The sequence below is a fragment of the Homalodisca vitripennis genome, chromosome 4 (assembly GCF_021130785.1).
Source record: "Homalodisca vitripennis isolate AUS2020 chromosome 4, UT_GWSS_2.1, whole genome shotgun sequence".
Classification (NCBI taxonomy): domain Eukaryota; kingdom Metazoa; phylum Arthropoda; class Insecta; order Hemiptera; family Cicadellidae; genus Homalodisca; species Homalodisca vitripennis.
The window spans coordinates 83,236,666-83,308,754 of record NC_060210.1 but is presented as its reverse complement, the minus strand read 5'-3'; the positions used below and the strand labels follow the sequence as shown (position 1 = coordinate 83,308,754).

Here is a 72,089-nt window from a genome sequence, read left to right as displayed (position 1 = left end):
GAAGAGAACATGTGCTAAGCATATTTCTAGACCTCTCTAAAGCATTCGACTGTGTACATCACGAAACACTGTTGTACCAGTTGACGACATGTGGTGTTCGAGGTCTGCCGCACGGATGGATCTCGTCTTACCTCAGGGATAGAAGCCAGTGTGTGCAGATTGCGAATACCCTGTCAGGAAAGGTTCAAATGACTTACGATGTCCCACAGGGATCTATCCTTGGACCTGTCCTATTCCTTGTGTACGTCAACAGATTGAACTCATCGATCCTTACAGGGAAGATGGTTCAGTATGCTGACGATACAACTCTCTGCATCAGAGCAAAAACAAAACATGAATTAGAAATCAACTCATTTTTAGAACTGAATTCATGTATTCAGTATTTTTCAACACTAAATCTGAGGGCCAACAGTTCCAAATCAAGCGTCGTCAATTTTTTTCTTCGGCAGCAAGAACCTGACAACTTCGCTACCGTGATGGCGGATGATGTTCTAATAGAAGAAACTGATTCCACCAAGTTCCTCGGAATGCACCTAGATTGAGGGCTGACTTGGAACGATCACATTGACGGCATTTGTTCAAAGGTTTCCTCAGGCATTTATGTCTTACGGAACCTTCCAAAATTCTGCTCTTTGGATATAATAAGAACAGCCTACTTTGGCTTGGTATATCCACATCTGACATACGGTTTGAGACTTTGGGGCAGCTGTTCTAAATACAAATTCGAACGTGTATTTAGAAGTCAAAAGAAAGCTGTCCGAATCATTTCAAAATTGAACTTCAGAGATTCATGCAAAAACACCTTCAGGGAGCTTGGATTGCTGACTTTGCCCTGTCTCTATATCGTGGAGGTTGTCCTGTACTGCCGTTCTAAGTGTAACTTGGTTCAAGGCAGGGACGTTCACCAGTATGGGACTAGAGGCAGGGACAACTTTCGCGTTCAACAACACAGAACTACAGCATTTGAACCTTTACCGTCTGAGGTTGGTAATCAATAAGCTCCCTGAAGAGATTAAACAATTGAATGACCAAAAAAAATTTAAAACTCGACTAAGACACCTTTTGGTGTCGAGGGTGTTTTACTCAGTTGACGAGTTTATGGAGAGCCGCTGGGACGAAATTCAAAACTAACACGATCTATCCTCTGGTTCTGGTGTGGCAGTGGCAGGATTGTCTGGTGAGAATGAAGATGAGAGTGAATGAGAGAAACATGTGACTGTGTGCGTGAGTGAATGAAGTGTAGGCCTACCTTTTTATTATTTAAATATTTATGACGTTTGTATGCAATTTTATAATTGTTACCGCAATAAAGTGATATTATTATTATTTGACAACTTAAGCAAGTCAGGAAACAGGCCTATAGAAAGACAATGATTGATGCTAGTCGTAAGTGGCTCTAGTAACACAGGCAAAACAAATTTCACCAGATCAACACTGATACTGAAGATGTCTTTACTGGAACTGCTTTTGATGCTTTGAAAACACTTCAATAGTTCCTCACTTGAAACTAGTTACTACAAAAAACATAGGGGTGGCACCTGGTAGCCGCTCACAAGTTGACCGGAAACTGCTGTAGAAGGCAGAACATGACTACATGCTTCTTTCACTGTTGCAATGAAGGTGTAATTGAAGTCATCAGGGGTTAGGTTGTGGCGAATCTTACAGGTAGGAAACTAATTCAGTACAAATTATAAATCAATCTACTAGAGTTACAGTATCCTCAGCCACTTTGTTAGACCATATTATCGTGGACAGATTGGCTGAGGTCAAGAGGACCGGTGTTATTGATGCATCATGTATCAAAGACCACAGAGGGTTAAAGATGACGGACCACAAGCTTGTTCACTGTGATGTGTAAAGGAAAGGAGAAAGCCAAAGATGATAATGTATTCTAGATTTAACTCAAAATTAACTGTAGCAGAAATCGCACAGATCAATTGGAACCACGCTTTACAGATGAATAAAGTAGAAGATATTAAAACATTTATCACATCAAAAATATAATATTGACATTATTTACAGGCAAGCCCCAATCGTAAGTAAAAGAGTAACAAGAAAAAAGACACCTTGGAAAAATAATGAAGTTAATGAGAAAATTGGTCTAAAGAACAAGCTAATGGAAAAATATTAGAAATCCAGGATCAGTGACGATTGGGACAGACGTAAAAACGTGAGAAACGAATAAATATTTTGATCTGACAGAGAAAAATGGAGTTTTTCTCTAGTGCTCTTAGTGGTAGTAAAAGTATGAAAAAATATGTGGGAATGCTTAAAGAAATGTGATGTAGTGGCAGATAACAAGAATTTAATTAACATTTTATTGTGTTATAGTTTTGTAGAAATGCATTCTATAAGCAATGTAAACATGAGTATATGACAAATATTTGCTTTAGAGGATTGAAATTAATTATATATTATTTATTTTCTTAAGTAATAAAATACAATCTTATATTGATAGATAAACACTGATAAGATGAGTCCAGCTGTTTAGAGCCTGAACATGAATGAACGTGTTGGTGTCATATCACTGAATATGAATCACCAGTTGGAGCCTGGCTGCCGGGTAAAGAACAGCTCCAACTCAAAAGTCCAGGTGAGTTTATTTTGGAAATATGAATCTCATTGATAATTAAATTTAAATTTGAGTGCCTCATAAACATATTTCATTCTAAGATTGTAAGGTAGTGGCTTAGAATTTATATTCGTATTTTATTCAGACAGAATTAAAATTATTCCCCATTATATTTTCAAATTTCCACTATTTTATATTTAATCAGGAAAATTTAAATTAATCTAAAATTACTATTCTGATTACTACTAGAATTTATTTTTATTTTACTTAAAACTATTTTTACAAATTAATTTTAATAAAAATCTGTAATTGATTGAAACAGAAACTGAATTATTATAATTAGTGAAAAGCAAGTATTTTTTCAGCATCTGTAAGAAAAACAATTCTGATGTAAAATAATGCCTTTTAAACATTTTAAACAACTTCTGGTATGATACTATTTTGGCATTACAAACATTTTTTGGGGTCAATTATTTGTCTGTCTGATCCCTATTATTCCTTGTTAAATCCCATTGAGAAAGTTAGTGGCTTCATTTTTAATGTCAAAATATATGACAATGTAACTAACAGAATGATGCAATTGCCATTACATTTTTTATTTGTACATACAGTATATTACAAAATAAATTTTCAGGATTTAAGTAGGTTTAAATGCTCCATAACAAAACCTGTTACAAATAAGAACTGTAATATTGTAGTGATTTTTCTACTGGATACAAGTATTAAGTACTTTTAATTACTTAACATAAATTGCTGTAATTACAGTCTAAAAGTAAAATTTTGTAGCCACAATTAAAAACTGCATTTAGATTGGATTTGCAAATGTCCAAAGTTGTAATATTAGATAAGATCAGTGTTCATTGTTTTAAAACATAATAAAAAGGCAAGGCCCATTGTAAACTTTTACTGCAAGACCCCTCAATTTGATATGCATTATGCACTCCTTTCCCACTTTCTATAATTCTGATTACCTATATATCATGTAAACATAAATAACAAGAGAAAACGTGTCATTAAATTGTCAGTGTTCAAATAATAAAAGTATATGTAACAAGTCACTATAAAATGATGTATGTGTAGGGATAGTTAGGCTACATATGTTGATATGCAACATGTTTGAAGTTCTTATGGGTGTATTTAATTTGTTTACAAATTAATTTATTCTGCTATTTTCTCATTGATATTATGGTTACCCATAAGACCAGTGCAAAAATATTTTTGCTAATGCTCAGCCAAATTCCATGGAGTGGCATTCACCATAATTGAACTCAGTCTTCCTCAAATAGAAATAAAGGTTTGTATGCAATTTCAAGTCTATAGATCAGTTTGTTTTCAAGATATCGAGCGGAGAGTCAGACAGATAGAAATGTGATATTTGAAAAGTAATAGTAATAGTAAATATGGGAAATAAGTCAGATTCTTTTAGTGAAATTGTTTACCATTTTCCCTCAGATTAATGATAGTGATAACACAAAGCCTATGCCATAAGTAATAACTTTAACCATTCAAAATATCATCGAGATACTTTAGTAGGTGTGTCGCAGGATGAGTAATCTTATTTTAAAGTAGTATTCACTTTATTACTTTATTTTAGAAAAATAATTGCTGATTATATGACCAACATTCTTATATTTTGTATGTTTGGATTTGTTTTGTTGGTTGAGAAGCTAATGTATAGGTTCATATGAACAAAGGTCATGTCATTTGGTAGCTTATGATATCTGACAGGTTCCGGCAATTGATAGGTCAGGTCTCATGAAGTTTCTTCTGGTCCCTGAGAGCTTCCAGTCTGTAGCAGCTCCTACCCTCAGAAAGTTCTTGCATCTGTACGTCATTTGGTATCTACTTACCAGCTCTGAGAGGTACTAACAGGTCTTTATCTCTTGGGGTATTGTGCCATTTAAACGATGGCCACGAGAGTTGTGTATAACAATTATTTTAACCCTGTACACAATAATTTTATTCATAAATTATGTCATGCGAAAAGAATTATTTGTCCAGAAGCTCTGCTCTCTTAGCTCAAAATTTGAAGAGAACCCATCTAACCTCTAAGCGTTTATAATACTTGAATTGGAAACTGTTTTGGCCCTGGTCCTCCACCAACTTGGCTCCAAAAGTTCTAGGAGCTACTTTTCTTTTTCATTTGTTCCATAAAATGTTCTTGCCAATTATGGTTAACACGATAAGGTGTTTAATGTAAGTATGTAGAAAATGGTTTTGATATTAGGTCTCGACCTCCTTGTTACAAACTATCCATCACCAACACTTATCATGTAGAGCGGTCATGTCATTTTGTATTAAACAACTGCAAGGCATCTATAGTTTGTGAGGAGAGAACCGTTTTGGCAGGGGACTTCATCTTCTTGACTCCAAAACCACTTTATAAGCTATTATTGGTTATTGTTTTTTCTATACAACATGCATGAGTTAAAATCCATCCAACTACAAGGCTTTTAGCGTATCTATTTACAAAATGCCACTAACCCTAGGGCTTTCACTTTGTTATAAAAATTACTCCGAAAATTCATTCTGGGTTCTGGGTTAAAATTTCAAAGAATGTCTAGTTCAGATTTGGTTGAAATTCATCTAACTACAATATATCTAAAGTAGGTGTGTAGAAAAAGGTTTTGACCCTGAGATACTACAAGTGAATACTTACTTACTTACTCCCATGGCCATGGATACCCTAGGTGATATTTGGCCTCGCCAACCAGCTGCCTCCATCTCTCCCTGTCTTCACAATCCCCCTGACCCTGACAAGTGAATACATAGGACCAAAATTAAAGAGTTATGGTAATTTTATTGATTAGGTGTTAATCTGTTTTAGGGGTAGAAAAAGTACCAAAAGATCCAAGTGATGGTAAAAAAATTGTTTTATTATCAAAAATTCTTTAATCGAAATATAATACAGTGGAACCTGGCTAATTCGAACTTCTATAATTCGAAGTCTTCTTTAATTCGAATATTTAAATTGGTCCCTAGCATTTTCTATATAAGTAATGCAAAAATATCGTGGTTAATTCGAAGTTTATTTAGGATAATTCGAACTTTTTATAGCGAACCCGCGAAAAGACGCTGCACTCTTTCTAATCGCAAGGCCATTGAACATAGATCTAGCCACCCTCCCGCCCGGCCGGCCGGCTCGGCCCTATCCTTCCGCGCCTATTGTTTTGTAGACGTGACTTCGGTTGTCCAGCCAATGGACCAGGGGATCATAAAAAATCTAAAACAGTTTTACAGACGTTTATTGGTTGAGTACATACTGACTGAAGATAGCGACGCCCTAAAAATCAAGTTAGACATTCTTCAAGCCTCTCGCATGTGCAAGAAAGCTTGGTACAAAGTAACGTCCGAAACGATCAAACATTGCTTTAAAAAAAGCTGGTTTTGTAAAAAAGGAGGACTACGGCGAAAAGCCAACGACATTATAGCGGAAGCGGTACCTTCAGTTGGTGGCTGGGAGGACGTCATTACTGACCCTGCCATCTCGTTTGAAGATTTTGTCAACGTGGATGAAGATGTTGCAGTATGTGGTGCGATAACAGACGCGGAGATCATCGCTTACGTGCTCAACAATAAACAAGATGGCGACATGGCATCGGGTGACGAAGACGGCGAGTCATCAGTTGGGGCGGAAATAAACGTTCCGAGTGCGGCCGCACATCACATCATGGAACTTAGACGTATTTTTGAAAATAAAAATGACGTAAGTGAGTCTATTTTCAATTCATTGAATATGGCAGAATCTTTTGTCACTTCCAAAAGACTTAACTTTAGAAAACAAGTGAAGATTTCCGGCTTCTTTCGAAAAAATTAAATAATATTGTACTTTATAATGTTCCTTATCACCATTCAACTTATTTTCTTTTATTCAAAAACAAATAATGCAATTGTGTATTTTTTTTAGATAATTCATGATTCAATTTTGCACTGTTTTACCATACTTTGCTTGGTAGAAATGCACAGAAAAACATACATTTACAACCATTCATGTTATTTTCAATAAAGGTTTTCAGCAAAGATGTAAAGTGCCATTATTTTAAGCCTTTAATTCTTAACTCTTTTAATTCGAATTTTTGTATAATTCGAATTTTTTTATTGGTCCCTTGAGATTCGAATTATCCAAGTTCCACTGTAATAGAATTTTTGTATTTTAATTTAAACAGCTATTAATGAAACTAAAAAAATATATTTTTTCACAGTCACTTGGATCTTTTTGTACTTGTTCTACCCCTAAGAGAGAATAACACCTAAACACTAAAATTATTCTAAACTTTATTTTTTAGATTCACCAAGCAAGCAAATTAGCTATTATTTTTTTATATTTCAACCAATTTAAACAAAATATTATACAGTTCAATCTATAATTTCATGAAAACTGATGGGGATAGAAAATATTGTAGACACATAAAAACTTATATAAAGAAAAAAAAATGTAATACGTTGTTTGTTATGAACAAATGAATAATAATGGAATAAATCCTTATTAACAAGACTGTGCTCTATTTTACAATAAAGTGGATCGTACAGAGCTTTAAACATGCATTTATTCAATTGTTTTTAGGCTATTCATAACAAACAGAGTATTACAATTTTTTACTTTTAATAAGCTTATTTTGATCTTTTATGAGTTTTAATGATTTTTTCTCTTCTTGTTGGTTTTTATAAAATGTTGTTTTAACTAGTTATTGTGCCAGCTAGTTTAATCAGTAATTTTGCTAAGCTTATAAGATTGAGCTGTCTAATAAGTTTCTCTGTTGTCCAAAACACGTTGTATCTCTGTTGTATTAGAGATCTTATGATAAGAAACTTATGCAGAACACAGATCTATGTAACAATTCACCAATGTAGGCTAGCACAAGTTTTCAAACAAAATTCCTTGCACAATGAAATGCTCAATTATTTAATCTTCTAACTACTAAGGCACTGCTTATAATCCAGATATATAATATTATATAGAACAATATCTGAACTCTTAATTAGCTAATGACTTGTTAATGTCAAAAAGGTTAGCTATTGTGGTATGTACAGTTCAATAACGGTTTTATATAACACAGATTTTTGCAATCCTGCGTGTTATTTTTTGGTTTGTTTTTAATGAGACTGTCAAGATTGTTGTTTGTTTTAAACACAATTCTTATGTTGAACTTTATACTTAATATTTTAATGTTTTCACATAACCTCTGCCCATAAAAGATTGACATAAACACAAATTATGTCAATATTCTGACATAGACACAATATTCTAACTAGTGGATATTTTTTTGGGTATGTTTACACTTGTTTGTGACTGTCTGAGGTTATTAATTCTGTCTAAGAACTGATTTAACTTTTTAATTTCCTCTTTAAATTTTTATATACTGGAGTATAAACTCTTGCTCTGTCATGAATGGAAAGCTCCTTTGATAGATTTTTCATTATTTGATTCAAAGTGTAAATGCTTTTTTGAGTTTGTTTTCTAAGAAAAAACTCTAGTTTGAAGAACATTCCTATCTCTTTATATAAACATATCTAAAAAAAGCCCTGGTTTGGACCTACACTACTGTAAGGATGGAAAGAAAAACTTGATCCAAAAAATTGTTTAATATCGCCACCATTAAAAACAACAAATGTATCATCAATGAATTTTTGGTTACTAAAGCAAAGGTTTTTTTGCTAAAATCCTCCATAAAATATTAGTAAAAAAAGATGACACTAAATACCCTATTGAGATTTTTTCATCTTAATGATACATTTAATCCTCTAAACTCAAATAATTACCTTGAATGCATAGTTCTGTTAGTTTCATAATTACTGGTATGGGAACTCTAGTTCTTTGGTTAAATAGTTAGTCAACTTTGATGTTATTCATTCATTGTTTCTAGAAATGGTACATTTTTAGAGTAGAGATTTCAATGTATAAACTTTTCAATATATTGGTATCAGCCAATTTCAGGGATTATACTCTATAAAAAGTCCTTACAATTGTTAATGCAAGAGTCTGCTTTTTTCTATTAGAGGTGTTTAAACATTCAAAAGGATTCTGGACAGTTCCCTACTGGATTTTAGACAAATCACAAGAGATTTTTGCAGTATTGAATACTTCATGTTCAAAGGCATCAGCTGGGCTTTCAAATTGTATATTGCCAGAATTTTAGATGAATGTAATCTTTTCTTTATATGATACTAAAATGAGTCAAGTACAACAGTTTCTCTTTATCAGTTGTTGTTCAAATTTGGACTGTGTTGTCTTCCCTAAGGATGGACACATCCTTTGTCTCTTCTTTTGTTAATTTGGGGATATGTGAGAATGTTGTTGTGAGACTAGTCAATTTGTGCATCAGAAAACGTACAATGACTGACTCATTTCTAGTTACAAAATCCATTGCTGTTACTGATTTTTGTTTGACATTCAACAGAAAAGTTTGATCATTTATAGATACAACTGATATATACGGTGAACATTTTTGAAAAAAGTTTGTCTATGGCTAGATCTGTGTTGGTATCCATCAGTGGCCCTGCCCAAAGTCCATTTGGTGGCACCAGTGCTTCTTTATAGGCCCTTCAGGAACCCTTAAAAGAGCGTCTGAGGGCCCTAAGACTCCTCAGTACTCAAATACCAAAATAGGTGGGTGGCTGTAGGCCTATGCCCACAAAAGGTTGAGATGTAAGAAATCATAATATAGGGAAGAGCCAGAAGTAAGGAGGGCAATCAGAAAGTATGAGGGCCGATAGAAATACGGATGCGGGCATTAAGGGGCTTGGGTATTTGAAAAAACAGGTGGCAGTAGCGTCGGCAAGGGACCTACTTGGTAGTTGATTGGTGGGTACAGTCTTTGGTACGGTATTAAGCAATACAGAAAAGCAATGTGTGACAAAAATAGAAGGTCTAAATAGAGATAGATCGCAGTAAGACAGGAAGTATGTATTAGGGTAGGAAACACCTAAGTACATCTCCTATAAGAAACAATGGTAAAATATTGCCATAAGAAACTCCATTGAGCCGTTATGGCTAGATCCATGAAAGGTTCACTGCTCTGTTACAGTCATTGCCACAGTTGCAGTTGCAACTTATCTCCTCAGTGGGGTTCAGGCAAATAGATCTTGAGTGGGTCACGCAGCCCTGTACAAATCTGAGACCTTCCATAGTTTCCTGAGATGTGGCTAAGCCCTCGGCACTGGCAGTACTGTGTTTATCGCTGAGATTTTCTGGAGGGTGTGACTGAGCCGCAGAATAGCTTGCCAAGTTCGTAGTTCTAGTAACTTTCCATGTATATGATTGTCTCTGCTCAGCAACACTAAGCAGGATTATAGCCAGTGTATTTTCGGACCCCGGCTTGTGCAAAGTTTTGGTACATCTTCCACTTCGAATTTCACATTGGTTGTTATTTCGCCAATATAGGTCGATGGACACCATAGAAGAAGTTGACTTTATATATTGATAGCTTGTCAGTATACAGCTAATATGTGGTGTCCTGAATCCTTCCAGGATTGATGTTTTAAAGCGATAAACCAACAAAACAGCAAAGTAGGCATGGGTTCCGAGGTTTTAATTGAAAAATCCTAATGGTAGTCATTAAAAAGGTTATTCGTCTGTATAGCGAGGTTCACCGCTTCGAAGTTGGTAAATGGAGAAGTAATCCCCAACTATTATTGCTGCTTCTCCAAAGGTCACTATGCTATTTAGCTATAGTTGAAATAAAACAAATTTTATGCTTTAGAAAAGAGCAAAAAGCATTATAAAAAAAAATTAACTACATCTCATCCATTGAGTAAATGATATTTAAATTTAGAAGACATTTTGATACAACCCATACTGATTTTAAAACCCAATTTAGACAAATTTTATCTTTAATAATGTCACTGGAAGTAACTCATAAATCGTTCAAGGTTTCAGTGCTCTTTCTTATTGTGTGCAATAAGATTATTGTGATAATCTAGATGCCATCAGTATACCCGGTGTTTAATAAGTAATTTGTACATTGTTCAACAAATAACTGTGGTGTCATATGCTTATAAATGTCTGTAATTTTGATTACAGTTGTAGTCTTCCAAGATGGAGAGGTTACCGATAGAGATGATCGCGAAGATCAGCTGTTACCTTTCAGTGGCAGACCTGGTAGCTTGTAGTGCCACCTGCCGGACTTGGCGGGAGATGTTCAGTGATGACATGGTATGGCGGCGGCACTGTACCCTCCGACTTGTAGAGTATCTTGAGAACACTGATACCACCATCCCCGGCTTGCAGCTCACAGAACACAGTTCGCTCAGTCCGTTGCCTGAGTGGCGTACAAGGTTTATTAGAGAGAATTGCCTCTGGAACAACTGGCGTCAAGCAAACTTCAGACGTCATGTAGTGGCCAGCATTGATGGAATAGAAACCCTTGTTATTTTTTATAAAAATGACTATTTAGTGACGGTTATTTTTAATCAGGTACAACTTTGGGATGTTCGGGATGTACCGATTTGTTTGATAACTGATCCTTGTGAACTGGATAAGACTTTGGATATAGACTACGTGAAAGTCTTAAACGAAGACAGAATTCTTTTTGTGCAATCATCAAAGGTATCCGTGTTCCTTATAAGTGTCACATCAAGTCCTTGGTCTTTGATCCACACGTTTAATTTCAATGAAAGACATTCGTCTGAGAGTAATGGTGAAAAGGGTATGACGCCACCTCCACCTGATGATCAAGATGATGAATCAGTTGCAAATAAATATATCTACGTTGCTTCTGGTGATTATTTCCTTGGAGTTGCAGCAGGCTACAATAGACTACTACATATCTGGAACATCAGTACTGGAGAAAAATTGAAGGAAGTTATCTGTCCCATTAGAAATCAAAACTCCTACTTTACAGGCATATATTACTCTCACAAGCCATCAACAGATTTTGTATTCACTATGGAGGAAATCAGAGAAGATGTAGAAGAAAGTAAGATGTATTTTCTAAAAGTAAGAGTGCATTTGTATGTGTACAACGTGAGTGAGCTGAGATTTAGAGACTTCACACAAACACGGATGGGAAGAGTATACACCTGCATGATCTATGAACCGTACATTTTCCTAAAAGATTTTTTTAATTTGACAATTTACAACTATAAAACATCAGCAGTGGTTGAAGTCAAGCCTACTATAGGTAACCCTATAGTCTTCAATGACAATGTCATTTACATTACAGAGGGAAAATTTAAGGAATTTAATGTTTCTACTGGAACATCAAGGCAACTTACAAGTTTTAGTGCTTTCCCGATGTTCTTCATTGCTTGTGACAGATTCATAATACAGATTATCAATTTTCGTGACTTTGAGGTTTTTGAAATTGTTGGTAGGAGAGAGAAACTGATGCAGCTAAGTATCAGTGCAAACAATGAGTACTGGTTCTCCGATAGAGTGGCAGTGACAAACAGCATGTACACTAAAAAGGTTATAGTTGAATACAAAGAGGAAGACAGTAAACGTCACATCACTCTCTTAAATTTCTGGTAAATAATGTGAGTGTTATTACATCTCTCTATCCGAGGAGTTATAGCCAAAAGGAATTTGGACAGTTACCTGTAATATGAACTACAAGACCTAATTTTTGTCCAGATGGGTGCTAGATTTATAGACTTTTGGAAGGATATACATATAGGAGATTGTAAAATAGTGAAAAGTTAATTTGGATCTAACTTTATCTGATAAAATGTTCTTTAAGTTTCATTACATTTTTCACTTTTTTACATTCAAAAGTATCACTTTGATCTTTATTTAAAATCGATTATTTGTTAGAATTTAAAATTTATGTAATCACTTTCTTACACCATACTGAAGTAAGTACAATAGAAGTGATCTCTTTATTAGCTGGTCAGGTTTTCACATGTTGTCTTGTCCAAAGTAGACACAGCCGTTGTCTTCTCATTTGTTAATTTGAGGATTTGTGAGAAGGATTTTACTAAGGAAATACCACTCTCGTAACAAAACTAGTCAATCTATTTCTCAAGATAAATAACTATTAAAAAAAATACGAATTGATTCCAGTTACAAAATACAGTGCCAAAATTAATTATATTCTACCAAAAGTTTTGCTTTAAATAATCTGATATTTCTTCTTGATTGAAGACATTAGAAAATAGGTTTTATTCACATTTTTATAGAGTGAAATCACGTTGTTGTACATCACCAAGCCTCTCCTTTGTCCGCTTGATGTCGTGTGGCCAGTCAATAGATTCTACTTCATGTGTAATTGGTGTTGTGGTCATGTCGCAGTTGGAATAGCAACCCGACACAATGCGCTTTCGTCTTGTGTGAATTCTGCTGTACTCGACCCAAGTATGAGGTCACAGATTCCTGGGACTGTGGCCAAACCCTCAGTACTGTAAAGAATTTTTTAGCCAGTATTTTCAGTATTGTGTGTGGTGATTTATGAGATTTTCTATAGTTCATGAAAGGTGCAGAAGAGTTTGCCAAGTTCGAAGTTCATGATAGCTCTCCATGTAACCAATCCTTCCTGTTCAGCAGGATCAGTAGCCCGTGTCTTTCACCTCAAACTTTACATCGGTAGTCATATGGTCAGTATGATGACTTTGATGGACCATGAGCGAAATTAACCCTGTGGAATGGTAGCTTGTTAGTACACAAATCATTTGCTGGGTCCTGAATACTTTATAAAGCTATAATGCCAACCTTAGAGAGCCAATGCCTTAAGAAGGCCATCAAAATCAACAGGCAAGCGTTTGACACCATGGTCCTAGATGAAGGTGGGTAATGGTTTCTAAAATGTTGCTTGTTAGGACAGCAAAGCTTCTCTGTTATGGAGTCATTAAATGGATAAGTACACATCTTTCCAATGGGCCCGCTTCTCTATACTATTTATTTTTATATCTCAGACATGTTGCTCATTCTAAAAATGAAAATCAAATGAAATTAATAATTTAGGTAGTCACTAAAACAAATTATATTTGTTTGGAAAAGAGCAAAAAGCAACATTACAAATCCACTGTTTCTCTCATCCATTGAGTAAATTATATTAAACTTCCAATGACAATCAGGTACTACCTATACTGTTTTTAGTGCACAGTTTTGACATTTTATTGTTAATAATGTCACTCCAGGTAACTCTTCAGGCATTTAAGGTTTAACCTCTTTCCTACTGCACAAAATTCTAGATGATCATCAATAACCCGGTGTTTAATAAGTATTCTGTGAATTGATCAAGAAATAACTGTGAAGTCGTATGTTTACAAATTTCTGTAATTTTGATTACAGTTGTAGTCTTCCAAGATGGAGAGGTTACCGATAGAGATGATCGCGAAGATCAGCTGTTACCTTTCAGTGGCAGACCTGGTAGCTTGTAGTGCCACCTGCCGGACTTGGCGGGAGATGTTCAGTGATGACATGGTATGGCGGCGGCACTGTACCCTCCGACTTGTAGAGTATCTTGAGAACACTGATACCACCGTCCCACCCGGCTTGCAGCTCACAGAACACAGTTCACTCAGTCCGTTGCCTGTGTGGCGTACAAGGTTTATTAGAGAGAATCACCTCTGGAACAACTGGCGTCAATCTAACTTCAGAATTCATGAAGTGGTCTGTAATGAGGGACTAGGGAAGACCCATGCTATTTTTTACGAAAATGACTACTTAGTGACGGTTGCTAATGACAAGGTACAGTTTTGGGATGTCAGGGATAAACCGATTTGTTTGATAAACGATCCTTGTGAACTGGATTACACCTTGAATATAGACCAAGTTGAACTATTAAGTGAAGATAGAATTCTTTTTGTGCAATCCTCAAAGGTGTCCGTGTTCCGTATAAGTGTCACATCAAGTCCTTGGTCTTTGATCCACACGTTTTATTTCGATGAAAGACACTTGTCTGAAGATTTTAGTGAGGAGGGTAGGTCGCCACCTTTTTATAAGGATGATGATGAATCAATTGAAGAAATATGCTTTTACGTTGTTTCTAGTGACTATTTCCTTGGAGTTGCAGCAGGCTACTCAAGACTGTTACATGTCTGGAACATCAATACTGGAGAAAAATTGAAGGAGGTTATCTGTCCTGTAAGAAACCCAAATTCCTGTTTCACAGGAATATATGACTCTCACAAGTCCTCATCAGATTTTCTATTGCTGACCGAAGAAGATGCAGAAGAAGAAGACTGTCTTCTGAGAGTAAGGATGCATGTTTATGTATACAACGCAACTGAGTTAAGATTTAGAGACTTCATACAAACACGAATAGGAAGAGTGAACTCCTTATATTCATGTAGGATCTTTGAACCTTATGTTTTCATCAAAGATTATTTTAATTTGGCCATTTACAATTATAAAACATCAACACTGGTTCATGTCATGCCTGCTGTAAGTAACCCAAAAATCTTCAATGGCAACATCATTTTTGTTTCACAAGGAAGTTTCATCGAATTTAATGTTTCTACTGGAGCAACAAGACAACTTACAAGTTTTGATGCTTTCTCGATGTTCTTTATTGCTTGTGACAGATTCATAGCACAACTTGTCGATTTTTACGGTTTTGAAGTTTATGAAGTTGGTAGAAGAGAGAAGCAGCTGCAGCTAGACAGCCCAAACACCTGTTACTGGCTCTCTGATAAAGTGGCTGAGACGAACAGCATGTGCACTAAAAAGTACGTAATTGAAAACAGAGGGAAAGTTAATTCGTTTCATGTCTGTGTCTTGAATTACTGGTAGAAAATAAGAGTTACCAGCACATATATGTGCTTTAATGTAAGTGAGTATTTTAACATTATTGATAGTTAAGTATTAATATACCCCTGTAATATGCTGAAAGATAAACTAACAGTTTCTGTAAAAGTAACAGAACACACGGTTTCTATACATTCACTACAATAGAACTGAAGAAACAGTTTTACAAATTGTTATAGATAATTCTGAGAGAGAGATAAAGATAGCTACATAATATCTTATTTAGAGTATGTGTTGACTATATTAAATGTGTATTATCATATTAAATCATCTATATTTTGTAATACAAATATGAAGTAAAGGTTTTCTTATACGTAGTTTAAAACAATACAATGTAGAATCATTTGTACTGTTAAATAATTTTATTATTATAAGTGATTAATTTTAAAGTTATATAGGGAGATAAAATAATAGCACTAGAAAAATATTTTATTGGAAGTTCTGTTTAGCACTATTGAATCTTAGCAATAATTAGTCCATGTGTTTTGCACGGTAATGTTAAAAACACACAAACAAAGCCTTAATGAACAAAAACTCAAAAAAAGAGTATAATATACACATAGAAAGGGACATACTGATATATTTTGTGTCACAACATATATAAGAGGTAAATGTCTATACTTAAATTTATTTGTATGTGTGTTTTTATAAGTTACTTTATATTTTTATGTTTCTCTTTTAAGAGAATATGTTTAATATTTTTAAAACAATGTTTTAAAAAATAAATTAGTTCATAAAGAAAATTGAACTTTCTACTTGTAAGCAATGTCATGGACAGGGGCAGGTTCAGGGGGAGCTAATCATTACTCCTGAAAATTATTGTATTTTTCAATATTTTATTGTTAACAAAATTTAATGATAATTTTACTGAAATGGTATAACCTAATAATATGTAGAGTAGATTTCTACATTTGGATCTTCTAAAGTACTAAAGTAATTTCTACACTGGATTTGCTCCTGCCCATGGCATCATTGAGGATAGATAAGTAAGTGTTCAATGACAAATTTATTTTACTGTTATAAAAGATGCTAAGTAAAGAAAGTAATGAATGTTAGTATCTGAGAGTTCTCACTGTTATCGAATGTAACTTTACCAGAATAAAACAATACAGAATGTTTACATTACTATAACTAATTAAGGCTTGTATAACTACATGTTTTAAATTTTAATTTTATAGTAAACATAATTTTATCACTCACTTAAAATAGTATTTATTTCCCATAATATAGTCATTCTTATTAATTGAAAATAATTCTATATAGATACTTTTATACAATGCTTATTAATAACTAATAACTAATTTAGTTTCTTTTAACAATGAAGATACTCCATTTGTACTGCATTTGTTGGTGTTGGGTATTAGAGACAATTAAAAACAATTTTAATGACTAATTATAATTAATGAAAAGTGAAACAAAATAATTTGCAGCTTGAGGGATTATTATAACAACTGTTAAAAAGTACTGGGCTGTTGTAAAATTAATTCTTTTCAGTAGTTGATTCACCTGGTGGGATGGTAGTTACACACAAGATCCTTACTCAAAGGAGTTGGTCATGCTGGCAATTTTTGTTATTTGAAGATTTTAATAAAATTCATAAAAGATGAAACAAATATTTTTGATAGTTGAAAAGGACTTTTTTAAATGTATTTCTAATAGCATTTAGATTGATGATACTGACGAAGTCTTTCTAGAATTTAGAGGTCTATATATTTTAAAGACTATTCTGTTCAATGGAGAAGGTTGATAAAGGTTTTGATCTCATGATGTATAAAGTTCTTTCTTCTACAGAGCATTGCAATAATTGTCTTAAAAAGGGCTAATCTCAGTCTGTGGCTCTTGCAGCCTAATAAAATGCTGGACTTTTAGTTTCTCATTTAGGGGAAAATACAATGTTTTGGAACAGTGGCCAGATTTTAACGTCTTAAGCCCCCCTCTATTCACCAGTAGAAAAGAGAATAGGAGGAAAATAGTGGATGGAACAGGAATCTAGTACAAATTCACAACTGTAGGTTACAGCCTTCTTTCTTGAAGTCTTGTTGAGAAATTTTCACTATAATGATCAAAGAGATTGTTTTTAGAAAATATTGAAATGGATAATTAGGTTTGTTTTTTAACAACTTTCTAGTGAAATAAAAATAAATTATTAAAAAATATTATTGACAAAACATTGAAACATTGGGCCTTTATTAATTTATCTACAAGTAGGAATAATCATTTTAGTAATTATGCATGCAATGCAGAATTAGCAGATTTAAAAACTTCACATGTATAGTTGTTACTCACTCTTCACCTTCACTCGTTCGTCACATATCTTGATAGTTACTATAACCAATGAGTACTAGTATTTATTGATATAACACTCTCTTGGCGGGTAATTTAGAAGGTTGATAATTTAAGAAAGGTTGAATATTGATAACTTTATATTCTGATTTCTGAAATATATTTACTGTAAATAGTAAATAGGTTTTACATACTTTAATTTGAATGAAAATATTAGTGGATTTAGAAAATTAATATTAATATTTTCCCATATAGTGAAAATATTCTATATCTTAAACCTGTAGAAAGACAAATCTCTGTTCAGGGGATCATACCAAAACCAAATCTAAACTGAGCCATCAATATGCCCACTTGTGAAGGATGGTGAGAGAAGATAATGAGCCTAAGATCAAAATAAAACCTGAAACCTAATTAGTTATCATGCCTTTAATAATATATAAAAAAATGAATTTTTCCAGTGCATTTTAAGAAGAAATTATAAAACTTTCATATATACTCTCTCTGTCCCCGGTCCCCACATTAGTTTTTTAAACCTTAACAAAAGTTTTCCGTTGACCAATCAGATAAACTAAAGTGAATATAAATGTACATTTTCATAATGTAAGTAATTAATGTGTATTAAATTTCTTAAAATGTTTATTAAATTAAATTTATATATTTAAATTACATTAGTATCCATCATACATTTTTACTAGTACTGTTAACAATTCTAGCAATTTCTTAAATTTGAATAATATAAATTAGGATAAAAATGTTGCAATATTTATAACTCTTTTTGGTACCCTCCAATACCAAACCCCCACAATAACTAAAACGGCTGATGATAGATTTCTTACCTAGGGTAAATTTATCCTATCAATTTCACAAAGAATCTGGGGTTTGTGTTTATACAATCCAAATTGGCTCACGGTTCCTATGCTGTACTTAAGTATTATTGCATTGAGTGATTTTATAGGACTCAACCACAATATATATGCCATTAAACTAGTTGTTTTTTATAACTAGCTGAAGGAAGAAAAACAACAATAATATTTGCATTGTAAATAAGTATTTATTGGAAAGTGTTATAAATAGGATGTTACAAAAATAGTAATTTTCGGTATGATTATAATAAATTAACAGTTTATGTACAAAAATAAATTATTATTTTCTAACTATGCAGTTTATATTGGCAAGGAGAGGGTCGGGAGGGTGGGACTATTTGCCCAGCAGGATCTTGCGGGTGGCACCGAAGCTCTGGCCGGCCTGGGTGGCTCCCTTGTTGGTGCCAGCTTGCAGACCGATAACCATCTCTCCAGCACGCAGCTGCTCTTCTGTCCACTCGCGGCGGTTCTCCTCAGATGGTCGGGGGCCCAGGAATGGGCCTTGGAACTCAGGGTGTTTGTAACACTGCAAGCACATTCACATGATTGGGGGTCGGAATGTGGAAGTGTATTTCCCGTTTATGGTTAAAGTAGGGAATTATTCGGACTTTACACTTACTTTTCGGTTAAGGCAAATAAAAAAAAAATCTTTAGCCACAGATCTTTATTACTGTATACTTATCTTGAAGAATTGAGAAAGCATTACATCATTATTCCTCACTTAGTTATAGGCAATTAAAGTATTATTTAGGGGCATTTTAAAATCAAGCGTGTTAGTTTTGTTATATAAAAACATGAATGACAGAATAGAACAAAAAATATATAATTGACATACAGAACACAAGGGCTCTATGGTATGAATAGTGAGAGACCCAGGTTCGAGTACCAGTGGATACTATTGCCGTTCATACGGATTTAGTGAATTTTAAAAGTTGTTTGACAGGTATTCACAAGTTAGTTTGCTTATTTAAACATGTGGGACAGAAGCCAAAAAAAAAATTGATGGACAGAACACAAGGGGTCTGTGGTGTAAAGGTCAGCAGTAATTTTTGTTGATCAATCTTTTTTGAAATATATATCATAGATATATATATATATAGATACCATATATCACAAACTTCTGTGGCGGTTGGTACTCATCATTCCAAACAAAAAATATCCGTTAAGAGGTATCAGCTGATTGATGCTCCAGGCAAATGCAAGCGTACCTTTAAAGTGGTTGTGCGCGCATATGCGTTGACGGATTTCGTTGAAGAAAGTACCATTTGAATTGTTACAAATAATGTCAAATTGTTGGTAACTTGTAATTTTTTTAACTATACTTGTTTTTTTTTATTTGACTTAACATTTTCAACATGGGCCATTTTGTTATTAAAGCAAATATCACCAATATTTTTTAAAGTTTCCTCTTGTTTACTGTACAAAACTTGGTATACGTAGCTTTACTAGTTCTAGAGATAATATATTTTTATCAAATACAAAATGGCGGCCACAGGAGTTTGAGCACGCTATATATATATATATATATATATATATATATATATATATATATATATATATATATAATATAATTCATAAGATCTAATTGTCATTTTCAACATACTGGTATCATCAACAACAATATAATTGCAATTTAAAAATTAGTTATAATAGTTAAATTAATTTTAAGATCTTTATTTCCATCAACAAGACAGCATTCTAAAAATGTCATATCAATTCATAAAAATAACAGCCTGGACAACACTTACGGTCCTGCCAATAGCATAGATGGTCTTGGTAACGTTGTTGATGTTCTTGAATTCCCACAAGTCCACAGTCTGGAACATGTCGACATCAGGAACTCCAAACTTGGCACATGCCTTATGGAACCTGTCATAATACACAAGTTAATGTTTGCATTATATTTATGTTTTCATTTTAATATTTATTTAAATTTGTTGTCGTTCATTGTACGATGTGGGAAACGTTTTAAAAAGTTGGAAAATATTTTTTGGATATGTTTCTATATGGAAAAATAAACAAAGAAGCAAGGGCGGATTCAGTTCAGACTTTCTGAGGAGACCGCCTAGGTTTTAGTGACCATTATCTTCACTGTTAACAAGTTGATATTGCATTTTGATACAACATATTTTTTACATTTGATTGTGTTAATTTTGTCTGTTTTTATGTCTTATGAGTAGACTATTTTATTTTATGTTGAAAGAAAAATCCATCGTTAATAGTTTCAAATTTAGGAGAAGTCTGATTAATAGTTTCACGATTATAGTAGTTAATAGTTTCAGGAAAACTGAGGAAAAGAGACACAGTTGTCAAATATACATAAAAGTTAGCTTGTAAAAATACAAAATTTTTATAGATTATTCTATTTGAACTGATTAAAACAATGGAATAAATACGTATTTACTAATCCCATGCAATCCATTTAACTGTGTATTCTAAAAATGTAGACTGGTTGTTGCTGTTTAATTATTATTTAATTTCTTAATATATATAAAATAAAAAATATTAACGTAGGTCATCTGTGACAACTTTGTGTTCAACATGAAAATGGACTTTGAAATCGTTTCACGACACATGCACAATTGGAAAAATAGATTAGTTCTAACGTGATGGATCCAAGATACTGGAAGAAAACGTTAACTATGTCAAAATAACTATTTATTATCCAGCAGTGACAGACTGTGGGACTCCCTTGCGGACTACCCACTAAACCCCCTACGGGCCACGGAGGCCCAGGCCGGAACCCTTTCGGATGACATCTTGCCTGGTCCGTGTGTCTTAAGTCCCATCCAGGACAAAACTACTTGTTTCTGGAGCTAGGGGTCAGTCAGGCATCCGTCTTCATGTTTCTGATGAAGGATCGCATGTACATGAGTGGTGACTGCATTCCATGCGTCCTCACTCTGCAGCATCAGCTCCACAATAGTGTCTCCACAACTGTGGTGGCGAGCGTTCGCCTGGCCTCGGTGAAGCGCCCGCAAGCGAAGAAGGTGTGATCTTCCTCCGGGCAGTAAGCACACCGAAGCGACCTGACTTTTCCCATCCTGTAGAGGTACTTCCTAAAGTAACCGTGCCCCGTCAGGAACTGACACAGGTAGAATTCTATCTCTCCGTGGCCACGATCTATCCAGGGTTGAAGCTCTCGAATGAGACGTAATGTCCAGCGACCGTCCGATCCTTCCGTCCACCTCCGCTGCCAAACCTGCAGAGTCTCCACCCTGGCAGCAGCCAAGGCATCCTCTCTACCCCGCTCGGCAGCCTCCCGAAAGACGGTCTGTATCTCGATGGCCAGCAGATCAATAGGAATCACCCCAGCCACGACCACCACGGCCGAACCGGAAACGGTGCGATAGGCGCAGGCGACCCTAAGTGCCGCTCTTCTCTGTACCGATAACAGCCTTTGACTGTATCGCCTTATCCTTATGACACCCGTCCAAACCTCTGCGCCATACAGAAGGGTTGAGTTTACAGTAGACATGAGGAGGCGTCTCTTACTTGACCTAGGGCTTCCTACGTTAGCTATCAGCCTGCCGAGAGACATAACCACCTTAGAGGCTTTGTCACACACCGCCTGAATGTGCTCCCAATACCGAAGACGGCAGTCGAGTAACACACCCAGGTACTTCGCCGCAGTCCTTGTCCGAACCTCGACACCCCCCACATTCATAAAGATCAGAGTGGGGATTCTCCGTCGAGTGAGCATAACGATTTCGGTCTTGGCGACCGCCAGCTCAAGTCCGTGGCTCATCATCCAGGCATTGACCTGAATCATTACCTGATTAGAGCGTAACTGTGCCAAGTCCGGGGTCCTCGCCGTGATGACAGCAGCTACGTCATCGGCATAACCCACGAGGAAGACGTCGTGGGGCATCTCGAGGCGAAGCAAACCATTGTATGAAACATTCCATAGGTCTGGACCGAGAATAGACCCTTGAGCCGCACCGGCAGTGACCTCTTTCGTTCTCATTCCGTCTTTGGTTTCATACAACAGCCGACGGTTCTTCAGGTAGTCCTGCACAACGACCAGGAAATAGTCGGGCACGCTGAAGTCCCGCTGCAACGCCTCCAGCATGTCCTCCCACCGAGCAGAGTTAAACGCGTTCTTTACGTCAAGGGTGACCAACAGCACAATCGGCCGAGCCTGGTGACAGGCTGTTTCGGCTTGCTGGGCGGCACTGATCACCTCTGTAATGGCGTTCAGAGTTGAGTGTCGCTTTCGAAAGTCGTGCTTCCGGGGAGAGAGATCTCCGGCGGCTTCGATAGACGACTGCAATCTGGGTTTCAGCAATCTTTCATAGAGCTTCCCCGCGGTGTCAAGCATACAAAGTGGCCTGTATGCCGACGTGGAGTTCGGGTCACCTTTGCCTTTGTTGATCAGCGCCAACCTAGCAACTTTCCAGCGCGACGGGAACACACGTGCTTCCAAGCATGCATTAAACATATTCAGCAGCAAGAGCGGATAACTCGCCGCCACAACCTTAAAAGCCTTAGCTGGAATGCCATCAGGTTCTGGAGCCTTCTTGTTGTGCATGGTAGACACCGCTGCTACAAGCTCCTGCTCCGTAAAAATGGGAACGTCTGGAACCGGCCTCGCTACTCTCTCCTCCCGCCTAACAGGGTGACTTGGGAAGAGAGCTTCCACGATCGCCGAAATCATTCCAGCAGGCATTTCCGTGCTGTTAGCCCCCATTCCTCCGAGCTTTTTTTCTCACAAGTCTGTATCCTCTTCCCCAAGGGTCCGAGACTCAGAGCTTTCTTAGCAGCCTTGTGCTCTGCCGACCTAGTTATAGCTTCAGGCCGGTTTCGAGCTCGCTGCGCTCTACGTCTGCACATTAGTGCAGTTCTCCTGCGCTTGCCGATTTCGTCCGTCCACCATTATACATTAATGTATACCGGTATACATTATTTATGTTTTTACTACAGTTAATGAAAATTATGTTACCGGTTTCTTAAATAATGGTTCCTCACTTCACACAAAATTCTACTAATTTTGTTAGAAATATAGAAGCAGTATGGAATGTTAATTAGTTTGTTACACAAGTATTTATCATTTTTCATTAACTTGTAAAAACATTAAAAGTCCCTACATTGGTGTTACAGTTTACTTACATAACATAATTATACATAATTCAAACTCATACCAAAGTATTGGTAACGAAATGGACAATCGACCAGTTAAAAGTAAAGTTTAAGTTCATATTATGTTGTGATTGTTAGTGATGGAAATATAAAAATTGATTAAGTATGTATCAAAGCCAACTCTGCTCCTGCACGTCTTGTGCAATGCATTTGGAGCAATTTGAATAAGACGCTTATTAAGTCAATGAAAAAAGATTACCAGCTTAAGTGTGAACATACAGTGATGTGATTACAATACCACACATTTTCAAACATTGTTATGAATGACTGCTTGAAGATAGTCCAGTGGTGACAACAGGAGAGATAATTACAGAACCACTTAGTACTAGCATCTGCTTTACTTAACCTACTTAACCTCATAGCAGACACTCAGAGCCGATATTTATATTTTGGAGATCTAACTTTCTATTTAATTTTCGCAATTTTAGTACTGTTATAATACCTGTAATAATATCTTCATTTATTACACGTTTGATGATTATAGTTTGGTTGTTATTGAAGGAAATGCATTATTTATTCCAACATTAAAACACATAACTGTGGAATATAATATAGTACGTCACGGAAATACGTCTTTATTTAGGTATTTTTGTGTGTGCGTATTTACTATAATATTACAGAATAGATAACAATCTATGTATAAATTAAGTGTGCAATCAATAAGATATGCCTTTAATTCATAGTTGACTAACGCTCTATTTAAATTTCTCTAGACGTGCTTTACAATATTTTTACCCAAGCAATGTACTAGATTTTTTGAATAATCTGTACTATAATTATGACAGGGTATAACTATACAAAAGAGATTACTGTGTCTAATTTTATACTAATATTGAAAAACCCACAAATGGTGCAACATATTGTAGGTAGAGTACACTAATAGGTACAACCCCTACCTACCTTAGGAGGAGCTTAGATTAAACTCTGATGAAAATTTCAATAGTTGTCTGGAACAAACCACTACTGAGTGTTGTGTATTGTGTACTCCAACACAGAGACCAATGAGTCAGCTCACGTTTGTGGTTTAAAGACCATCTATAATATAAATTTAAATCTTACTTATCAGTTTAGATTTTTTGTTACATTTCAGACACAACATTTAAAAAAAGTTTTCAAATACGACAGTTGGAATGTATTATATTTCTAATGTTTATATTATTTTTATAAATGCCTTTAAAATTGTAACTTTGTATTGTATAGTTTACAAGTGTTTTCCCCACGTATTTCTCCAAATTTGTGTGCCTCTTGGTTTTTTGGTAAAATCTACACAGTTAAGTTTCTTATTAATGTTTGCATTTCAAGGTATACATACATTGGTAACACAACTTCACATTCTAATAAAATATTATAATCATACTACGCAAACATATGTACTACAATTATAGGTGAAATTAAACATTAATTAGAGGAACACTATGTTTAAAGGAATGATACGTGAATATTTAAATTTTATTAGTGATTATAACGTAAGAGTTTAACTACTGATAAACTCTATAAGGTCTTAAAACGTTATTGTAGCTTTTTATAAAGTAGGTATATTATTATTATTTATTATTATTATTTGAAACACTTAAAACATAAACGTTCTTAGATAAGAAATGCAGTAGAAGTGAGAAATGAAGGTTTATCAAAAGCTTATAAAACATTCATTTATATTTCAAATGAAATGTAGAGGCATCACTTTACACTTTGATGAATATCAACGAAACCATTTATTAAATCAATACACACACACACACACACACACACACACACACACGCGCGCGCGCGCGCGCGCGTGTGTGTGTGTGTGAAAAAAGTAAAAAAAAAGTAAAGAATGTCTTATTTTACCAGGCGAAGTTAGGGCTAAGAAGCCCTCTCTAACACTTAACCTGGGGACCAACGGCTTAAAGGTGACTTCCGAACCACCACCAATGGCCGATCAGGCGGGCCGCTTGCAAGGACAGGATCGCTCAGTGGTCACCTGTCCAAGCAGCAGCCACGCTCGGCGTTGCTTGATCTGGTTATCTTGCGATAACCGCCGTACCCACTACACTGCGCCATTGGCCATTGTGTGTGTGTATTATATACGAAAATGTTTGACTTAATTTGTAATTTAAAGATTGCATCAACCGTATGTGTGTAAAATGATTGTATAATTGAATTAATGTATACATAAATGAAATAATACTAATTTTATCTAATAGTAAATGTAGTTGGGTTGCACTCAAGGTTTGATTACCAAACATTTTAAGGAGAAGCCTAACGGATTTTAATTCTCTAATAGGCATGTACACGAATGTGATGTGGTACACCTGGCAGTCCCACAAGAAACAATGTATTGGTCTTTTGTTGTTAGAGATGAATGCCCTATAATTAATTAGGCTAGGTAATTCTAGGTCGAAGTAGACAATTTTAGTGCAGTTACAATTTTCTCATACTGTTTATTTAAATGTTGCCTAATGGTTTGTATAGAATGTTCACTTCCTAATCATGCTTCAGCCGGTGATAAACCCGGCAGCCAAAAGTTGTTGAGCCGTATCGGTTTTGCTAATCAACAGATAAGCCAGCAGATGTTTTGCTTGTAGCGTTGGGCACGGCAGGGGGGTTAATCGATATACAAACCAGCAGCTGGGGTGACGTTTGTTTGGTATACTATGGTCCTCTGATCTCCTAATACTTTAGAGGCCAGCGTCATGTGGCAACAACGTACACCCCACTACTTGGCAACAGCGCCGCGACGCCCGCGCCCCCACCCTGCCCACTCATATCCCTTCCACCGCCCTCCTCATGTTCTATTGTTGCATCGTACCCCTCCAGTTCAATCGTCATATTTCCTTTAGAGTTGTAATTCATTTTAACATTGTTTAAATGGTATTAATCGTTTAAAGACGCAAATTTCTACGAAGTCTAAGAATATTTTCTTTTTCTTCATACATCTCGGAACTTTAACACACTCGGCATTTTTATATTGAATCGTTTAAGATAATTGAGAAACTGTATAAAATGCCACTCCCAGGCGTCCGCGCATAACTTGCTTGTGTGAAAACACCTTGAAGAGGCAAGAACTGGTGCACATTTTAATATCATCAGGGTTGGATATTACTGAGAAAACGACTCCATTAAATCATTTGCCTATGGGAATCTTTTCATCGTTTTTTGTTGTATGTATTCACTGTAATTTTTAACCATTAAAAGTATAAAAAGTACTATATTCATAAGAGAGCCTATCCCATTCAATTTGTTCCGAGAAAAATTTATTTTCCTTAATGCATTGCAAGACATAATATTTAAACTTTACCGTAATTTCACGCTTTATGATTGGTTCAATTCTCGGGTAATGAGAAAAGTCGATGGAAAAACTAATTAAGCTTATTATGAAATTAAAAATACAAGTGATTTTATCAACTATGATTGGCTATTTTAAATTTATTAGACCTATTATAAACGTATGACTTAAAGAAATCTGTGTACATCCATTCTAGTAGTATAATAAATTAATGGTGTAAATGAAGCGTTATAATATTTTCTTTTCGTCAGTAAAACATGTTTACTTTTGGAACGTTTCCAAATTAGTGTAATTTGTCAAGGAAAATCACGTTGTCCAACGGATAAATATTTGGCGACACAGATTGTTAATATTTTCAATTATACAATGAAGTCAGAGCTAATTGGAGTAAAATAGCGTGCGGGGGTGTTAGCGTGTTGTCTGCCAAATCCACAAATCTACTGAAGTGACGGGGCTCGGACGCTCGTCAATCTATGTCGACCAGTTACTGGGCAGAAATAGCGGTTCTGCGAAACGAACAAACCGACAAGATGTTTACTGTAACCCGCCTTTATTGCCGGCCTATTTCCACACAAATGTCCACACACAAAATGTTTTAGTCGCCGGTTTCGGAATATGCAACGACTCGTTCGAAGTTGGAAGAATCGTCTTATTTTTCACGCACTTTATAAAATATTTATCTTTATTCGCCAATACGTTATTTTCCTAATCGTCAGTGAGAATGGTAATAGTTATACAATGAGGGAAAATAATAATTAATCGTAATAGCCTACGTCAACGGAATTTGTTTTTGTCATTACAAAAAGTCTGACGCCAAGAAACAAGATTTATATTACTAGAAATGATAGTAAGATTGCATTAGAATAATACAATATTGTTGCTTTAGTTTGTTGTATACATAGAAGTGTTTTTACAAGTGCAATAAGAATGATGAATTTTTAGTAATTGGAGTGCGTTAAAATCGCGTTAGTGTCTGTGGAGCAGTTGCTGCAGGAGCTAAAACCCAAACAAAGGGAGTAAAATTTATTGTTGCACATACACTGCAGCAGTGAACTCGACGGCAAAGGGGCGCGGGAGGCGTATTTCGATTTTTTCAGCGTCAAGATGTCCTGCCTCACTCTGGTCCCCTGATAGCGTTTCCCTGAATTGCGGGAAAAGTGCTACTGAAGCAGTCGAACCGGCGGGTGTGGGGGAGGGCGTGAGTGACACTGTCAGTCACGGGATCGGCAGAGGCTGTATTTGGGCTTTGAGTATCAGGGGGCCAGAATATGACACGGATAGAAACTCAGTTGTGGCAGTGGGCGGGGTGGCGTGTGTCGGCTGAGGGAAGTAAAGGTCGGGCTGGGTATCGGGGATTTAGAGGTGGGAACAAACCTCTGACAACACAGAGAAGGGACGCTTTTGTTTTATTAATTATACTATCTGAAAATTATACATACTGTATCTGGTAAACCTTTCTTGAATTATCTCCTTTTCTACATTACATATTTTATCATAGTGACAAAACTGTCATTACAGGTATGTAACGAATTAATTTGTTAAAAATTGAATCTTCTACATTGCTTAAAAATACTTAGCCTATCTAAACCGTAATGCTATTTTAATAACTAATAAATTAAAGAATATTTAGGCTGAACACGGACCCACAGTTTTTACATTGCATAATTGAGAAAATTGCGATGCTTACAAGAACTCATCACACGCTTAAAGAAACCTTCAAGGCTATGTTTCAGTTACTACTACCACAATGTGTGGCATTAAATATGCGAATAAGAAATTTGGCACATAAACATTAAAACGTCTTATTGCTATTATTAGCATTTAATCGTTAACCTTGTCCGCTGTTGTTTTTATATTTAATTCTTTAGTATATTTTAATTTATGAAGTAATTTTTCCGTTTCATAAGCAAGGTAGTGATAATGAGACATTCGGAAGAAAACTGATTGCTAAAGTATTGTTGGTTCAACGTCTTGTGGCTCGTGTTTTGATCTCAACGCCTATGTTCCTTTTATCTTCGATTATTCCAAAAAAGTAAATTAGAAAGGAAACGTTTGACAGTTTGCATTGGAATTCGTGGTTGCACAATCATCAACTTGAACTATTAGAGCAGAGAACTTTGTGCTATATCGAGTATTAAGAGGATACTGACTGGTTGATGTTGTCCATCATCTTGTAGTCTCCACCAGAGGTATTGATCCTGGTGATGAGGCCAGGTTGAAGACGTGCCATCAGCTTACACAAGATGATGCCGTCCCGCAGAGCATACTCGTAGGCCACTCCTGCAACAACGACAGCTCAGCAATGTTGTGTGTGTAGTCATAATAGGCTAAGGGATTTGAGCATGTATCCAGAGCATGGTAAGTTACAATGTAAAGACAACATCCCAAAACTTACGGAAAGAAAGTTTTATAAGACGTACTTTAACACATTTAAAGTATTAACATTTAAATAAATCATCATATTGCTGTAAGGTGTAGTCTCCCCCCGTTTTTGCAAGGACAATTGAATTATCATTAAGGTTATAACAGTCAATTTTGAGGGTATAATTCTACAATAAAACATAGTAGAAGTACATTGAATGTTTAAAAAATGTACATGCGGTGCCTTTTGTTAATATAAGCTTTTACATAATTTCATAGTTAGATCTTTTAAGGTTTTATACAGAAATTAACTAATTGTATTCGGACAATGTTTTATTCCTAAATCTTCGCCGTACCCAAGTACAATTTCAAGCATGTTTATAAATCTCATCAAATACGAGTAACATGCAGTGAATTGCCCCTACATTTTCAAAGTGGCAATATCGATACGTAGTAATTTTGCGTGAAGCGCCGTTCTGCTCATTTTTAGAAAGTAATCAATAACATTACCAACTAAAATAGTATTATGTTTGAACAATTAAAACTTAAAGCAGTTGGAACTCTCTAGTATGTTTAATTTGTAACAAAATCTCCAAATGTTAGATAACAAATATTTTATAAATTTAATCCTCAAATATATTATGATATGAAAAATTGAACGATTTGTGTTTGGATTACATTAATTTTGTAATATGTAATTTAATTATATGTATTAGTTTAAAGCCTCAAATGTACACATATAGTGACAGAAACTTCGTTTTCTCATGAGTATTGGTTTCAACCTATACAACCATGATTTAAATTCATTGACGATAAAACAATAAAGATAACAATACACAAGGGTGTTATTTACAAATAATACGCGGATCTGTAGCAAAAATCAATACGATATCCTTAGAAAGAACAACTCACTTCATTATTTTGGTTGCCCACCAAATAATGGATGATAAAACCTTAATATTCCCCAACACCTTTTTGATAAAATGCCAAACAAACCTTCTGGGAATCTTTCCTCTATCAGTTCCTCAATCCAATTCTGGGCCGCCGCTTCGTAGTCAGGGTCACGTTTGATGTTCTGAAAGAGAATTATGGGTTAATTACTCACACCAAACAAACCATCTGGGAATCTTTCCTCTAGCAGTTCCTTACGCCAACTCTGGGCTGCCGCTTGGTAGTCAGGGCCACGTCTGAAGTTCTGAAAGAGGACGATGGGTTAATTACTCACACCAAACAAACCTTCTGGGACTCTTTCCTCTATCAGTTCCTCAATCCAATTCTGGGCCGCCGCTTCGTAGTCAGAGTCACATCTGACGTTCTGAAAGAGAACAATGGGTTAAATACTAAAAAAAAAAACACACACACACACAAACACTGTACTCACCTTTTGTTGTTAGTAATTATGGTAAATATTTATAAAAACAAAACATCCATTAGTATGTTGTTATTTTGTACCAACCTCAAGTAAGAATGGTTTTCTGAATGTCGTCTTTATAGAATGTGTAGTACGAAAAAGACACGGGCTTCGACCGTTCGAAGGCCAAACAATGAACTAGCTTACTCTGCAAACTAATATTAGTTTTAGGGCAAGTTTATGAATTAACTACATCTTTATACAGGTTATTTCGTAGTTGTTTGACAAGTAATGAAGGATTGATAGAAGGACCACTACGTATTATTATAACTAAAAAGGTGTATTTTTTATAATATAAACATAAATTTAAAAAACTTGCAAACCTATTATCTCAAAATGTTTAGTTTTTAAATAGTTTTGCTAAGCAACTAAACCGTTCGATATACTGTAGTGGGTACACCACACTAGATGTCGCATAACAGGCTTCGCTGAGATTGTATGGAATCCTTCAAGTTTGTTTACTAGTTATTTATTCTGTAATTGTCTCGTTGCCATCATGGATCTAAGACCAATGTAAACATGTCTGATAACACTCAGTCAATTCCATGGAGTGGCCAAACCATCGAATTAGATGTTGGTTATAGAGAAATGAAGGTTCATACAAAATGTAAAGTCTTTACGTCAGTATGTTCACAAGATATCGTGCTGACAGGCAGACAGACATACATAACATTTATCCAGCCCTTCCAGTGATAGGCTTCGTCAACGCTCAGTCAACAAGTATTTACGATGAAAATTATAATCGTTGATATTTTTCTATACACTTTTCAAAATGCTTTAGGATTTCTGTAGAATTCATGAAATAATCGTTCTGAATTTATCGTTTACAGAGCAGAAACTTTTTTTATTTGCCGCATGGTTATTTAAATTACGTTACAACTGCATTACTTTGTGTGTCAGTTAATAAATTAGAATGAAACATCTTGAAAACATTTCTTATTTGTTCAGCACACTAACATAAAGTTGTTACAGTACAACAAGAATACAATGATAACACAAATCCAAAGTAATGTTGTTAGGTTAAGGGCAAACCTCACACAACAATATAGAGCTAAAACGTGTTATAAGATCTGGCAACTACAGATGAAGACAATCCGGTTATGTGTAAGAGCACGACATCTGCAAACACTTGACATACCAGGAAACCTTTCTCCGATCACTGACTCGATCCACCTTTGGACTTCCGCCTCCTGCTGCGGGTCTCTGATCCCGGAAGGCTGCAGACAAACGTCCCAATTCAGTATGAAGGGATGACAGAGCAATAGGGGTTAGTCAAAATCCAATATCTAACATTACTACGGATTTCCTTGTAAAATGACCAATAAAGCTCCAAACACAAAAGTTACTGTTACAAAAAAGCTACATTTTATGTAGAGGGTAATATACGTATTTTATGAATAATTTTGTTCACGTTTACATTGTCCTATTTGGTGAGCCACAAACTGCTCTTTGAAATTGTATTAGGCCTATTCTCCGTATTTTTCCCCAGTTAGGTCAAAGGAACATAGTCGAAAATAATTAAAAACAAACTTTTGATGTAACAGAATATGGACAGTTTCGCTTTTATTTGCATTGAAGTATATCATTGCATAAAAGTTATAAGAGAGGGGGTTGTTACTTTATTTCCAATCTGCATCTTTATGGCTTCTTATTGTTCGTCATGATTGTAACATAGAGCAAAAATATTAAATCCTGTTATCAGCTAAACAAGTTTTCTTGTTCATTTGTCATACGAGTTGTTAATAAATTGAAGTTGCACAAGCTACCAGTACATACCAGTACCTAGTATACCATACCAGAGTCCAAAACCAACTCTCGTTCAAAATGTTTGTGTGTAAATATGCTATATAAAGAAATTTGTTGAAACGATAACAGTTCCCAACAATTACCAAACAAGTTGAAACTAGGTTTTCAAGATATTGAGTACATATAAATCCGACTGCAGTAAATTAATAATATTTCAGTTGTTACAAAATCTACCTAACTCTGCCGACTGAATCGGAAGGACTATTTTAAACCAAAGCAACATCGACGTAAAAAGAACTGCGACATTTTCTATTTTGGTGATTGATTGACAAATGAGTTACTTTCTGTCATAAAAACCACCAAGACGTCGCGAGCCAAGGTAACCTGGGCAGAGGCGATCGGTCCGGTAGTCCGGCGTTCCGGTGCCAGGACGGAACAGGATTTGGCACCGCGGAATGATTAATGGTGCCATTTGAATTTTTTCTCGTCACTCCCGCTTTGCGCGCGCCACTTTATGGATTATATTTGGACACTCACAGTCAAAACATGCCCGAGCCACGACATTCACGGGATTTTTCATACTTATCTCGAACATTAGTAAAGTAAGGCTTGCTGGACGATATGTTCGCGTTGAGGGAGCGTCGGTGTTCTAATAGTGTGTCAAAACATTTAGTAATCTAACACGTAACTCCAAATTAAAGCTTGACTTGAGGAAATGTGTTTTATTGCTTCTAATCCTGTACGCTATTTATATTGGGTACATTCGACTGAAACGTTCTGTACACTGGTTACTGTAGCCGACTTTACATTGGTTTTATCCGACGTTTTGTTTCCCAGTGTTTATTCAACTTAAAACTAAACTGAAGCAGATAAGGGCTTTAGCACAAATCAAACCTGTGTCTGGCCCTTTTTGTAATCTGCAGAGTTTCTAAATATTCGTATTGACTTTGTTAAATTTTGAAATGAATATTTTACTAACAGTTAATTAGTTTAATACTCTTTGTATTAGCTTACAGAAAATTTGGTTTAAAATTATTTTCTATATACAATAATTAATTATTAGTATCACATTACTTTAAACACACAAGTGCTATAAAGTAAGAAATCGAACTAAATCATTGACAAATGGATAGTTTTTTTATTAGAAGGACGGTCTCGTCGAGAGAGTTGAGGGCGGAAATGGGCTATTTGAGAGCGAGGGTGGAGTGATATTTTCAACCCTTCCGGCAATAAAGACCCTTCGACATTTAACTCGAAGTGAACGAACTAAAGGGGTTTTGAAAGAGCTAATGACATTTTAAAATATTGTTTAACTGGGATGTAATTAATTAAGTATAGCTAAGAGAATCCGTTCATGGGAAAAATGGGAAACTTTGAGAATCTGAGTCTAGTACATAATCTATCATGTAAGCTTATTTGCTATATTCATATAATTTAATTTATGATGTAGAGGCAGAGTATATTATATTATTTTATTATACTTAAATACCAATCCAATACTCTACATAATAAGAGTGAGTGATTGTTAATGTTAATAGTAAATGTTAAAAACGCATGTTTTAAATTGCATAAATACATATTATTCATGTCTTAAATACTAAATTTAAACATTGCACTTTGATTATCACATTGTTTCGATAGATACATAATAAAATAAGTTGCATCTGAGAACCCTAAAATATCTTATTTTCTTATTATTATATATATATATATATATATATATATATATATATATATATATATATATATATATTGTTTTAAATACATTATTTATAGTGAAAAATAAAGTTCTTAAACAAAAGTATTTTTATATATTTTACTCCTTATTTTTTTAGAGAACTGTAGTATTTTTCATTCTCTTATCCCACAGTCTAAATACGATCTCAGAAACAAAAAACAATTTAAATAAATACTTTCCCACACTACATCTTTTATAAATCACACTTTTTATAATGTTATAGTAATGAATGCCTTTCCTGACTTTATAAACAGAGTTCGATAAAGATGATTTTAAAAGGACATCGTTGTAAAATTATTATTTATCCTGAAAAGTAAAGTTTTCAACTGTTCTGAAACAATAGTATTTTTATATATTTTACTCATTAATTTTTTACAGAACCGTAGTATTTTTCATTCTCTTATCCCACAGTCTAAATATGATCCTACAAACAAAAAAACAAATTAAATATACTTTCCCACACTACATATTTTATAAAACACACTTTTTATAACGTCATAGTATTGAATGCCTTTCCTGACTTTATGAACAGAGTTCGATAAAGATAATTTTAAAAAGGACATCGTTGTAAAATTATTATTTATCCTGAAAAGTAATGTTTTCAACTGTCCTTAAACAATAGTATTTTTATATATTTTACTCATTAATTTTTTACAGAACCGTAGTATTTTTCATTCTCTTATCCCACAGTCTAAATACGATCTTAGAAACAAAAAAACAAATGAAATATCCTTTCCCACACTACATGTTTTATAAATCACACTTTTTATAACGTCATAGTATCCAATGCCTTTCCTGACTTTATGAACAGAGTTCGATAAGGATAATTTTAAAAAGAAGGTATTTTTACTATAAAAAGGTTTTTATATTGTACAGGACTATTCATGTTAGTTATTAACAAATTATAAAAATAACAAAATTATAAAAAAGGATGTTTAAATGGTTATTTTAATGCAAGCTAATGCATGTATTTTTCGTTTTTTATGATTCGTGATAATATTGTTACGAAAACGTAATGAATACAATAAAACTTACTGCAAAAACATGTTGTTGTGCTCAGAAGGGTAAACATTAGTTATGTTGACTGTGATTTTGGAATGTATTCATTTAGGAAGTGAGCCAGTTCACAAGCTGCCAAGCGCTGTGTTCACACCATACTTACTTCAGCCCATCACAGCTCATCTCTTGTTTCTCCTCTCAGGCTTTGATTGTCTTTTCCTTCACACTTAATCGGTTCCGCCTCCTCCATCATTTTCTCTGAACCATCGCACGTTTCACCGCCTTCTTTATCGTGCTCGAAGTCGCGGTATAATTTGTCGCGACACTTATTGTGGGCGAGAAAATGTACGCTACGGGGTACGGCGTACTAAGATTATAAACAAGCAAATCTGTAGTAAAAATTTGTGATTAAAAAACCAAAATTAATATATTTTTCAAGGAACATTTGTGAGAGCTTAAATGGAGTCATTTATGGGATAGAGTAGTATTTTAATTTTTATGAAAAATCCGCGGAAAAACCGCGTAGAATGTTATAAACAAATTGTCACAAGTCACAAAAATCTTTATTCAGTAATAATAAGACATGATAGTTTACAGTCCCCATAAATTGATACATTTAAAAATAAACATAATTCCTTCATCTCTGGCAGTATTGTGACATTTCTTAGTTATTCACCACATTGAAACCCCCTTACACTCATTTACAATGTTACAATTTAAGGTTACAATTTAAGTCTGTGGCGAATCACTTTAAAATTTATATTAGTTTATTCATAATAGTTTTAAATTACATATAATAAACTATTTAAACAAAACAAGCAATAAAATATAGAGAGAGTAACGTGGAATAAACAATATAAACAAACAAACATATAAATAAAATTTAAATTAAATATCAAGCAATAACAATTAAATATAAATATAACAAGAATAAACAATAAATATGTATAATTTACCAGACACCACAAAACTACAAACAAATAAATATGTTTTAAATACTGTACGCCAATAAATTAAGCACTGAGGTAATATAGACTTCTGACATCTATGGTTTGAATCTTCAAACCGCGCATTGCACTAATTGTTAATTAATTGTTGTGCATTGTTAATTGTGGGTTAATTAACTCATATTTGTAATTTTCTATTGTAATATGGCAAAAAATTAATGAAATGAACGAATTTCCCAAACGTTTGATCCTAGAAATTATACTACTTAGCCGCTCTTGGACCTTTTCTGCGTATTCCTAATTACAGGAAGCCGGTTGTTTTGGTGACTTATTTTTATTTGAGCTTCATATGAACAGTGTGAAACATCAAAGACTTTTAGGATTTTATTATAGTCGTACAATTATGATTAATACGTATCCGAACACCTTTCAATTTTGTTTTATATTTTAATGTTTGGATATTAAAAAACAACACACTTAAAAAAAAAAAAAAAAAAAAAAAAAAAAAAAAAAAAAAAAAAAAAAAAAAAAAAAAAAAAAAAAACTAATAAGCGGTTGGACGCGTGTTAATCATATCTTTTAAAATACGACACACTATTAATATTCTACCACTAAAAATAAGGGTGCAGAAGTGTTTGAAGTTTAAAATTTCTCTGAAGAAGTCCTCTGAAGGGGTTAACTCAAGGTCGTTTCACTGCAACCGACTCGAGACAACGCTGTGGGTGAACAAATAAGCGGTTACTAACTATAAGAGGATTGGCAAGAAAGCTCAACTCATCTCCAGTCGCTGTATCAGTTTAAAAATTGTAAGTTGAATTACTTTGGGTTCGGAGTCCCCTTACTCCACGGTAGAGAACAATAAAGTACCTACAGGTAACCAAAACACTTCAAAGTCCTTTAAGAGGTTTTGTATATAGATAAAGTATCCATCAGTGCTTAAATTACGTAAATGAATTGTTTATCTCATCATTTCTAGTTGGAATGATGGTCAAACATTCATATTTCAACTAAACCACGCACGAGAATAGGAAAGTAAGATGGTGAAGTCTAGTGCAGAGCCTACTGCCTTGTCAGAATGCCATTGATGGAATAAAACCCTGGTATTGGCCGTATGGCTGCGGCTTTATATGATGTTATAAACTGCACAAGATTTGTTGTATAACACCAAATAGCTATACAGTTAATCTGATGAGGTCTCTACATCAAGCTATGACATATATGCCATTTACATCCAGGTGGTAGTTGAATTCGCGCGTTAAGTAGCCTATTTTACGTGCTACGAAGTGCTTATAATAATAATAAATTAAAAATGTGTTTTATAAACTCTTTCAAACCGCTAAATTTTGCTATTGATTTCTCATAGTAAGCAACAACGAAGCATATAGGAACGATATAAATCCTAAGAAAAGTTTGATTTGTAAACCGTGTTTGTGGATATACGAGTAAATACAGAACTTTAATTGACTATAATAGTGACAGTACATTACGTTGGTAATGTTTTATAGATATCGATCTCTAAGGTCCTAAATAATACGAGGTTTAGTGGTAGGAGAGGAAGGGATTTACTTTTCGTACAGGATTCTAGAAAATCAAGACATGAATGAAGAAGATGTGGGTGGTGGTGGTTTTGAAGAGAGGGGAGATGGAGAGGGGGCCGGGAATCCCTAGGGGTCTGGAAATAACTGTGATGTTATGGTTCGTAAACTAACACACACACACGCACATCTACAAGCACGCGCGCGCTTTCCCAAGACTTGGCAACATTTAAATCGTAACTACACTTGAACAGCCGGCCTACAATTTGTGGCTCCCAAGGATGCTAAACCTATAAATGCAAAAACCGAATTCATGTCAGAGCGTCTACTTCTGGTAACCATAAACCAATTCTAATTACACTAATTTTCCTTCAGAATCCACCATTGACACCATCGATTCACAATAAGATTCGTCACTTACAAAACTGTTAATTTTATAACTTATATATTAAAAAAATAAAAGAAATGAGACTCTAGTATTTAGCTTTCGAATTTATATAAACAATCAATACACAATCAAAATATTTGGTGAACTTTAGCTTGAAATCTCGTGAATTCAACCCAACACAATTCAAATCCTCGAACGAAGAAAAAACTTAATTTCGAATAAATTGATAAAGAACGGTAAAGTTCTGTCTATTCCCACATGCGGGAAACTTAACTCGTCTAGAATAAGGAGAATTGCTGTTAGAATTTGAATTGTACTTTAGGCGTACTCATAAGATGCAGGAATTGATGACAGAATTTAATTTATACCCTCTGCAAATCCAGCCTGGTCTAAGTGAGTCATCTTGAAACTCGCAGCAAGATGGATTCTCCCCGAAGTAACGTCTTTTAAATGAGATTAAATATTATTGAACCAACTTCAAGAAAGTACGTACCTATGTCAAAATACCTGGAGTTTAAATATAATAGGAATATGAAAAAATTAATTTAATTTTCCTGAAAAAATTGATTTTCGGTACCAATATCGAGAACCGCTTTTAAATGAATTACCAGTGGTTATGAAGTATTGGGTAAATATTGTGTTATTTATTTCTGATGACGTTTCTTTGGCCCGTTTACAAACTCATGGTTGGCTGTCTGTTGAGCATCAAGCAGAGTTTGACGGACAACGAACTCCGGTTATAAGGGGTCTAAAATAAGAGTGACGAAACTGTGCGGTAATGAAGATGGCAGGGACGTATAGACAGACGGACAGCTACTGAGTGCACCGGGCAGATGAGGAGTGGGTGTGGCAGGCGGTTAGGTGAGGGGTGAGGGGTGAGGGCCACAGCTGCACCAGTCTCTCCCAGCACCGCGACCTGAGTGCTACTCCTGAGATATGCCTGTAAGTTCATCGTACAGTACACTCTAACTGGGTGGAGTTCAACACGGTTACGCTCATTCTAAATTGTTAGGCATTAGACGTTGTCTACTCGAGAATTCTTTACTTAAGTAATTCTGGAGTTCATTTTATACTTTAAAATATTTCCAAGCAAATGTGGGTGTTCTGTCATTGCATTTGACAGTCTATGATTATATTTTGTTTTATTTATATTTAAACACTACACGATTAAAAATTGTATGCTTAAAAATTTTAGATTATTTAATTTTATTTCGACATTTTCATAATCAAAATTAATTTAAAAAAAATACAGATTTGTGGTCTAATTATGTATATTTTACTTTTAAATTTCAAACTTTTATTTCTGATATGTGATTTAATTTATCACCGATGTATTCCATTCGTTTGTTATATGGCGTATATTTAATTCATTGTTTAATTTTATGGTGAACCCTGCCATGTGTTTCTTTGGAGGATCAGGTTGCGAAGGAGATGGAGTAGGTCGGAGGTTAGGAGTATTTAGTGGTATTAAATGGTGACTGTTTCAAAATATTGGGGAGGAAAGGGGAAAACTCCATTTATAAAAAAATCGCTTATACCTGTCTGTTTTCAAGAGCCAAATACTACTGAAAAGAATAGTTCTGTCTCTGATTAAAAGCATTAGTCGTCTATGACTGTTGGAAAACACGAACAAAACCAAAAAAGGAGATTGTATTCTATAATTAAGTATGTTTTTAGTCCATACAATACACATATATGTTGAGATAGTTATGAATGTGGTAACTATAATTATTTAATGTAGGTGCACATTCAATACGAAAACAATTGAGTTCTCTGTATGAATAGTAGAATAGATAGGGAAAACAGAATATGCTTTGGAACGTGAAAAACTGCAAATAAAAAGAATGAAGACGGTAGTTTATTTGTAAAGGGAAACTATGCCAAACTGAGAATATTGCTACATCTCATTTATTTAACAACTGTACGAAGCACAAATTTTGCGATAATGCGTTCGAGGACATTTTGATAATTTTTCTATTTCTCTAATATATTTAATTGCGAATATTAAATATGTTGAAACGTTATAATATATGTAGTTGGTTCCTTTCTGTTCCTTTTCATTTATTGCTCAGACTATTTCGACTTTATAAAGTTTTCAGCAATGTAAATAGCCTCACCCAAGAGATGGTGGCATACTTTATCGCTGTGGACATGAATAAGTAAGGACTGATATAGTGAAGGAGATTCCTATTATTCTCGAAATGAGCTCCCCACCCCCATTGCTCTGACGTCATACCCAGGGGGTGCTTATTCAGCATATGAAATGGTCTTGGCATTGAAAACACCTCCTTGCGAAATGACGCGACCCCGAAAGGGATAGACAGAGAGAACAAATAAGCAAGGTTTGCAGCAAAAAAACAATACAATAAAAATATGTATTTTAACTTGACACAATAACAGTACATAGATGTGTTCCCACAGTGTATACATTAATACATTATATATTGTTTTTTTTCAAACCTTGCTTATTTGTTCTCTCTGTCTACTTTATTTTTTTTCTAAAAATATATAAGAAATATTATAATATTTAGACAGTTAGTTTAAATCAATACTTATATATATATATATATATATATATATATATATATATATATATATATATATAAAACATAACAACAACATAAAAAGTTAGCGATACGTGTTGCGATAATATTGGAGTGAATTGCTCCGCATATATGTACTGACCGTCACCGTATTAGAGGTAAGGCTGTGGGTGTCTACCAGAAAGGTTACCAAAGTTGAAGATGAGATTAGACAATTTTTTAATAAACAAATTATTCACATTCATGGTGCCTATTAGAGTGGTTAGAGGTTCATTTACAAAGATCATTTGAGATCGATTTAAAACAATTAACTGAATAGTGTTGAGATAGTCTTAGCGAATGTTCGGAACAGATGACTTGCTAACATGTTGTTATTGAGGCGTAAATGAAAGAATCCTGGTTTATTACTGATCCTACTATAGTGAAAGACAGTTTTATTATAAAGAGTTTAATATAGCAATGGAGAAATATATTCTTTCATATGTAAAAGATGACGTCAAGACTCCATGGAGCGAGCAACTTAAACATAAACGTTTAGAACATTATCATTGCCAACGATGTTGTTGTCAGGATGTTGTCAGTTATAAATGATATTGAAATGCAAATAGTTCCTTGTAAAGTGTATAGTATAAAGTAAACTTTATATATTTTAATATTAAAGGAACTGCTGTGGATTCCATAGGCTTTTTGTATAAGAATTCAATGAAAACCCTCTCAATTTATCGTATTTAATTTGGAACTCTAAATCTGTGATACGATCAGATATAAATTATTTTTCGATGCCATCTGTATTTTTTACAAACAGTTTTAGTAAGGTTTGGAAATACTATCCCAAGGATTCAAAACATGATTTTCTTACTACCAAGTCTGGTAAAAAAGATAAAAAAGACTTACAATCACAGGATTCGTACTTTTCGTTTGGAAAAACTTTGAAATATAAAACCGCTATTTTAATTCGTTTTGGACACTGATCAAGAAATAGAATAAAAAACGTTGACAAGATTTTGGAAAATATAAATAATTTTTATCGGATACATTATAGGATGTCGATGAATTTAAATCCTTCACGAGAGTCATTTTTGACATGACAACTTCCAGCATGGCGTAGAAGATGCGTAGTAGATAGGTAAAAAATTCAATTTAATGTATATAAGTTAAATAAAGTATATCGTAAAAAGTTTTTCTAAATTTGTTCTTAGAAGAATATTTTTGGAGAGGGTCAAGGAAATAGTTATACAAATTGATTTCAGCGTTCAAACATATTCAGTGGTCGGTGGTCAAAAATAAAAAATCCTTTTGCAATCTAACAGTACACCAATCAATAATTAATTCGTTTAAACCAATAGGCATGGCTGCTTTAGCCTTTAATCACAGCTGGATCCACCCGCGCTCGCCGACATTTAACAACAAACAGCTGCTTCCGGCTATATCCGATCTCTGACGTCACCCCGCAGCCAGATAAGTACACAGTCTACGATGTTTGGAGCCGGCTCTGTAGAGGTTTGACCTTTCAAAAATCCAATCAAACCGCTTTGTCTTGTTTGCTTAGAGCAACTCATTGTCTAAGTAAGCGTTCTTATCCTGTATACGTGTTTTTTTAGATTAACTTTACCATTATTTCAACGTAATGAAAGATACAGAGAAAACACAAAGTAATGTCTCGTCATAACATATCCTTTTATTGAATATGCACTCAGTATTGATAATTATTTTTCAAACATAGTATAGCAACATGTGTTACAACTCCCTTATTTGATAGTTCATATTCTATTATATTCCTTGTTTAGTACAAATTAATTTATGATTTTTATTTACTCAAAATATAATTTTTTTTTATTTGTCCGTACTGAAACTCTTAGGCATAAAGGACAAATATAAACGATAATAATTTGCTAGTTTTTAAAAACATACAAAGTACATCCCAAATAAATGTATATGGTACATTTACTAATTTAAAATTGATTCTATTAATAATACATTGCCTACAAAGTGACAGGTGTACAAAAGCTTAATATTTATACAAAGCACGCCACTTTGACATTTGTATGCCACGAACAGCTGAGAAGGCAATTAATAAACGTGTGCTGCAGCAAACAATGGTGCCTTACCCACCCCAAATCTGGCTGAACCTCCGAACCAATTACCACAGAGTAACGATAAATGTTACTCTACGCTATTTACACTGCAATTAGGTTTTAGAGGACGTCGATAACAAAGCTTTGGGCACATTCCAAGCACTATCCGGAATCGAGGGCGAGATAGTAACAACTGAGGTTGTTCAGTGACATAACCTCAACATTGGCCGAGAACGATTTGGCAGGCGGGTGTTTTACTCGTGTAGCCAGACTATTGTCGGATCAGCTGATCACTCACGCAACACGCAGCTGTCAGGCTGACGGCCAAACATTAATATATTTATAGCGAGCGTCCATATCGGTTATCGCTCCAGAACCGTTCGTTCAAAAACATCTCTCCAGAACCTAAATGGGTCCTTATCCCACAACTGACGTAAAATGAACAAGCCATTATTTATGGTTTGAACAACCTAATATTCTAGAGAACTTTTTGATGATGATAGGGTTTGCTTCCTTAGTCTCAAAAACATTTTGGCATGTTTTCTGACAGGCTACGTTATTGGTTTCGCCAACTAGAGGAGGCTACAGATGTGTTTTCTGTCTTCTCTATTGGAAACTTAAAATGGTGTGGTTTACCTTCTCAATGCTCATAATATTTATCTTCACTAAACAGCGAGCGAGGTCAGAGAGAAATAACTGGAGATAGCTGGAAGTGAGAGGCACTAACTACTCCTCGCTGTCAGAATCTGTGTTAATCTTTATAGGCTAAATAAATTAAATACTAGGCAGTTTGATAAAGAATGCGAGTAGTTTAGTTATTTAACTTAATTGTGTAATGAGTAGAGTATTTTTATCGCAGAAAGATTTCAATATGATTTTGTATTAATACACCTATGTATCAGAGAATTACAGCAAAACAACATAGAACCCACAAATGGGTCAAAATTACAAGTTTATAAACTAAACCAAACGTTATATAGATGAAATTGACCTATAACATGACTGCCAAGAGCTTGCAATTTTATATTTAGCTACATAATATTTACCACTGACGCTTTGTGTAGCAGAGGTACATATGTGTTATAAACAATGGATACACAGAGACAATCCAAAATACGAGTACTGTAAAAACCCGTAACTTGTACATGAGTAACAAGCGTTTCTCATATAAACCATATTTTATATAAAAAGACAGTGAGTGACACTTAAACCAAAATCACAATAATTAGGAAATACTCACAAAAACTATGGCTGGAAAACAACAGTAGGCCTACTATATCTGGCAACTTACGTATTTTTTGGTTGGCCACCTCTTTGAAACATATGGAGTAATGTAACTAGTTTTTAGACAAGAATCTACAGATCCGTCAACAAAAGAATTTCATACTGCAACGTTTACGAAAAAAGAGTTAAACAAGGTGTGAAAATAAAATATTACAACCAAATTCTAAAGTTGTGCTGACGTTAGTACATCAAATCTGTGACAGAAAAGTGCCACAAAGGAAAGATACGTTAAAAAATGTACTACGGAATTTATTATAGAAAACTATTTAAAGGGTTACTACGGACTTTATTATAGAATGCTATTTATTTTTATGTCGATCTAAAACAAGCCAGCAGCCCCCAGATTAAGAGGGTTACAGCAAGAGTTACTTATTTCAGCTGTCAAAGCAGAGGCATCGAAAATAACCAAGTAATGAAGAGGGAGCTGTCTGACGCGACGCAGCGGCAAAAAGACATAAAATAAATCTTCGTCTTGTTGACAATATGTCCGGAAATAGGTTGTGTTCAGTGTCACGTCTGTCATTTGTCATAGGCTTTATTATGAGGGCGTAGACAAATTTATATAAGCAATTCAATATGTCTATTTCCTCCACAGAGCTTTCTTGGTTCTGCCAGGCGTTATTTGAAATTTATATAAAAATAATAATAAACTGTTGAAAGCATTGTTTGTAATCAACTTAACATCGTGTATTCTGACAATTTAGAAACACGTGCATTATCTTACACATGGGTGGCCACGGGTAAGCTACTTGCTACATTCCTTATGTTGCATCATATATGAGATCATATTACAGTATTTAATGGATAGATTTATTATTTTTCGGGTTTTATGCTGGTCAAAAGTAAAAAAAAAAACACCCTTTCTTATGTATTAAAATAATAAAAATATAATTCTAAAACTTCGAGGATGGATCCTACAACACTAAATGTAACGTATAATGTAACTTCCGATTTCTTTGAGATGATTTTGATTACTAGCAGGCTATAAAATACATAATAAAACCGTGCATCTTCCTCATATGTTCACTGAAACAAGATAACAATTTTTTTACGTGCTTTTCCAATAAAAAAAAATTTACTTTCGTTTTTAGCAGTTAATGAAAGAAAGTCAAGTGTTTAAATCGGGCGCCATTTTGACAATGTACTCGTAAAATTGTTTGGTGATATCTTTGGGATAGGCGTTTTGTATTCTTTTAATTCTTATGTCATGAGACGAGTTATTTTCCAAAGTGCTATTACTCAGTGTAGGTTCAACTGGGGAGTATAAGCTAGCCAGAAGATCCTCCCGAGGAGAGTGAAACTCGTTATGTGGGTACATAGTATTCTTGGACGGGAGGGAGATATTCTTCGGAGATATCCAAAGAACTTTGGCGTCCTAGTGTGATGTCTTTTGAAAGAGAGACATTGGTCTCTGTAGTGCTGTAAATACAATTTATGTTTTTAGTGTAGGAGCTTTATAAATACTAGTAAACCGAGTATTAAGTTTATAATTAGCTGTACTATTATTGAGATGGAAGCATGCCACGTCTGTTTTTAAGAGTTTGAAGATTATTCTCGTAAGCTAATTTAATAAGTAGGGGTTGTTGGTTGTGTTTTGTTAGTCTATTCCCGAAAGTTGATGGCATAATGGCGTTATTACCTCTTGGAGAGCCGGAGTTATTATTGATATAAATTGGGGGGGGGGGGGGAATTACAAATCATTACGTGAAAATAATTAATAAGACTCGTGTTGAGCAAGGATAATGTAGTGCCAAAAATAGCCGACAGGTGGCAGCTCTGCATGGGTGACTATCGTGGGTGTTACATGTTCTTCACAGCGTCACTGCCAGTCATTATAGTAGCATATTAAGCCCACATAACTTAACCTTTCACACGTGTTTTGGCACAAAATATAATTGATGAAACTGAAATAATTTTACTTAAATTTAAATTTAGACTTGGCTAATTGTGGTGGTAGTTTTACACCACGTGTGCCAGGGTTAATAGTAGGTTTTGCAGAGTAGGCTAACTGGCACGGGTGTTATTCCATTTTGATTACAGTAGACACTCTCATACCGTAAATAAATATATAGTGTGTGCATTGGATATGACTTACGATGATTGAAGGAATAAAGTAGATAATAACGTGACTTGTTTTATCTGTTCATTGTGTATATCTGTTATCTGTGTATAGGAATTTCAAACAAAACGTAATGTGACTACTACTAAGTCTGAAAGATGATTGGATTACAGGAATTTTAAGTGGATCATAAAATTACTAATTACGTCTAGCGCTAAAACTGATTACAGGAATTTTAAGCAAAGCAATGTGACTACTACTAAATCTGATAGGTGATATGATTATAGGAATTATACTAAATCATAAAGCAGCTACTAATGTCTAGAAGTATGTATATTTGATTATAGGATTTCTAACTGAATCATAACGTGACCAATTCTATCTGACGATCGATTTTATAGCAAGCATTTCAAACGAACCATAACGGGTTTATTGTTTGAATGTTTATTTGATTATAGGCATTCCATATTAATTAATTGTATCAAACTTTGAATATCTTAAGGGGCTTGCAGAAATTTATGATTTCACTTTTTGTGTTCTTTGGAACCACTATGCTTTATGCCAATGAAATTGCCACTGGCCTACAGTTATTAAAGTTAATGGTTTTAATCTATAACTTATGGGTGATTCATACATCTCTATAATATTGGATAGAAACTGGAGAAGAACAAAATACATATAACAGTTGCATATATATTTCACACATGCATTTGTTGTGGCAATACCTACATCTGCAGCACCAACACCAGATGTGCAGCGCTAACATCTGGCAAACATTTTAACTACTAAAGCTGGCATAACTTTCTAGAAGAGTTGTAATCACAATTCTTATAAAATGTCAGATCTAGATTAATTTACTTAATTTATCTCGTCTCTTAAATCTAACCCCGTTATGCTAACCATGAGCATCGTGATATTTAAATTTGGTATTTTAGTACTTAATCTTGCAACCGCGCCATATTTTTCAGACTTTACCATACAAAGAGTTTAATGTTTGGCCAAAATTATAATTGCAGGCCAGGAACAAGGAACAGGAGGCAGAAGTGCTCCAATGGATAGAAGAAGTGACGGGGGAGAAGCTGCCCAGTCAGCCATATGAGGATATTCTCAAGGATGGGGTCGTACTTTGTAACCTGATCAACAAGATAGTGCCCGGCTCCGTCAAGAAGATTCAGACCAAAGGAACCAACTTCCAGCTGATGGAGAACATACAGAGGTAATCACACAGCTGTTAGATTTGCTTTACAACAAATAAATTTATTAGTGACCAAGAAAAGGACGTCACCAACGAAATAGGAAATCAATCTTCTAACAAAAAATTATTTCTTGTCGACTTGCAATGTCAATAATGCAGGATTTGAAAAACGGTGTTGCAGTTTTGTACTGTCACTTAACGCACATTGTACATACTCTGTTTAACTGAGAATCCTATTTTGTTTTTCAATATCAAATCTTATTAATTTTTTTCTGGAAACCTTACCAGCACGAAACAATATTCAAATATCAAGTAAAAAAAAACCAAAATTACAAAATCATGACAATGTAGGCTATAGTTCAGAAGTACTCTGTTCACAAGACGCAACCAAACATAAGTACTAAAGAGCTAGATTTTCTAGATAGTAATATCCTATAATTTATGATTAATGTAAAATTATAGATGTAAGTTAATGTAGTAAATATATCTGCTATTATTTATCACAGTGACTACTACACTTCTTGGAAATCTTGATTGGTTTTGTTTTCAAAAATTTTTACTGATTATGTTTATGAGTAGAAAATGAAGTCTCGGACACTGACAAAACTTCTAATTTAATTATTGATGGTATTTAGATTCCAAGCTGCAATAAAGAAGTACGGAGTGCCGGAGGAGGAGATATTCCAAACAGCTGATTTGTTTGAGAGGAGAAATATTCCACAAGTAACATTGTGCTTATACGCCCTTGGAAGAATTGTAAGTAAACTTAGTTCGTAATTTACAGCAGATAGCCTAACCAACCTGTGAATATGGATAGGAAGTCCAAGATAAATCTTCAAATGAAGATTTTTTTAACGGCTATGAGGATAATTAAATTGTTATTACTTTTATGGGCAATTTGCACCATACTTTGTAACAAGGACAGCCAGCGGAACCCCCAAAATTTCTCAGTGACTTTTAGCAAACAATTATTACTACTTAAATAATTCAGTATTTCTGACATGTATTGCTGAAAGATTATGCTCAACATTGAAACGGGCCTAGAACCTTTTAAGGAACAAAATGGGGAATGAGTGGTTGACTAAATTTTCCTTACTTTCTATCCACTACTGTGAAATATCAGTCGTCTTGATCCCCCCACAATTTATTCCTGGCTACGTTCTAGCTTTGTAGAACTGTTGTAAACTTTAACACATGAAGCAATCCATATGTAATTACAGTTATAATTATTTCAGAACAGAAGAACATGGTTATGTTATCATAAAAAATAGATCTGTAGCTTGGCCTCCTTACAGAATTTTGCTTTAGTCTAATTCATAACAATGTGTATAATGTATGTAGTTTTAATCTGGCAAAATGTAAATTGAAAATTACTAGATATACTTCTGATGTAGTCAGAACAAATAAAGATTATTAATTAACACTTTTACAACTTTGATATAAAAGCTATACTATATAAAAAATTAAAATAGTTTAATTTTGCCTAAAGAATGTCTTTATCTATCTGTCTTTATTTTATGTATCTACTACGTCTATAAAAGCTAAAACATGAAAAATATAAACACTTTTAAAGCTGACTGGTAGATATCTTATTCACATTTGGGGTAATATATTGAAAAGTACAGGAGAGTATTTCTGTCTCAGACGCAACTCCATCCCGAGTATACGGGACCACGCCTTGGACCCAAGATGGCGGAGAAGCAAGAACGTCAATTTACCGATGAGCAACTGAGGGCCTCTGAGGGTCACCTCGGTCTGCAGATGGGTTTCAACAAGGGGGCTTCACAGTCAGGACACGGTGGTTTTGGCAATACTAGGCACATGTAGAAATGTGGTCGCCTTCCTTATCGTCTTCCACCACCTCTGGTATCAATGCTTCTCTTGTATTGGACTTGGGTCCTTCCACCGAAAGTTATCGTTTCTGGCATGACCAGTTTGGATTTAGAGTAAGATATTTACATGACCATTACAAAATGGCATTACTATACGGCTTATTCCCAGAGTTATTTTTTTAATTTTTTTAGTGAGAAATAATTACTATGTTTTCAGATATTGGGCTGTATTTATCTCCTGTTTAGTCCCTCATGAGTATTGTAAACCTTGTAGTGCCTTACAGTATTGTGTTCACTTTTGGAAAACATTTAAACATATCTAACTTAGGATTTGTATTCATATAACTGTTGCTTTTTTCTGACAAAGCTGTACGTTAGTGTTATAATTTATATTTTTCTATGGTTAAATTTATTTTATTTTAAATGCTCTAGTTTATTGTATATTTCTGCAATATTTTGTGTGAGTCTAGTCATGTATAATTATTAATTTATTTCTATTATCTCTGCACTTTTGTAAGTATTATGAATTTGTTTGTTTTTAGTTTATATTTTACGTACTAATTTGAGCTAATTATGTGTTGCACTTACAGTATATGAAATACAACCGGTTATTAGTATGACTTTAACTTCTAGTGATTTTTGTAAGAAAATGTTTTAATTGCTGTTACATTTATACTAGAAACTACAACAACAGAATTCTACTATGAAATATTATTTTTGTACACTAACGTCCGATGTGTTATTATGGAAAACAAGAATTTGTATGTATTGTAAACAATTTAATATGATGAATATAAAACACTTAAGTTTAATCAAACTAATTAATTTAGGTACAAATGAATCGCTAGCTATTAAATTTATATATATATATATATATATATATATATATATATATATATATATGTATATATATATCTACACTCTGTTATGTATTGATAATATTGTAATACAAAGAAAAGTAAGAATAAAACACACACACACACACAAAATATATATGCTCACATAAATACTACATGTACGAAATTCATATATACACATGATCCATTTTATACTTTACACCAATGTACACAAACATAAAAAACTAACACATACACATGAAACACAAGAAAAGTATATATATGTACACACGTAAACAAACACACACACACACACACACACACACACACACACACACACACACACACAAACTTCTATACATTGAAAATCTAAACATAATACATTCACACATATGGACACACACAAAAATACAAACTTACTCTTTCAACACTACACACAAACATCTATCTATTTAACAACACATTATATAACATAAATATTTCATTTATGACATAACATAACTACACATTAATACACAATAATGAGTTTATATCACTACACGTAAACATAAATAAATTAACACACAATAACATCCATACACTGAAAATCTGAACATAATATATTCCACACAGACAATAACACACACACACACACACACACACACACACACACACACACACACACACACACACACACACACACACACACACACACACACACACAAACTTACTCTTTCAGCACTACACACAAACATCTATATATTTAACAACACATTATAAAACATAACTAATTCATTTATGCAACTACAAATTGATACACAATTATGAGTTTATATCACTACTCATAATCATAAATTAAATTAACACACACAAACTTCCATACACTGAAAATCTAAACATAAGACATTCACACTACATACATGTAAATGCATACATTACATTTTACAAAACTAAATACTAACATTAAACAAATATCACTCACACTCACACACAACACCAACATTTACACGCACAATACAAATATATACACAAAAACACAAATTTATGTTTGCTATAATAATACTATAGAACAAACACACAATGCATCCTTCATTAAAAAATATACCAGTGCTTATGCTCACCTATAAAAAATATAACTCCTACAGTATTATGAAAAAACAATGACTTACAAACAATTAATACTTGTGTAATATCGCAAAATAAAGCCATTAACAAAATGACCATTAAGAGAAATAAATTTATATTGTTTGTATTCTTTAGCTTATCATGGTATTATTGTTAATATTTTTGTAGGGGAACAGAAATCTGATGAAATTGTCTGCTTTTTTATACTCCTGCCATCTTTTGTTATTATAAGATGGTTGTTGTCTTTGTGTCTTTTATTTTCCTTTTCCTAAAACAGTCTTTTATTAACTAACCAAGTGGTCAGTAAGGCTTTAGCAGTTAATACAAAGGTCTTATAAACGGTTTTAAAATACATACTTTTAAAAATACGTAATAATAATTTAATAAACCCTACGTACTTTTATTAAATTGCATATTTGCAGTTTATATCGATATAGATTTGTTTATATTTTTCTATTCATAATAAAAGGGGGTTTAAAACTTATCCTATGCTTACTTCCTAATTAGTATGAATAAAGTGACTATTACAATACAATAATTAAAATTGTGTTGAGGTAAGGGGTAAGTTAATCCAGTGCTTTGTCAGCTGATACACAGTAAAGGTTTGTGTCTTCAGTGTCTCATTAGGGCAGTGGTATCATAAATCAGGGGTCTTGAGTTCAAACCTCACAAGAGACATCATTCATTTTATACCAGTCACTCGTTAGAACGTTTCTTACAGTATATAATAATATCCTACATATTTAAATTGAACTATACAGTCGATGTTTAGATACGAGTAATATAGTCAACTCCACAAGGAACCTCAGATTGTAGCCTATCAACTGTACAGATTAGGCTACTATCATTTTGTAACTTCATTCATCTAAAATTATTTCACATGTAATTTATTGTATAGACACATAAACCAACAATTCCAGTTGCTGATTGTGAACCAACTGTATAGAAAAGTGGGATAGTTTTACAACGTCAATGGTTAATAACAATGCAGGAAAAATGATGTTCTTCATTAAATAAACTAAATTTTTAACATTTTAATTATTAATTGCTTCCTGTGTCTTGCACTTTTAAAACAAAAAAATAAGTAAATAATCATTTGGAAAAAAATATATGCCACCTACAGGAAGAATTAGCTTATCAAGAAGAAGAAATACAATTGGAAATGTTTTTAAACAAGCATTATGTGAATTACAAAATTTAGATGAAATACCTTTGCTATCAAGAAGGTACTTTGAGCTACTTTGTCTAAGTGTTGAGAGAAAATAAGATATTATAATTTTTTCAGTAAAAAATAAAGATTGGATAAACTAACCATGTAAACTATCAGTCTTCATCTTAGCGCACGTCCCAGCTAATTGTTCCGGTATTTTCTAATCCCTAAAGCTACATCCCTCGCTTTCAAGGAACTCGATTTTATAGTCAAAGTCAAGAATTTCTTTCTCAATGACACATTGCCATTATATTTCATCTTATGAGGCAACAACAGGAAATTCGGATAGCATATTTTTTGCTTTACAGAATCGGCAGACCCACTAGAAGGGAACGTAACTACTTATAAAGAGATTCAACGTTTTCAAATATTCATTAGTACCACAATTTATTAGATACATATTATTAGTCCCATCACATGTTTTATTGAAATAGCCTATACATAGTGTCTTGTGGAAGTCGGCAGAACCTCAGGAAATTACAGTAGATAAAAACGTTCACATAAACATATGTTCGATCTCTCTTTGCTTAGAGTATGTTTAATTTTTTTATACCAAATCTCAAAAACGGCAAATTTGAATAACTTAATACTTGGCATTTATATGAAGCCGTTAAATAAATATTAAATAATATCAGTTCCCAAATGGAAGCATTTAACGTTTTCAAAACGAAATATCTCAGAAACTGGTAACACAACGAAATATTTGAAAATATTATTACGAAAGGTAATGAGAAGCCCAACGATGTCCTATTTGTGGAAATTGGTTAAACAATAAAAGAGTTTTATATAGGGTAAGTGTATATGAAAACAAATGTACTTGTGGATAGGAACATTCTGTTTTAACTCAAAACAGGTGATAAGGATGTAAAAACCATTCATTAAAAAATTCACTTGGATCTAATAGTACTCTTTAAATGTTACACTCAGCCAATAAAGTGGCGGTAAATTTTTTATTTCCAAACTGATTCCAAACACAAAATGATCCAATTGAATTCGTCATAATAAGTTATGAAAACTTGTAACTGTTGTAATTTTGAAACGGAAAGTTATATTATATAGATTTTATTTTGTAATATTTCTTTGATTAGCTTAACATAAATACAAAGTAATCAAATGATATAAATAATATATTATTAAATATAAAACACGAATAGAGACATAACAAAGTGAGATATATCATATATTCATATGATATTATTGCAGGTTTTTGTAATGTTATTTTCTTAACTGATGCCAAACTCTCACAAAATAACCTGCTTATCTTCAAAATGTTAATCAAAGTATATAGGCCTAATGGTAGAACATTTTCTAATTATATTTAAGGTTTACTAAACTTATGGAAAGTCTTACAGTTATCTAGAATATTAAATTACGTTTGGAATTACAAACAAATTTATATGATTGAAACTGGCCTACTCTGTTTCAAAAGAAAAGAAAATCTAGAGAAAATAAATACTTGGTAAAGAAAAACAATTATTCTGCAGGAATTTAAAATAATAGCAGATCTTATTACTGGTTCACAAAAATAGGTCATTGGATTACCTAATGGTAGCAACTCAGCTAGAAGATCGTCGTGATTCCAAAACTTTGTTTGAAATTAATGTAGTTAAGAAAGTGTCTTAGTTTAAAGGGGTTACAGTGAATATTCCACATTCAATTTAATGCCATCTATAGTTGAGCTTAACATATAAAATAACACAAGAAAGCCCAACAACTAATGAAAGCGGTATTTCTCTACTGGGCACTACGATGTACCATGTGAAGGTGAGCGAGAGTTGCGGTCAATGCCAAGTTATACAGTTGGTCACAATGTTTATCTGCTGTCCCGGTATGGTCAGCTGCTGGCGAAACACTCCCACTTCCATTTAAGGATATGGAGCGATTAGATATTTCAGTCAGATATTTTTTTATTGGCTTTGTAATTTACCAAAGAATAATGCTAATATAACAAGTAAATAATTAGAAATGTTTCTTGAAAGTAACAAACAAAATTTCAAATAACAATATCGACAATATTAGCAGGTTAGTTTTCGTTATCTGATTCTACAACACTTTCCTAAGAAGTTAGCTGAGTTTAATATTTGTATTGAGACTCTCTAGTACCTTGATATGAAGTACTATCTATAGGGATATTATCAGTATAATATAAGGAATAGTTTAGGAAGCATTTTTACTATCAGCTCGCTATGAACTATTTGATAATATAACAGTTTAGAAACAAGAAGTACTGTCAGTCTTGTTCAAACAACAGTTTTCTTAGTTTACATTCTAGTCCAGTATCCAAAGTAAAATGGTAAATTTAGTAAGTTTTCGGTATAGATAACGGAATTTAACCCATAAGCTTTATCCTGCAATGTTATGTTTGATGTTGATTATTTACCAATAGCAATATTTTTCAATCGGTGTTGTAGTGCAACACATTATTTTGCCGAATTAAGATACGCCTTCACGTTGTTACTCGAGTTAAATAGGTTTACTCCTACCATAGAACTATGATTATCGCAGAATTGGACAGGATCGAGGATTTTGCATTTTATGCAGAGTTAAGAATTGATGACAAAAGAGTGCCAAGGAACAGCAGAACAGCTGAGAGTTGTCAACTGTAAAATATCTCTGAGAGTAATCCACGAAATAAATAAACCATAGAACTGGCATTAGATATTATAATCTGAGTTGATTTATGAGTGGCAGTAGATATTATATCGTCGATCTGACACGCACGTGTTTTGACAGTTCATATAGTACATAAATCAACACTACCACCACTATTTATATACAATTTGAAACAAAAAGATTTGCTGGTTTCAATGGTGAAATTTGTTTTCGGTTTTGGCAAAAGTGATGTCACAGTGACGCCATAAGACTTGCCAGAAAGATTGTCTTCATTTAACCATTTAAAAAATTAGTGATATCATGGGTATGGTTTATTATGTTTGTTTATACTGTAGGTTTGTTTTGAGCTTTACTATGCTAAATTTTGGAAATATTTAAAGTAAAAATTATATAGCTTTTATTTGAAAATAATCTGACCCAAAGCAACAAACTTGGATACATCCCACCATATTTAAAAAATAGAAATTGGCTATTAATAAATTTAATGTTTTGTAGTGCATTCAGTTCTATACATTTTGGTATATTTTGAAAACATTTAGTGTAAGAATTATAATTTTTGAAAACTTTAGAAAATAATCGTAGGTAAATATAGTAAAACATTTAGCCGTTCGTGTACTATTTGTGGTTTTATATATATATATATATATATATATATATATATATATATATATATATATATAATTTTTTCAAGAAAACTGGATACCATTATATATTTTCTGAAAATAGATCAAATGATTAATAAATTGGCTATCCCAGATTATATAATATTTATAATAATACCACACTTTACCAGGGGCAATTCAACAATTAAAAAAAATCAGGTGTAGTAATTTTTTTGATGGGTTATGCATAATGTTTTTATACCATAATTATCTCCAAATTTACCTGAAAACCTGTTAACCTATATGTTCTTATACATATTATGTTAATAGTAAAAATGTATTTTTTACAGAATGTTTTAAGTACAGGTACAAAACACTCAAAATGGCCTACCATCAAAAATCACTGCCAGTTCGAGGGTAAAAAATTACAATAAACCGGCTGTAAAAAACTATGAAATATCATTACTTGTCATATTTTACTAGACTAAATTCAAAACTCAAAAGCTATTTGATCGCAAAATCGATGAAATAAATCTTTTTAGTGGTGTCTTTCTTTGTATCTAAATATAATAATTCTAGTCACTAAGAAAATGTATTTTACAACAAAATATGATCTAGCAATATTTTTAGACATCAAAGTCGTGTTTTCACTAGTTTTCCAGTAACGAATAAGTTGAAAAGCCAAAATGCATGCTTTGGCAGACGGCCATGTTAGAAATAAACTAATCTGTAACACGCTCTGCGGTATTGTCGAGCATTACTCTCTAATACTCGCAGTGTTCAATAATTAGGCTACTCGTAAGTTATCCGGATAAAGTTTTTCTAGAGAGTACGTTTACGCTTTCTTATTTTGCATTCATTGTCTTTAACAATTTATCCGGATAAAGTTTTTCTAGAGAGTACGTTTACGCTTTCTTATTTTGCATTCATTGTCTTTAACAATTTATCCGGATAAAGTTTTTCTAGAGAGTACGTTTACGCTTTCTTATTTTGTATTCATTGTCGTTAACATTTAACAATTCTAAGAGAATTCCAGAAACACTTATTAGTTAAATTTAAGCGAATGGGTTAAATGAAACATGGATAATGTTTAACTAGGTACTAACTTAATTCATATAAACTGAAAAGTTCTAAACAACAAATAACTAAATGTGTAAAAATATTCTTTGACAAAATTGTTTACTGAAAAACGCATTTTATGAATCAACAGACCTCTGTTTTAAGGACTTTATAAATCGCCACTTATTTCAGAATTTTACAAATTATACATTTATTAAAAAATCCATATCAACGTGATACTGAAAATACTCGAAAACATTTTGCAGCACATACCTCCACACTGTGTAGGCCTGCAACTTGATTACGCAGGTCCATATCAACGTGATACTGAAAATACTCGAAAACATTTTGCAGCACATACCTCCACACTGTGTAGGCCTACAACTTGATTACGCAGGTCCATATCAACGTGATACTGAAAATACTCGAAAACATTTTGCAGCACATACCTCCACACTGTGTAGGCCTACAACTTGATTACGCAGGTCCATATCAACGTGATACTGAAAATACTCGAAAACATTTTGCAGCACATACCTCCACACTGTGTAGGCCTACAACTTGATTACGCAGGTCCATATCAACGTGATACTGAAAATACTCGAAAACATTTTGCAGCACATACCTCCACACTGTGTAGGCCTACAACTTGATTACGCAGGTCCATATCAACGTGATACTGAAAATACTCGAAAACATTTTGCAGCACATACCTCCACACTGTGTAGGCCTGCAACTTGATTACGCAGGTCCATATCAACGTGATACTGAAAATACTCGAAAACATTTTGCAGCACATACCTCCACACTGTGTAGGCCTACAACTTGATTACGCAGGTCCATATCAACGTGATACTGAAAATACTCGAAAACATTTTGCAGCACATACCTCCACACTGTGTAGGCCTGCAACTTGATTACGCAGGTTAGTAAAACATATACTTTATAACGAGACTATGTCGTTTCAAAAGTGTATGAGAATGAATTGTGAAATAATTCATATTTTTTAAAATACGAGCACTTTATTAGTTTATTTTTAGTTCTATCCATTGGAGACGAAACTTCATTAAAAGTGTGCATTTAATTTTTTACAAATAACTTACACCATTATTCTTCAACAAGGAGCGATTATAAGTTCTTATCTGTAAATATATACTGTAAGGTGGAGGGGGCAGCGCCACAAGTTCCTTTTGTGTATATTTTGTTTAATTTAACAACAAGAGTAATAGTGTTAAATTAGAACACTTGCAATACATCGTAGTGGTGTATATTCGGGGAAATGAGGGGGAAAAATCCGCTGTCCAAGATCCATAAAAATTCAAACGTATTCGTATAACACGAATTTAGATTGTATTAAATGCAGAAGTTACATGTTGTAGTTAGAATTAGGCCTTTGTACTTTATTAAAGTATAGTTTTATTTGATACTCCCTTGTGTTGTGTGCCCTTCAATCAGCGCACTCCCTAAGTCGAGTCCTAGTTACGCCAATGAAACATGAACGTGTTGGTTCTGTGCTCTATAGAATCAATCGGGAATTGACGGATTCACGGTGAAATCCGTGACCATAGAGGAACAATACTCTCCTGTACGGTACAACGTTCAAGTACCTACCCGTCATTGTTCATTGTGTAGCGATGGTTTATCTGTTTGAGCCAGACATTATATACTAAAACATGGTTCTTGAAGTTGACATTTATTGAAAATTAAAAACGTAGTACAATATATAATAAAATATAAAACATAAAGATTTGTTCTGGGGGCTCTTGCTTTTTGTGAAAATAGAGTTCGTGTCTCTTTATTATTATAGACATTAACGGTGGAGCGGGTTCCTTTAGCGCCTTAAATTTTTGTGAAATTTAATGAGAATCATGTAATTTATACAAATTTAATAAGTCGAATGCCGTTTAGCAGATATTTTCCTTGTCACATACTTGTTTGCTTATTTAGACAGATATGTGTAGAGCAATAGCCAAATATTAAAATAACTAAATCACATAAAATAAGCGCTCTGTAGTAAAATATTCATTCTTTTAAGCAAGTAGAATATGTGTAGGTTATTGCTTTTTGTGTAAATATAAACATATTGTTTATAGATTATATCCAAATAAATATATAATATGTTTCTCGATATTAAGAATATGATTCAGGTGTTGTGTTTAATATTTACTTACCTGTACAATATATAAACAAGATAGAAGTGCGCGACACTACATGTCGCGTAACAGGTTTCGCTGAGGTGCAATTCAAACATTCAAGTCAATAGCTAGTTTTATTATTGAGAGATTGAACGGCAGACAATCATACGAAAAAAAAATGTTTACATCCCCGGCAAACAAAAGAAAAATTGCGTCAACCTACTGAGTTACAGGCTTCAACCATGACCAATCAAATTACAGGTTTTGATATCCAACAACATAGAATTTACTCTTATCTATGCAAAAATAAAGTTTCAAAAAAATTTTCATTCCTTAGATATTTTGCCACATGATACATTCACATTTTTGTTCATCGAATTCGTTTTCATATTAATGTTTAAAATAATAAATTTATGTACAAAAAGTCACCATAAAATGATGTTTTATGTTGAGATAACTAGGCACATGTGTAAATATGTCTCATGCTAAAATCTCTTATTAGTGTAGGGAGTTTGGTTACAAGTTTATTTATTCTACTATTTTCTCATTGCCATTATGGTTATCCATAAGACCGAGGTAAAGATTTCCTAACGAACAGCGAAACCCCTTACAGTGTGACGTACACCATAATCGAACCCAGTGTTTCTTATATAGAAATGAAGCTTAATGCACAATTTTAAATCTATAGGCCAGTTGTTTTTACAATCAGACAGAAATAAAACTTTCCCAACTCCTAGAGTGATAGGCTTCGCTAACGCTCAGCCAATTACTCTCTGAAAGAATTTTGTCACAGAAAAATATTCCAATAATTAAAAGAAATTTTAAATAAGTTGATCTCACCGAATTAGTTTCGTTGTGTTGTCGAACAAATCGACTGCAGAAATAGATTACTTTGTCAACATCTAGTTAGTTTTACAAATATGTCAGACAAGACAGAGTACCTTAGGTGTTAACTGCTGCGGTATAAATAACTATGACCCATATTAGCGCCTTCAAACACAACGAGACTATATACACATCACTGACGACCAGAAATAGCGGCTTGTAACTGGCAGGCGCTTTTGGGTCATCTGCGTAATTTCTGTTCCCATTTTTGATACATCCTCTAAAAACAGACAAGATTTAGTGTGATTGGTTATTACACTCCTGTCTACGACTATGGCAATACAATTTTAATTCATTTTCAAATGCAGTGATTCCATAAACAAATTTTGAGATCCTTCATGAAACAGCTGATAATTTAAAGGATTTTTTATAATGCGGAAAGCTTATAATTTTCTTTTACGAATTATTCACGAATCATCGAATTCGAGTTGAATTAAATTTAGGGAGATCCTGAAAATTATGTTGTAATGCTTAGTACATTTTTATAAAAGCAATGCATTTAACTAAAATAAAAACCGCCACCAGTTGGGTATTAATCTATTTATTGATTGAATAACTAAATATACTAACTTAAAAAAATCATAAATAAAAAGTATACGAGTCGTCTAATAAGCCCATCCAACATACTAAATCTTTAAATAGTCCGTTAAAATGTTTAACCTTCGTCCAAATTTGATTTACAATTGTATTCTGTAAATACCTTTAAAATATATACTACAAGATCTGCAGTTACATTTAATATTTTCCAATGTCTTCCTATGTAGCTAAAATCGCTTCGTCCCCCTGATGGTTTGAAACTACATAATGTAACGAGATTTTTTTCAATTATTAATAGAGTTTATTTTATTTTCATTTTGGTAATTTACGAGTTTTTATATATAACACATGGGGTTAGCAATCGGATAACAAAGGAAAAAGTTCTTAAATTTAGCTTAAACTTAATTTGTTGGCTGATATAAGTGACATAACACCAATACATATATGAAACCTACACTTGTCATAATGCCCTGGAGTTGCTACAGTAGAAGCTGCAGTCCAACTACAGGCACTCGGTTAAACCAAGTATGTAATGAAATGGTTAAATGGCTGTACGCAAAATATGAATTAAATTTTTAACTCTTATTGTCAAAGGTTCCTTAAATTAATTTTTATGGTTTAAACCCTTTACTGTTGAAACTCAAGATGTCATCATATTAAATGATGGTAGTAAAAGCATGGTAGAAGTTCTTAGGCTGCCTTTACTACTTGCCTAGGCTTTAGGTGTAAAACCTGAACTTAACAGCTTGAAAACGCTGTGAATCATCGATGGACTAAATGTCATTAAAACTAAAAAAAAAACATGTTACTCTACGACCAAAGAAGGTAGAAAGCGTTTCAGAATGCTGAAGAAGAATATAAAATATGAAGGATGTGTGTGTGTGTGTGTGTGTGTGTGTGTGTGTGTGTGTGTGTGTGTGTGTGTGTGTGTGTGTGTGTGTGTGTGTGCGCGCGCGCGCGCACTCTCTGGATAAAGGTAGGTATACCACGTTATTGCTCAGGTCAAGACAAACATATTTCACCATATGAACATGGGTCTCCGATGCTCAGTTTCCCATCTGTGTATCTGTATGTGTTTTTTTCCTTATTAAAAAATTATTATCTTACGAAATAATAAATTAAATTATAACAAATTTGGCTCAAACGTTTAAGATAGCAAGGCTTCTTACTAAAATAAATATTATAAAATTATCTTTATTATTTTAAAAATTAAAACTTTTTTACTTTAAATACTATCACAAAAATAAAAAATTGTTCTCAAGAATTATAAGAATAACAGTTTTTATGCGATTTTATTACACATCTAATGACACCATAATTATTTAAATCGAATAATAAATAACTGATTTAGAGCAAATTTACTGTGACAAGACATGACCCACGTTGAATTTCCCAGCAACTAAATACAATACCAAACTTAATAAACGGCAGCTCTCAATTGGGCCATGTCTTGTCACAGTAAATTTGCTCCAGTTATTTATAATTCGATTTAAATAATTTTGGTGTCATTAGATTTGTGATAAAATCCTCTAAAAACTGTTATTCTTGTTGATAATAGTTGAGAAAAATTGTTTGTTTTTGATATTCAAAGTATAAAAGTTTTAATGGCCGCCATTTTAAAAATAATAAAGATACTTTCATATTTTTTCAGTACTAGCCTTGTTATCATAAAAATTTGAGCCAAATTTGGTATAATTTAATTTATTGTTTTGTTAAATATTGTTTTTATATAAAAAAAAAAACAAAAACCGGTACAGACACAAATGTGGGAAACTAAGCATGGGAAACCCATGTTCATATGGTGAAATCTGTTTGTCTTAACCTGACCACTAATATGGTATACCTTTGTCCAGAGAGTTACACAAACTGCTCCTAAACAAACACTCTTAAGCGAATAAACGCAAAAATATGAATATGTGTATTAGTACACAAAACCGCGCGGAATACGACATTTATATCCGCATCGTAAAATATCTCTATGGCATTGGACATTTGTTTTGTAAGCGTAACTCAAAGTGAGTCAGGGTAGGTTTTGGACAGCGGTTGTAATTCGCTTTCAGCAGCTATTCTAGGTTGGGTTTGGCAATCACTAATGCGTTCGTTTCCTATGCTGGAATGGAAAAGTGATAAATCTATTTCAGAATTGCCAACCATCAAACAGCTGTTTGTTTACTCTTGCGTAGGTGGTAGCCCTGACTCAGTCTCTGTTTTAGTCGACACTCGGTTCATGTCACAGTTTCGCTAATAATATCTCGATGAGTCGTAACAAAAATGGGCCAATGGTCGACTAGTTGAGCTTTCCGTCTGGAAATCCGAGATTCGCTACATTGGGAACACACAAAATTTTTGGGGTTTCCATCTCTTCGAACTGCAACTGGGGTACATTCGTTATGACAGCTACAGGGATGGGGTCGACACACATTTCGATGTTAAATATACTTGGATATGATACTTAACATAAATATATATTTTAGATAGATTTCATTGTATAAATACTCCAAACACACTAAAGTCAGTATAGGAGTATTTTCCCTACCTTCGACAATCAAGTTACCAAAACCATCTCTCATTCGAAAATTTTATACAAACTAGGAGATACTCATGCTCATTTCACAAGCCACCCCAGACTTTCTGCGCTCACTAGTTCCCATCATATTTGTCCTCAGAATTTACAATATAACTATAACCTGACTTTTCAAAGTCGAAATTGTATTTGGAATTCATAAGCAAACGATTTTACTTTTATATTATACTTCAATACGTTTTAAAAAGTTCATTTTTAAAATCTATTTGTTAAAAAATCTTCCTTTAAGTCATGATGCCCAAATATGTTGCTTTATCGAATCAATGTAAGTGAATATTTATAAAAAAATTCCATCAAATTTTTATCTTACTCGGCTATTATGCTAGTCAGTTCTCATATTTTAAATTATACTCCAAGGGTTGATAGTTAAAAGTTATGAAACCTAGTTAAGTTTTTACTAGTTAATTAGTAAGTCCATGTCTTAAAAACTGGAAGCAAATGGAGAAACGTTTTAGTTTTCCAAATTATTGGATCTATAACTATTTTATCTTTACTCTAAAGTTTGCGGACACACACAAAATCTTCACTTTTCCGACAGTCCGTAATACAATGGTTTAGTTATGATCTTTTTCAGAGTTCTGAATAAATTAATAACAGTTTAGGGAAATATTTGGGTAATATAATTTCAGTGTATTATGTATAAACTAGCAATGTTTGTATGTTAGAAATATCCGTATTCAAGACTGTTTAATTTACACTCACAGTAAAAATACACATAGTTTAAAATCGTGACATGTTGTATTAAAATCGTTTGTATATTGTAAAATGTTTATATTAAAACTGCAACTGTTCGGTTAGTCGTTCAGGTACTTGAAGATGGGAATTTGGGGATGATCAGGCAGTACCGTATCTAGGGGAGATGTTTGTGACTTGTCTCCATATACAGGGTGAGTTTTTTAAAGTGATCCAATAGCTAACTTTTTAATTACATGACTTAGCACCACACTTTAAATTTGGAACTTGCTCAATTTTAAGTTTCACTCAGAAAATATACTTTCAAATTTTTTGAAGATGGCCGCCATTTTGCAATATGGTGGCCAACTTTAAAATCTTTTATGGAACGCCCTGTATTTTATGTTGTTTTTAGATTCTACTCTACAAAATAAGACATTTTTTCTTCCGACAGTTTTTCTATATCTCTAATGGTTCAGGAGCTACGTGGACTGAAAGATTTCACCATCAGTCCGAAAAAATCCGAAAACTTCCAGTCCACGTAGCTCCTGAACCATTATAGATATAGAAAAAACTTTCTGAAGAAAAAATGTCTTATTTTGTAGAGTAGAATCTAAAAACAACATAAAATACAGGGTGTTCCATAAAAGATTTTAAAGTTGGCCACCATATTGGAAAATGGCAGCCATCTTCAAAAAATTTGAAAGTGTATTCCTGAGTGAAACTTAAAATTGAGCAAGTTCCAAATTTAAAGTGTGGTGCTAAGTCATGTAATTAAAAAGTTAGCTATTGGATCACTTTAAAAAACTCACCCTGTATATCAAACTAACGTAAATATTTGGGGAAGGGGAGGGAAAAGTCAAAAACAGCCTACTTACTAAAATATACAGGTTGTAAAAAAAGTGCCGCACGGGCTTGGTAATTCCCAAACGATTACAGGTAAAGCAATAAAATTTAGCAAACCATTATTTCACCTATAAATATACTTTTTGAAGTAACTACGACATTTTTGTTATGTCAGGGGGCTGGCCCGCAAGGAGTCAGAAGGAAATCTTAAATTAGAGCATAGATCGAGTAGTACATCAAATTAAAGGTCTCTATTAATAGAGTAAATTGCCGTAAATCCGACCTATAAAGGTTCACATCTCAAAAAGTTACGCTGGTTTAATGTTTGAAACATTTACAATGTAGGTAGACCCTACTGTTATAAGTGGTTTAATATTCTTGTCTTGGCTCAAGTGGTGAACGTTATACTTAGTAAATGAATACTGTAGTTAAGAAATAGATTTTAAAGTAGTTATTGACTATTCACATCCAATGGGGGATGGATGTTCTACAAGGAGTTGTAAAATAATCATATCCCTAGATGTACATTATTTAAACGAACAATATTTTATGTGATATTTGTAAATTCATGCACAAAGCTCATTAAGTTCTAGAAAATTTAATGCCCGGTTCAGGTTACTCTAAGGCATTCCAGTTGTTAGTTCCGGTATAAAAATAACACAAGTAAGTGTGTTATGTAAACCACTCCATGGTGTAGATATTTCGGGACACAAAAATTGTTTATGCTGGCTGAACGAGCATCAGAACCATAACCATATTTCAGAAAGCCAACGACGGACGGTATGTACCGTGCATCTGAAAATCCTATGGTGCATAACCTGTAAGAATAAGTTGAGTTAAAATTAATGCAGACTATTGCTCATTGTTGCGTTATGCTTCTACTAATAATGCTAATACAAACACTTGATTATTAACATTTTTTATTGATTCCTCACATACAGTAAGCCTTCCAGAGACGATAAAGAAGATTACATAGGGTAAAAAGTTAATTGTTGAACTCTGCCAGTTATTAAGTCTACGAAAACTTAGATATCTGATTTAATCAGGGAGAATAAAAATAAATATAAATTTTCTTTGTAGGCCTCTCTCGGTACGCTATTCTCGCCTCTTTTCCTACTTTCATAATTGCAAAATTTGTTACATATACTTAAAGGTTGTTTGACCTATTGTAAAGTGTTAAAAAAGTCACAGATAATAAGTTGAATGAGGCGATAGTGTTCTAGTACAAAATAATAATAATATATATATATATATATATATATATATGTGTGTGTGTGTGTGTGTGTGTGTGTGTGTGTGTGTGTGTGTGTGTGTGTGTGTGTTTATATATATATATATATATATATATATATATATATATATATATATTCGGACCCTTCAGCAGCTCAGGCAGCTAGTTAACATACTAGTATACTCGTAGTGTTAATGCTGGCCTCGTGGTATTTAATTTCTAAACATTTGACTGAACCACGTTAATCTGATATCGTTCGTTTTAACAGTTGTTTGCATACTCGTAAATATAGCGGTCAAATCTCCATTTATAAATTAATATTCATAATATAATAAGTTAGGATTAAATTAACGAAAAGTAATGTTTTAGAAAGTAAAGCCAATATATATATATATATATATATATATATATATATATATATATATATATTGTTATAAAAACCTAAAATTTGGTTTCATGTTATTTTGATAACATGTATTTAAAGTTATTGTTGATATTTTTAAAAAATATTTGTGCACTTCTGTGTATGATTAGGAATTATGATTAGCTTATTACAAATATTATTTATATACAAATTGCTGGAATAAACGTCATTCATTAACTTTTATTCATTCTCTCATTATATACCAAAAATATGGACGTCTTTATAAAAAATAAATATAGAGAGAGCCTTTATTTTAGAAAACAAGCTTATAAGAAAATGTAAATTTTATGTGGAATCTGTATTGACAATTTTTTAACTAGTACGGTACGGTACTGGAATATTTAAAGTAAATACTTGTAAAACGCATCGGTATATTAAATTAATGATTTTTTCCTAAAATGTACTAATAATAATTGAAAACTTATAAAATAGTTCTTTATTTTTTTCTATTTTAACACTTACAGTAGCGTTTAACGACCAATTTCTTTCTGTTATATTGTGCTTAGTTTGATTCGGAGACAAAGAGTTTTTAATATGAAGCATAATATTGTACTGTATAAATATTTCTAGCAGAGAGAAAAATATTATTTACATTTTTAAATTTATAAAATTTGAAATATTATTCCTGGCTATGGTAATGCTTTGTGTAAAACAAAAAAAAAAGATGTTAAAAAATGTAGCATGTACTACATAAAATATTGTTTTACTAGTGGAAATTAATATAATACCTTAATGCAGGTAGTGACTCAAAATGTTCATTCAAACTCATAATCAACGTTTAAAACAATAGCAATAAAGTATATAACTGAAAATTACGAAACTGCGAATTACGTTACTCAATAATGTTTGTTATAAAAATATGCATTGTATCACAAGGTAAACCATAACCTAATAATTCTTAAAACACTCTTTTGTTGATTAAAAATATGAACCAATTGTCTTGAAAGGTTTGAATTTAGTTTCACGAGTTTTTAAATTTTCCCGCAATAACAAACACTCAGCGGAAGCGGAACTCTGCCAAAACATCTGTCAAATGCATTGTGGGAAGTTTACTGCTGTGGCGATTTAGTTGGCACCACTGTCAGAACTAAGAAGAAAACACTAATTCACTTATCTGGAAGTCCCTTAGTGAGTATCAAGTTACATCAAAAGAAAAACAAATAACAATCAAAATAAAATAATTGAGTTTACAATAAAATAAAATTAGAAAACTCTGGAATAATTCTCAAAATATTTAAAATATAAATTGTGTTTATGTTAAGTACTCACCTTCCAAGCTGTAGGGGCAGCCATTTCGGTGGTGGTGTGTGGTTGGAGGTTGGAGAATTACTGGTGGAACTGAAGAAAGCGTTCCAAGCTTTGGAGGGGGATAGGTAGGGACCCTGAGCTTATGTAGTGTGTCCGCTGCAGGAACACTGCTCAGATATAGAACGTCCACGCAAGATGGACTTGGTTCATGTCCAAAATGGAGGCCAAGCTCTGAATATGGACAAAATCCGAAAGGGAAGGTGGGGTGACACATAAGCTGTTATAAACTAGACGAGGTGTTATTCAAATATTCAAATGAGGTGCCCAGTATTTAGCTGCTGAATAATTATGCTACTATATTTTAAAGTGTATGCCTATAGTACAATAATAATATTGTTTATTCTGTAAACACAGTAAATATATAATAGTATTTCTCAAATAAAGGAATGTGGACTTAATTCGTATCGACTATTTTTCAGCATTTCAAGGAATAACCTCTAAAATTGTTAAATAATGTAATTCGCTCATTTTAAATCGGCATTGAGCTAAAGTATTTATGCTGAAATTCATCATCATAGAAGCTAATGCTTTGTTACAATATTTGAAACATGCTTCTCTGGGATCACATCTTATACATTCCATTTTGCAATAAACCGTAAATGTGTACATTATGTCGTTCTAAATTTAGTTTATTGAGTTCGTAACTCAATAACAATGAATAGCGGGCAGATATACTTAGAAGAAATAATTAAATTAAATTATTACAAGGTTCAGATCAAAGGTAAATAAAATATTTAAAACGCGTTGAACTTTCCGGAATGCTGGGCTATAAATTTCGGGACTATCACCTGATTAAAATTGTTGACTCAATGGAATGGAAGTGTTAATGGCTTCACATAAGTGGTTTAAACAAATCTCACCACAAGATTACTAAGAGACAATTAAGTAATATAGTTATTAATTCAGGGCCGTAACCAAACCTTTCGTTACCCGAGGCAACAATTTATTACAGTGGGACTTACTCTTTTCCCAGTCACCCCCCCCCCCCCCTCTGCTCACCTCTTAAACACACCTTCTCTAATATTTGGTTATTTTATGAGTCTAGTAGTAAAACACTTTGTCATTTTAATGTTGAGGAAAGATTCTATAATAGAGTATAAACATGGTTTCGAAATATAAGTAGTCATATTATTATAATAATTGTGACTGAAACAGGACTCTATAATGCCGCCTTGTCCTCCTTACTTTCGGAAGGTTTGTCAATGAAAACTTTGACAGCAAGTAGAAACTTGTAAATATTGAGTTTAGCTCCAGTTCACCTTTTAGTGCAGCATCTGGAATCTGAAACTCTACATTCACCTTAAATCAACTCTTCCCACTTACGTTATGTTAAAAAAACACTCGACCACTTTTTGGAGATCGTGGTATTACATCATAGTGGATTCTATCGTGCGCCTGATGAGACAATGATGAGAACGCTATTGGTTTTGAGGTCAAAAGGTTAAGAGGCAGTTCGTCTGTCCTTATGTGCGATAGGTCCTGATACATAGGCCCAAGAGGTTTAAATCTTGGTAAATGGTTCCTCTTTGTCCAAAGAAGTGCTCTATTGATTTTGTGGTGAAAACAAAAAGACAGTCCGTCCGTCTATCTGCCTCTGTGCGCTCTCTTTCGTTACGTTAATTCGGACCCTTCGATACTCTGTTGTATCTGTTTGTTAGATACTCGGTCCTTTCTTTAGTTTCAGTCATTATATTTTTGTCAATCTTCGATATACAGCTGAGTCCGAATTATATACGGTTGTTTATATATATATAATATTTTGACTTGAGGTTACTAAATCCGTATACGTATTTACATTGCTTCTATATTTGTAGAAAAGATACACTAAATTTATTCTTCATTTCGTATTTATTTTTAATTTAGGTTTAACGAAATACAATCAATGATAGTGACAACCCTCAGCACTACAACATGCATTACATAGTACAAGTTTTTAGTTCAATGGAAATTAAAAACACATTTTCTGTGTCAAATAAAACGGTATTTTAAGATGTTCAGTGTCATTTCGCGTCATACATTTTTCTGATGCATCAATTGACAGTTACGTGTATTCTTTTTTCTAATTAATATTGACTTATATAAGATTATTGCTAGAGAATACTGGTTAGCATGCACTAAAAATATTATTTTATATGGGGAAATCATTAATGTTCAAATTAAGAAACTAAAATGCTTTTTGAACATTTTATATTGTAGAAAAGTGTTTCGAAACCAAGCGATCTTCAGTGTACAATTTAATTACCTCTAAAACAAGTAAATAAATAGTCAAGTTAATATACACATACGGAGCATTTAAACGTATGTTAAATTTATAGTTGTAATTTTGATCAGTGTTCTCTATTTAATTAATGCTTAAGTTTTTTTTATTATTTTAAAACATTTTAACATTGGGGTTGTTTTGTTTTAATAACAAGACAACTTATATTTTCGAAAAAAAAAACTGAAGATGGCATAATAAGACAATAAGACTGGCCGAAACGCATGTATTGGGCTTTCTTACACGGACTTTTAAATACCTTATTAAAAATTGTAAAACAAGTATTACGAGATATTTTGAATTTCAATTGATGCTTTGTAAATTAAACACGATTTAATAGAGGTGTAAAGTACTAAGTTTTAAGTAAGGAAGTGGTTGAGCGTTTTATTTAGTTACTACCCAATATTGAAAAGTGCTCAGTAAATGTCATATACACATCAAAGGTGAATATTTTAAACTTTTTATTCACAACCAGAGATGGCGCCCAGACCTCAAGTGACAGATGAATACATTCGTAATATGAAATGAATAGAATGAGAGGGGTGCTCTCCAAAACAATGATAAAAGGTCGGGTGATATTTGAAATATGTCTTTTGGTTCCTTTGGATCTGAAATAGTAAGTAGAGAAAATAACAGGCCTACAATTATTTTAATTGGGTATGAATCATACTTGTACTGAGTGAAAATTCAAGATTTATAATCACATATGGTTAACAGATATGAAATCCGAACTAGGTCCCTTATGTTAGAATTTTCTCGGAGATTACAGCAAACCTCATACATCTACGTACTTTTCTCAGGGATTCCTTCAACGCCATACATTTTAAAATTGGGTGTACCAAAAGTGTTCAAGGTAAAACGATCTACACACATTTTTATTGACCTTTCAGGGAATCAAACTCATGACCTCTTAGCCTTACTCCTAGGCCAAGGTAAAGGTCTAATTTGTCCTTCAATTTGATACACAGCAGTAGTAAATAAATATACTACTGTTGATCAGTCCAACAAAAACAGTAAAGTTCCAGCTGACAAGACATCCTTTGATTTCCAGAGGTATTCCAGAGCCGCAACTGTTGCTGGAGTCGGTCCAGCGATGAGTCAGGACGGGAGGCAGGCCGTGCAGACGGCGACCCAGGCTGCCTGGGCAAGGTCCCCACGGCCGCCAGCGATGTGGCGAGTCTCGCACCATATACGGACTTGGCCGAGACACTGCCTTACACAGACACGGCTACGGCTACAAACATTTCCCTATCGCTCACGCGACCCTCTTTTGCTTTATTGGAAAATTGCCAGTAGCACAAGTTGTATTGCCCAGACATTAAAAATTCAGAATCCGTAGGAAACATCCAAACCGGTAACACAATGACATGTGACATTTGGATATACTCAAAAGTAACACAATGCAGGACGATTCATGTAAAAGGATAGCGTGTGGAATATATTGGATTGTGAACATAATTGTTATTACGTAATGATTTTTGCAAATATTTGTAAAGGCTATTATTTTTGAGATAAGTGCGCCCTAAGACAAAAATTTATAGTTGTGATTTAACACCAAAGTAATCAACAGAACATCACTGTTTGAGTGATACACTGAGTGCATAGCAAATCAGCATAACTCTTCTCGAGGGCTTTTGTTAGATTTAATTTATTATGTCTCCAGTGTATTTGTTTTTTTGTGTCTAAAAATTAGTAGCTACCAACATTCACGCTCTCCCTTCGCCGCCTCCGCGGGAAAACTCATTTACAAAACCTAAGTTAAAAGTCTAGTGAGAAATATGGGTTCGTTATTTATAATGTAAGTGGCACATGTATAAAAGCGCAAAATTTTGAAGTTTATAATAGGTATGAATATTTAAGATTCTTGTGAGATTACTGTACTCTATATAAAATACACCTCACGGTACCGTCGATTTGAGGTAGATATCAAGTGCGGCTATCGTCATCAAATCTTATATTTTGAAGATGAATTCAATGTTTTGAAGATTAATTAATTCACAGAAATTTGTGCGTGCCTACTTTTCAATTACTGGTATATTAATACTCAATTTAAAAACAAACACTCCAATCATACAATTTTTATTTCTGTGAGTATTTTAATTTCAGTTGGGTCCGAAGACGTTTTCTTTAAAATGAAAAGCTTCACAAAAATACAAATTTTATCATTGGAGAGTTTGTTTTAAAATTAGCTACAGCATTTCATTAAGATCGAAGCTTCTACAATGTATGTTATTCTCGTATATTATTTTCATAAACTTGAAAACCTGTCATCTAGAAGTATTTAAAGTTATCTAAATAGTTATAAACACAGAATAAGTTGTTTATACTGATAAGATTGTGGATGTTGAGTTTAGATTAAGTTTTTCCTCTTACTCCAGCGTCTGGAATCTGACGTTGTCACAGGCTTGACTCCTGAAATCTGTAGCCATGTTCGTCTGAAGAGATCCAAAAAAGTCGGTGACGAAGAAGCTCAAGATGAACTATTTTCATCGTTTCGACATCAGATACAACCAGACTACAAAATATGTTGTAATCTAGGTGAAGTATTTTCACTTCGGTGTTTTAGATACAATCTCTAAGCACGGCGAGGCAACCGAGTTTTCTACAGATTCGAGACGCTGAACTAAGAGGAAGGTGGATTGAAGCAAACTCGACATTCACATTGAACCACCCTTCCTATCATAGCTATGTTATGTGTAAGATTAAGATGGTTTGAATCTTTTTTGTATATTACTTTAAACTTTTATTCAATTAAATACTATATAGAACCTATAGTAGGGCCTGTGTAAATTTATATGAATGGACACTAACTCAAAACATGTAAATAAATGGAGTTGACTAACACATTCTTTAAGATACATAT

At 33.6% G+C, this 72,089-nt stretch overlaps 3 protein-coding genes across 6 annotated transcripts; 2 read left to right on the top strand and 1 right to left on the bottom strand.

The window, feature by feature from the left end:
* Window positions 1-2,008: 2,008 nt before the first annotated feature.
* On the top strand, window positions 2,009-16,456 carry LOC124359656. Of its 3 annotated transcripts, XM_046812580.1 has the most exons (3): window positions 2,009-2,593; window positions 10,593-11,487; window positions 13,800-16,456. In XM_046812580.1, the coding sequence occupies exons 2-3, from the start codon at window positions 10,608-10,610 to the stop codon at window positions 13,886-13,888; spliced, it is 969 nt and encodes a 322-aa protein (XP_046668536.1). In that variant the 5' UTR covers window positions 2,009-2,593; window positions 10,593-10,607; the 3' UTR covers window positions 13,889-16,456. The 3 variants fall into 3 exon arrangements, with proteins under 3 accessions (XP_046668536.1, XP_046668534.1, XP_046668535.1); XM_046812578.1 differs by having other exon boundaries at window positions 10,593-16,456; XM_046812579.1 differs by having other exon boundaries at window positions 2,049-2,593; window positions 10,593-16,456.
* Window positions 16,457-18,571: 2,115 nt separating this feature from the next.
* Window positions 18,572-67,073, bottom strand: LOC124359654 (muscle-specific protein 20-like). Of its 2 annotated transcripts, none has more exons than XM_046812575.1 (5): window positions 66,931-67,073; window positions 31,721-31,799; window positions 28,961-29,090; window positions 20,152-20,272; window positions 18,572-18,929 (listed from the first exon to the last, which is right to left on the bottom strand). In XM_046812575.1, exons 1-5 carry the CDS (start codon window positions 66,952-66,954, stop codon window positions 18,738-18,740), a joined length of 546 nt encoding a protein of 181 aa, XP_046668531.1. In that variant the 5' UTR covers window positions 66,955-67,073; the 3' UTR covers window positions 18,572-18,737. The 2 variants fall into 2 exon arrangements, with proteins under 2 accessions (XP_046668531.1, XP_046668532.1); XM_046812576.1 differs by lacking the exon at window positions 31,721-31,799 and adding an exon at window positions 30,168-30,246 and having other exon boundaries at window positions 66,931-67,024.
* LOC124359655 (myophilin) lies at window positions 38,746-49,872 on the top strand. The gene is made up of 4 exons (XM_046812577.1): window positions 38,746-38,877; window positions 46,913-47,112; window positions 47,727-47,847; window positions 48,736-49,872. Exons 1-4 carry the CDS (start codon window positions 38,872-38,874, stop codon window positions 48,916-48,918), a joined length of 510 nt encoding a protein of 169 aa, XP_046668533.1. The 5' UTR covers window positions 38,746-38,871; the 3' UTR covers window positions 48,919-49,872.
* Window positions 67,074-72,089: the final 5,016 nt, after the last annotated feature.

What these genes read in the sequence shown, in the direction of transcription:
- LOC124359656 (XM_046812578.1), top strand. Translation starts at nt 10,608, where the DNA reads ATGGAGAGGTTACCGATAGAGATGATCGCGAAGATCAGCTGTTACCTT.
- LOC124359654 (XM_046812575.1), bottom strand. Translation starts at nt 66,954, where the DNA reads ATGGCTGCCCCTACAGCTTGGAAG. An exon ending in GATCGGAGAAAGGTTTCCTG is followed by an intron (nt 29,091 to 31,720) that starts GTATGTCAAGTG and finishes TCGTTGTTGCAG; the next exon opens with GAGTGGCCTACGAGTATGCT. An exon ending in TCTATGCTATTGGCAGGACC is followed by an intron (nt 18,930 to 20,151) that starts GTAAGTGTTGTC and finishes ATGTGCTTGCAG; the next exon opens with TGTTACAAACACCCTGAGTT.
- LOC124359655 (XM_046812577.1), top strand. An exon ending in CTGATGGAGAACATACAGAG is followed by an intron (nt 47,113 to 47,726) that starts GTAATCACACAG and finishes GATGGTATTTAG; the next exon opens with ATTCCAAGCTGCAATAAAGA. An exon ending in TATACGCCCTTGGAAGAATT is followed by an intron (nt 47,848 to 48,735) that starts GTAAGTAAACTT and finishes TTTCTGTCTCAG; the next exon opens with ACGCAACTCCATCCCGAGTA.